We start from the raw sequence: 63,584 nt of genomic DNA on the forward strand, positions 1-63,584 counted from the left end.
TTGTGTGTAAGGGTATAGCTCTTTCTGAAATTGTACCACAAGGTTTCGTTTATATCAAATAAGGAAGGTTGGGATTGATTTTGTGGGTAATGGCCCGAACTGTTTAGTAATTAGACGCCAAAAAGGGGCACAAAACAATATTTTTTCTATACTTTGTATAAATTGCTTATTTCTTGACCAATTTCAATGGGGATTTATTCTTGAATTCTTGGGGTTCTTTAATAAGCTGAATCTAACCATGTATTAAGTTTTTGGATTGTGGGCCCCATATGTTAATTGGTCTACATGAAGGTCCAAAAGGTCCAAAATTAAACTTTGTTGATTTTATCAAAAATTGAATTATTTGGGGTGTTTGATATGTCAAATTTAACTGTGTATTTACATTTTTAATTTTTTGATTTTGTTTTCAAATTGGTCTACATAATGGTTCAAAGGGTCCAATAGGAAACTTAGTTTGATTTTAACAAAAAAATGGAATTCTTCGTAGTCTTTGATATGCTGATTTAGATTTTGGATATTGGACCATATTAGGTAAATATCCAGTTTAAAATTTTTAAGTTCTTAGACCACATTCATTCTGTGTCAGAAACATATTCTGTGTGAAATATTTATTCACAATCCAAATTCAGAGCTATATCAAGCTTGAATGTTGTGGCCATATCAAGCTCTGCCCTACTGAGAATTTTGTTTGTACATAAATAAGGCCATTAGTTTTCTTGTTTGAATTGTTTTGCATTGTCATTTCGGGGCCTATTATAGCTGATTATAGGGCATGAGCTCTTCTCATTGATGAAGGCTGTACAGTGACTTATAGTTGTTAATTTCTGTGTCATTTTAGTCTCTGGTGGAGAGTTTTCTCTGTGTCATTTTAGTCTCTTGTGGAGAGTTTTCTTTTTGGCAATCATACCACATATTCTTTTTATCCAGCCTTCGACTTCAGTCAAAAAAGCGAGACTAAGCGATCATACATTCTGTCGTTGTCCGTGTCGTCGTCGGCGGCGTCCACAAATATTCACTCTGTGGTTGAGGATTTTGAAATTTTAAAAATTTTCTTAAACTATCCTGGATTTCTACCAAACTTGGACAGAAGCTTGTTTATGATCATAACATAGTATCCAGAAGTAAATTTTGTTAAAAAAATAAATCTATTTTTCGGTATTTTACTTTTAAATGGACTGAGATTTTTTGCCAGGAAACAACACATTCACTCTGTGGTTAAACTTTTTAAAATTTCAATAACTTTCTTATACTATTTTGGATTTGTACCAAACTTGGACAGAAGCTTGTTTGTGATCAAAAGCTAGGATCTAGAAGGAAATTTTGTTAAAAAATAAATCTATATTTTCGTATTTTACTTTTAAATGGACTTAGATTTTCTGCATGCCAGGAAACAGCACAATCACTTTGCGGTTAAATTTTTAAAAAATTTATTAACTTTCTTATACTATTTTGGATTTGTACCAAACTTGGACAGAAGCTTGTTAATGATCAAAAGCTAGTATCTAGAAGAAAACTTTGTTTTCTTCAAGTTAAAAGTACATTCAGTCTGCAGTTTACGTTTTTAAACATTTATTAGATTCATAAACTATACCAAACTTGGACAGAAGCTTCTTACAATCAAAAGATAGTATCAACAGGAATATTTTATTGATTTATTTCCTATTTTTGTTGAGCCTGCGATTAACAGAAAGAGTAGGCCAGACACTAGGTTCTGTGGAACCCTTACGAATTTTTTATATGAATAACTTAAATGACTTTCAAACCAGTGGCGGATCCAGAATTTTTCATAAGTGGGGGCCCAATGACTGCCTAGAGGGGGCCCACTCTGGGTCCATATTAATTTTTTTTAACAAATGAAACTAAAGGTATGAAGTGTAAAAATTGCCATTTCTTACATTTCACATAATTGTATACATATATAGTAGATAAGTTATTTTTAAAAGCCCTTTCTTGAAAAAAAGAGAAAGTACATATCAGATATTTTATGCCATTACACAAGTCTTTTTTGAAATTGAGAAATTCCAAAATACATTTTACACATGGGCACACCAAGTAAATTGTTGTTTATCTATAGAAAACATTTTTCAATCTTATAATACCCCTACCCCTACCCTGTCTTTGAAACTATTACTAATTTATACTCTTTGTTTTTCTTTCAGATGCCCGAGGGGAACACATACAGAAGAAGAACATTGAAAGTTGAGTATATTTTTCTTTACATAGGCCCCTACCCTATCTTTGAAACTATTTTACTAATTCATACTCTTTGTTTTTCTTTCAGATGCTGTAGGGGAAGCGTACAGAAGAAGAAAATTGAAAGTTGAGTATATTTTTCTTTACATAGGCCCCTACCCTGTCATTGAAACTATTTTACTAATTCATACTCTTTGTTTTTCTTTCAGATGCCATAGGGGAAGGGTACAGAAGAAGAAAATTGAAAGTTGAGTATATTTTTCTTTACGTAGGCCCTACCCTTTTTTTGGAATTATTTTACTAATTCATACTCTTTGTTTTTCTTTCAGATGCGTAGGGGAAGCATACAGAAGAAGAAAATTGAAAGTTGAGTATATTTTTCTTTACATAGGCCCCTAACCTGTCATTGAAACTATTTTACTAATTTATACTCTTTGTTTTTCTTTCAGATGCCAGAAGGGAACTGTACAGAAGAAGAAAATTGAAAGTTGAGTATATTTTTCTTTACATAGGCCCCTACCCTGTCTTTGAAACTATTTTACTAATTCATACTCTTTGTTTTTCTTTCAGATGCCATAGGGGAAGGGTACAGAAGAAGAAAATTGAAAGTTGAGTATATTTTTCTTTACGTAGGCCCTACCCTTTTTTTGGAATTATTTTACTAATTCATACTCTTTGTTTTTCTTTCAGATGCGTAGGGGAAGCATACAGAAGAAGAAAATTGAAAGTTGAGTATATTTTTCTTTACATAGGCCCCTAACCTGTCATTGAAACTATTTTACTAATTTATACTCTTTGTTTTTCTTTCAGATGCCGCAGGGGAAGTGTACAGAAGAAGAAAATTGAAAGTTGAGTATATTTTTCTTTACATAGGCCCCTACCCTGTCATTGAAACTATTTTACTAATTCATACTCTTTGTTTTTCTTTCAGATGCCATAGGGGAAGGGTACAGAAGAAGAAAATTGAAAGTTGAGTATATTTTTCTTTACATAGGCCTCTACCCTTTTATTGGAATTATTTTACTTATTCATACTCTTTGTTTTTCTTTCAGATGCTGGAGGGGAAGTGTACAGAAGAAGAAAATTGAAAGTTGAGTATATGTTTCTTTACATAGGCCCCTACCCTGTCATTGAAACTATTTTACTAATTCATTCTCTTTGTTTTTCTTTCAGATGCCGTAGGGGAAGTGTACAGAAGAAGAAAATTGAAAGTTGAGTATATTTTTCTTAACATAGGCCCCTATCCTTTTTTTAGGAATTATTTTACTAATTCATACTCTTTGTTTTTCTTTCAGATGCTGTAGGGGAAGCGTACAGAAGAAGAAAATTGAAAGTTGAGTATATTTTTTTTTACATAGGCCCCTACCCTGTCATTGAAACTATTTTACTAATTCATACTCTTTGTTTTTCTTTCAGATGACGTAGGGGAAGTGTACAGAAGAAGAAAATTGAAAGTTGAGTATATTTTTCTTTACATAGGCCCCTAACCTGTCATTAAAACTATTTTACTAATTCATACTCTTTGTTTTTCTTTCAGATGACGTAGGGGAAGTGTACAGAAGAAGAAAATTGAAAGTTGAGTATATTTTTCTTTACATAGGCCCCTAACCTGTCATTGAAACTATTTTACTAATTCATTCTCTTTGTTTTTCTTTCAGATGCCGTAGGGGAAGCCTACAGAAGAAGAAAATTGAAAGTTGAGTATATTTTTCTTAACATAGTCCCCTATCCTTTTTTTGGAATTATTTTACTAATTCATACGCTTTGTTTTTCTTTCAGATGCTGTAGGGGAAGCGTACAGAAGAAGAAAATTGAAAGTTGAGTATATTTTTCTTTACATAGGCCCCTACCCTGTCATTGAAACTATTTTACTAATTCATACTCTTTGTTTTTCTTTCAGATGCCATAGGGGAAGGGTACAGAAGAAGAAAATTGAAAGTTGAGTATATTTTTCTTTACATAGGCCCCTACCCTTTTTTTGGAATTATTTTACTAATTCATACTCTTTGTTTTTCTTTCAGATGCTGGAAGGGAAGTGTACAGAAGAAGAAAACTGAAAGTTGAGTATATTTTTCTTTACATAGGCCCCTACCCTGTCATTGAAACTATTTTATTAATTCATACTCTTTGTTTTTCTTTCAGATGCCATAGGGGAAGTGTACAGAAGAAGAAAATTGAAAGTTGAGTATATTTTTCTTTACATAGGCCCCTACCCTGTCATTGAAACTATTTTACTAATTCATACTTTTTGTTTTTCTTTCAGATGCCATAGGGGAAGGGTACAGAAGAAGAAAATATAAAGTTGAGTATATTTTTCTTTACATAGGCCCCTACCCTTTTTTTGAGATTATTTTACTAATTCATACTCTTTGTTTTTCTTTCAGATGCTGTAGGGGAAGCGTACAGAAGAAGAAAATTGAAAGTTGAGTATATTTTTCTTTACAAAGGCCCCTACCCTGTCTTTGAAACTAATAATTTTACTAATTCATTGTCTTTGTTTTTCTTTCAGACGCAGGAGTCCACAGGAAGGGAATGATTCAGTTTACTTCAAATAGTTAAATGATGGCAGGAAATTAGAAGATTCTCTGCAAGTCGACTTGAGTAAATGATCATGGCAATTACGTTTAAGAGTTTCTTGTTGGGGCCGAGGCTGAATTGGAAGGTGATAACACGTCTAATGTGTCAAAATATTGGACAATGGGGAGAAGAATTGTAGAGTTGAATGTCCTAGTGAAAGGGATGTGCTATTGCTGTACATGCAAGTGTCCACTCCAACTGTCAAATATTGGAGGAGAATGATTGTTTGGGCTAGGTGGTCTACTGATGGTAGATTGTGAACTGTGTCATACTGTAACTGATGTGCAGTTTGGGAAGAGGGGACCATCTGGACTTAGTTATGACATCAACACAAAAGCTTCCATAGGTATGATTATATCACATGAATTAAAAATTATAATATTAATAGTCTGTATGATGCTAATTATAATTTACAGTTTTACTGTTTACATTTAACATTTTGTATTGTTTATTTTTCATAATTATATTTAAATGCATTCATGATTTCTTGTTTAAATAGATTAACATTGAGTCCTTGGGGTCAGTTACAACTAATGTGTCTATTTTACCATGTTTACTCAAACAGTGCATATACTGCTTGCAAACTTGGGCAAATTGTGGTGTTGGGAAAGCTTTTTAGATTAAAGCATATAGGATTTTTTTCTGAGACAAGTGCCTGTGTCTTACATGTATAGCAAATTAATTGTTGAAAACATTGTTATTGTTCAATGAACATCAACAAATTTCAACCCCTCCCTTCTTATCTTTTTCATAGTCAAAGTAGGCTTTGAAAAGAGTTATTATAATAACTAATTATAAACTGTGAAATATTTTTTTTAGGGCTTGGCCATTAAATGTACAACTACATGTATATATATGTACATCATGACATAATCATGTAAATATTCTTAGATGATATTTTGTAAGCCAACCGAATTCAGAAAAACTAGCACTGGACTGACAGCCTACATGTGTTCTGTAAATTTATCTTCAGTCTAGCAAATTTTAAAGAATTTTACAATATTTTAAGAGAAAAAAAAATACCATCTTTACTTTGTTAAAAAAAAATACAACTGTGTTTCTTTATAGTCTTAGAAATGCAGGTGTGTACATTTTCCATAATTAAGCCATCGTTTTTCTTTCTCAATTTTAATAATACCTCATATTCTATTAAAGGAATGATACATGCAGGGATTGGCCCAACTCATCTGCAGAACTTTCTAGCAGAATGTAACCTACCATCCATTACAGAGAGCACATTATAAGGAAAAAAGAAAAAGAATTAAGTAGACAGATTAAAAATGTAACATAATCCAGTCGTTCAATATGGCACAATTAAAGAGAAGAAAAGTCACTCAGAACAGATGGTAATGTAAGTATTAAATGTATGCATTATAAAGTGGAATATCCAGACTGGATGTCCATTCTAGAAAACTAAGTCTTCTTTACCCCTAAAAAAAGAATCCGTACATTATGTAACTTCATTGAGTACACCTAAAATAAGTCCTAGTTCCTAGATTTAATTCAAGGGTCTAAGGTTATATATATGAGAATTTTAATACAATTTGATCATGTAAAGATTCATTGTTTATATGTACAGGCTTGTGTGTCATTTGAAAGTATAAAAATTATGTAACATTAAACATGTTTTTTGAAGTAAAGCTGATTTTTTAATTATTTCATGGTTTCATGCATCAAGAATCATTCAAACAATTATTTAACAAATAACAATGTCACAGAAGAGTAAATTTGTAATATTGAATTGTGTCCCCTTAGTAGATATTGTCCAAATTACAAAAAATACAATGATCATTTATGTATAAGTGTGAGACAGACAGAATAAACAACACTACATATGTACATACATGTACAGATCAAGACTTTTCACCACCTAAAATTGCACAGGACAGCACAATTCTTGAAATTTTTCATTAGATTTAACAGTGAGGACTGTCTAGCAAAATTTCTTAAGGACCACAAAAACAATAATTTCTAATTGTGTATTAGGTGTGCAGTCACTGCAAATGTTTGTTTCTTGCAAACATATGCACCCAAAATTTTTGTTTGTGTTATTAATAATGTATTTGTAGCTTACTACAAAACTAGGTATCCTAAAGGTGAAGGTCAATGTTTAAGGTCAATCTATAATAAACTTGCTGGGACTTTTTTTTATAAGAAATTCAATCTTTTCTAGTTTTGATTGTGAGAGAGGCTCCGGCTGGAATTATAGTAGTAATAAAGGTAAATACATAATTATATAATTTAATGTCTGACATTCATGATTTAATTACTGTATTTTGTTAAAATTTTGCTGAATCAATTATTAATATAAGTAACTTAATTGGACAAAGAATTAATTTCACTATTTAGTTTGATATAGGAAGCTGGAGTTAAAGAAATATCTTCCCATACTTATTTTTATTCAATCCCTAGGCTAGATCTTTTTAACTTACCTGGTTCAATTACATGTATAGCAAATAGGTGAGCTTTTGCCATCATTTTGTCATCTTCGCTAGCCAAGGGTAACGATCCACTCCCGTTCTCTTCACCCTTGGCAGATTAAGCCAACATTTGTAAAAAAAACTGTTGCGCCATCTATCGGAAGATTAAAGTCACACCAATTCCGAATACATTATTCTTGACCAATGGTTGCACTTGAACTCTTCAATTTGGAGGTAAAAACATGGTAGCGTCTAGATTCTACACACTTGATAAAGCCAGAAATGAAAATATAGGTCGACATTCATGCATTTGTGCATGAAACATACACAGGAACTTCTACTAATTGATTAAAAACATTCAAGTTGTCAATTAATATAGTGGTATGCTTATAGAATGTAAAGACTTGTTGCACAATAAACAGGTGGCAATTGTTTACAAACACTTTCTACATTTATCAGTGATCATGTTATAGGCGCTTTTTGATTGGATGCAGCGAGTTTCTACTGCAACCAATAAAAATCCTTACCTTGTGTCTCCGAAATTTTATCTCAATCCGCCAAGGGTGAAGAGAACGGGAGTGGATCGTAACCCTTGGCTAGCGAAGATGTCATTTTGTATACATAATAGAAGTAAGATATGTTACATTGTACATAATCGCCAGTGACTCAACTGTCCACCAGAGCTCACATGAATTGGAAGTAGGAAAATAAAGCTACACAACTATAAAACCTTCAACAATGAGAAAAACTTATATCCAACATGAAAAATACCAAACAATTCCAATGAAAAACTAATGCCATAATTAATAACAAAACAATTTGAAGAAGAAAATATGACAGATATAAACTAACAACCACTGAACTATGCTCTTTATTATCAGTATTTGAACGTCACATTAATCTGTAACATTACATCTGTTAATATTTCATTAAAATATCCATTATCTCACACCCCTATTCAAATTGAAACCAAACTTCATAACAATATTTACTAAACTGTTAATTTATCATTGCATCATGTTTGTAATACCTTTTACTTTAATTCTTGCAGGACATGCAACTTTTATTGGAAAGGAGACAGGAAAGTTGTTGTCTTTTGAATTAAGAAGTAAGACAGGTAAGACTTGTGAATTCCATCAAAACAGAAAAGAGACAGTTCCTGAGCATGAGTGTCATTTGAATTGGCATGGGTCTAGTAAATCCATGAAGGCAGATAATGGCGGTGTCCATGGCCCACAGATTAAAAGATGATGAATGTGAAATTAAAAAAAATAATTTTGAAATACAATTTCATTTAATGAGTTCCCCAAAATGCATTGAAAATATCATGTAAAGGGAAATAACTCTTATTTCAAATATACTCTCAAATTTGAAAGGTGATCATTTTGTGATTTTTACAGGAAACTTGGATTTTATTCTTACACTTTTATGACATAGAATCAAGTTGTTAATAATATAACATGACCAATGTCATGTACAAATCCAGTTTATATTTATCTAAGTTGCTTTATTTACATTAGCTACATGTAATTAAATAAGGCAGAATATAACAGCTTTCACTATTTTCCAAATAAAAAAATATGCTTGCTGTTGTTTATCTTGACTGCTTTTGTGTTGGCTTTTTGTAGGTTTATAATTATTATTCAATCTTCACTTCAGTCATACATACTCTTAAAATTTTTACTCATGCTCATTTAAAATATGGGAGGTATACATTATCTGCAAATATTTTAATTGCACCACAAAAACTCATTTACTTAAACTTTTTGGATTTTCCTTTATAATATATATTTATACCTTAACAACGACGCGTTTAACGACTCAAACTTGTTTCTTTTACAATTTTTGGGAAAACATATTTCACTTATTAATATTTTTTGTTTGCAACCTATAAATCATTATGTTTATGTTTACTGTTGATATTTTAGTCTGTAATCAAACGAATTCGTTCACCATTGATTGCAGTTTTCAACAGGTAATGATGTACATTTCATCGTGTTGTATATTTCTCCGCCTGTGTGATATATATGAGGCCTTTTTAAAGGGTGATTTTCCCAATATTTAAAGCAAATAAATAACATTAACACACTAAACAACAAATGAAAATGTTTTTTTTTTTAGATTGCAGTATAAAGACAATAATTATAGTGCATTGACTTGATATGTCAACGATATAAGGATTCGGCCCGACACAGGGCACAGCCTCGCATTTCCCCGTTTCTAAGCCTCATCCTTATATCGTTGATATGTCAAGTCAATGCATTACATATAGTGGCAGCTGAGGGTGAAACAAACAATTTTTTTTTCTCAGAATCAAAAACAAATTATTTTTTTCTCCAAAAACTGGAAACAAACTTTTTTTTCCAAAAAAAAACCATAGTCCCCACCCCCCCCCCCCCCACCCCCCCAGAAAATCAAATGGTTGCTGCCTTAGTACTATTTCTTTACTTTAAAATTATTGTAATATTTAGGTACTTGTATTTTACAGTACTTGATTTGTACTTAATATTTTAGTACTGAAATAATACATTATTCCATGTTTGAAAATCATAATTTCAAGAGATTTGAAATAGAAAAACTTTCAAAAAGCTGAAAATGTAATGGTAGTAACCAAAAATCTGTAGTACCTAAATTTCAAGTACAAATTAAGTACTGTAAAAAACAGGTACCTAAATATAACAATAATTTTAAAGTAACAAAATAGTACTGAATATTAAAAGTAAATTTTCAGTACTACAGATTTTTAGTACAGAAATAGTACCTATGCAAAAGTAGCTGTGTATGTACTGAAGGTTGTTACAATGGATCTTTTGAAATATTTATTGATGTTCTTGGACTATTTTGTTTAATTCATTTTACATCAAATTTACCGTTTAAAGTAATATCGGAAACCATGTAAAGGTTTTTTTTTATTATATTCTTTATTTAAACTTAAAAGGCAAAAAGTTTGGTTTAAAAGATTTTACATAATATTTTATGAGATATACCACAGTGCTTCAACCAATCAGGGAATGTTTATTTGGGGCATTAGACCTATTCTAACTCAGATTTTTGCACATTTTAATCCAAATTATAGAAAAATGGAATATTGTAAGTACATATAAAATAGAAAATGATGAATACTTTTAGTTAAAGATGAATTGGATGGGGGTTCTGTGTATTCACATTATTTGTACAACTCTCCTTACTGGTCATTGCTGATGCCATATTTTGGAATTTCCGTGACCTAAATGGTTCGCGAAAATTAATATTTTTATATAAAGTATAGTAATTAAACTTCAAAAAGTAAATCGGTTCGATTGAAGTATTATACGGCGGCTTCACTGTTGTGCCTTTAAAATACACCTATACTGCACGTACAAACTATGCTAGAGGAAAAACGATGATTTATCAGTGTTATTTTCAACCCTTTCCAGATGCATAAAGCATTATATTTAGGACTATTTGGAAATGCCCTTAAATTGTATGAAGATCAAGAATAAATGTATTTACCAATTTCATTCACAAATTATTTCTAGAACGGGTTTGTTGTGACGCCTCCGGGTGTGGGTGCTTCTCGCTGCATTGAAGACCCATTGGTGGCCTTCAGCTGTTATCTCCTCTATGGTCGGGTTGTAATGGGTCTTTCCCGCATAAGCAATTACACACAGCAAAATATAATGAACATGTTTACTTTTATATAAAGTTTCTTTAATAAGGAAGTTTATTAGTAAATTGAGTTGTTTTCGCATCACTTAAGTAATTACATGTAACGAACTAACATAGGTCCAAGTAATGTGCAGTGGCTGATCCAGGGGAGGGTTTTCAGTTGGAACCGCCCCTTTTTTGGGGTGATGATCAATGCATTTGAATGGGCACATGGTTGGACCCCCCTTTTCACAAAATGGCTGGATCCGCCCCTGATGTGTTTCAGTTTAGATTAGAGTAACTGAGACAGATCCAACCATTTTTTAAAAGGGGGACCTCACCCAGGATAAGCAGAGGCGGATTTAGTAATATTTCAAAAAGGGGGACCTAATGTAAATTGAGTTTTTTCGAATCACTTGAGTACTAAATAACATAGGTCCGAGTAGTGTGCAGTGGCGGATCCAGCAGGATGGTTCCCGGATGGAATCGCCCCTTTTGTGGGGTGATCAATGCATTTGAATGGGGACATGGTTGGACCCCCCTTTCAAAATGGCTAGATCTGCCACTGATGTGTTTCGGTTCGGACTTGACTAGCTGAGACCGATCCAGCCATTTTTAAAAGGGGATCCTAACCCAGGATAAAGGGTCAGTTCCAACTGATATCCCTATCCAAATGAATTGATCGTCAACAAAAAAGGGAGGTTCAACCTCCGGAATCCCCCCTCCCCTAGATCCGCCACTGACCAGAGACTTACATGTAATGTGTACAAACCTGACGTAAAATTATGTACTATTGAATAATAAATAATATCACATTACCTCCAAAAATCAATAACTGTTACAGTACATTTCACATGTTTCAATAATCCAAAAACGATGTTTATGTAAGAAGTTCCCGCGCAAATGTCATGTGTTACCGAAATGGGAAACACACAAAAGAATTGTAGGTGCATGTTGTCATTCGTATTCCGATTAATTTACACAGTTCAATAAAATATACATGTTAACATTATCTATATTGGTTTTGAATTTAGTTACTAGATCAGAAAAATGATTTGTTTCTCGCAGACAACACAAAATAATATACATATTAACTCAACACTTAATCTAAACATCCCTACAACAAAATGGGACGACCAAACAGATTTCCTAATTTTGATAAAGGTGAAATATATAGAATAAGAATTGTGCACTCTGGAATAAGATCATAAATAAAGCCCTATATAAAGTGTAAACCAAAAAAAATAATGTATGAAATCATTGTTTATTACATCTGCTTGCATAATAATATTGAAGTTGAAACTAACAACGATCACGTGTATCCTGTCAACCCCTGAAAAACATAATATTGTCTTCTTGACTACTTCCGCAAACCGTGGTCTGGTAAAATGATATATTGTTATAGTGTATGTTAATTATTATCTTGCCTGGTTCTTGAAATATATAATAGAAATACTTTTTAATTGTAAGACTGGTGTTCGAAAATATTTTTGGAACACAATATTGCTATGTATTTATCCTATATTTTTCTTTAAGATTTATATAAAATATCATTCATACAATAAAATTATAAAACAAGTTTAATTTTGCAAGCTTTGATATATGGGAGATAACTCAATTTATGTGATAATTGTTGGTTGACCAAAGTTTTGAAATGTTGTGTTTTCATGTTATATGATTTTCCTTATTTCTAGAATACATTAAAATCATATTAAAAAAATATAGCAATTTGTATCCTATATACTGGTATGGGATTCACATGTGCATGTTTGCAGTTTCTGTACAGGTTAATTACTTTATTACTGAAGTAAGTTGCTTTTGCTTTAGTTAAATTTACACATTGGTATATTTCTTTCAGATTACAATTGAGGATGAAGATATCTATTATATAGGCCATCTGATATAATCAATTTGCAGCTATCAAAAGTTAAAATTGCCGAACAAATTCAAAGATATATTTGTCTGTCTGTCAAACCCTCCATATGTCTTGTAAGGGCAACTCCTCTTGAACCAATAGGCTGATGAGTTTAATATTTACACAGTTGAAGTACACAACCTGAGCACATGCATGAAGGAAAATAAGGATGGTCCAAAATATTTTAATGGAGATAATTGAACTATTCTTAGTTTAATATTGCAATATGACTTTTTTTGTGTCAACACTGGTCTTGTAAACGCAACTCCTCATAAATGGCATGATTGGTATTGATGAAACATTACTTATAATGTTGCAATAAGCAATTGAGAATGTTCACAATGGGAAATAATTGTGGTTTTAAAATATTTCAAGGGAGATAATTGAACTAACTTAATCTTCATTGCAATATGTTGCAATAGGTCTTAATGTAAGATCATACAACCGTCTTTAATGGCTTGAATGAAATTGATGAAACTTTTTACAGTTGCAGTACACAATCATGGAATATATTATTAACTGTTTAAGCCCCTTTATAACTTGCAAAAGCAATGAATTTGTGTTCTCTGACAAATTCTTTTAATTTTGTTTACCGTGTAGCAGTGATCTCCCCTCCCCAATTTTTTAAAAATAATCTCTTTTGCTTTAACATTTCTGATACAGGTATCCAAAAGAATCGAATTTCATATCACACCAGAACACAGGGATAAAGCGGAGAAAAGACATCAAGTCTCTTATGGCCAAGAACTCAAAAGAACAAAGAATATTTGTTGGTGACTCTGTGCACAATGGAGTTAATGGTGAAAGTGGGAAAGTTAATGAATTTTTTGTAAAATGTGGTTTATTTTTATACATCCCTTTTATTCTCAAAAGTTGTAATAATCAGCATGCCTTGGAATATTTTGCATTTCCTCAGTAATGGCAAGAGTATGAAAAGGATTGAAAATAAACATAATACAAATATATATACAATGTGAAGCAACTAATATAAGATTCATGATATTGCTCATTATATTCCAGTATACTTTGATAATCTTTAACATATAATGGCCAAAAAACATCTAACAAAGATTCTATAACCAGAACTACAAAGATTTTGTAGTCTTGCTTTATGTAAACATGCATTTTATTATACATGTACCCCAAATATTATGGAGATACATATTGATGTGTAAGTTTGTTCATCTGTATATTTGTCTGTTTGTCCGTCCAGTACATATATATATTCCACTTATACTCTTAATTATACAATGCTGTTGTGCAGCTTCTTTTATTAAATTTGGATAAAACATGGACTGTTCAGGCAAAAAAAAAAAGGGGGGGGGGGTTATAAAGTAATACGATATCATGTTTCCAATACCTCTATTTACTTTTAATTATCTCAATATCATTCCATTGGATGAAGATTAAAATTCATTCAATTCCCAGAGTATTTTTGCTTCAGTTCAGTGTGACAAGTAAGTTTAATTATTTTGACACATACTGGATGAGATATTTCTAAATTAGTGTATGCTATATTAAGGTTTTTGACCTACATTTTACAGTTCACTAAACTTTAAAAAATGTGATAGGTTGTTTATGAAGAGGTTGAAGTCGCATCAACTTTAAAATAATAATAAATGTTAACCACAGTAGATACAGTTGTGCGAAAACTTAATTATTCCTTAAGTTAATAACTTTCTGCCTGTCATATGACCAATGACCTCATTTCATGGATCAGTGAGTAAGGTTAAGTCGTAGTGGCCAAGTCCATATCTCAGATAGTGAGATACTATTTATACAATATATTTAGAATATGAAATGATTGTAAGGTTCTGTAGTCAAAGTAAAGTGTTTGTGTCTTGGTCTTTTTCTCTTAAGGTAATACTCAGTCAATTTAGAATTATATTTTGTGTATGGAATGGGTGTAAGGTGTACATGTCTGTTTGGATGAAACACATTAGAATTAAACAGTTAAGGGGAGATGACTCTGTTATTTGCTATTCTTCTAGGTGTAACACTACTAAGGGAGCTACCATTTGATTTTTATGGGGGGGGGGGGGGGGGCTAGGATGAAAAATGTTGTCCTGCATTTTGTTTTAGCTGTAATCTCTGTCCTGCCTTTTTATTTTTCACTCTGTTCGGTCCTGCCTTTTTTTTTTTAGTTTATCCTGTCCTGCCTTTTTTTTTTTAGTTTATCCTGACTTTTTTTTACCTAAATTGTCGTCCTGACTTTTTTTTTTTTGCAAGTGTCTCATCCTGCTTTTTTTAACTAAAAACTCCTGTCCTGCCTATTTTTTTCAAATTTCATCCTAGCCCCCCCCCCATAAAAATCAAATGGTAGCTCCCTAATTCAGGCCCGACCTGAAAGCACATAGCAGAAAGTAGTACATATATATCATAGTTCCTACGCATGAGTGTAACTTTCAAAATATGTAGAATATTTAGGTATTTTTGGCATCAAATGAAAGCTGAAGGACTTGTGATTATTGTAGATTACTTTTGGACTTATAATTTTGAATATTAAAAAATCTGCACTAAATTTTAAAAAGAGGGTACCTTTTTTTCTGTTGGTCAGATCTGAAGTACCTGTTTACCTGTACGAAAAAATCCAGGCGTCTTTTACACGGATTCCAGGCGGATATTTTAGAGGGAATCCGTTTAAAGTCCACTTTTACACGAAGAATCTTTCTTACATGGATTCCAGGCGGGTTACGGGCGGAATAGAGCCGAAATATGCAAATTTATCCGCCTGTCTTAGGAGGAAAAATTTCCGTCTAATTAAAAGGAAAAATGTTTTTCTCAAAAATATATCCGCCTAAAGAGACGGAAAATATATCCGCCTAAAGAGACGGAAAATATATCCGCCTAATGAAACGGAAAATATATCCGCCTTCGAAAAAAAATCCGCCTTAGAATATGAAAAAAATCCGCCTTAAGAATATGAAAAAATTCTGTCTTCAATGAAAGAATTTTTTCATTCCAAAGATTCAGGTTTTTACCACTGCCATGCCTTCTTGCGAAGAAAAACTAGGCCTTCATACAATAAAATGCAAAAAATGTTATCAAACTTGATCGAATTTATTTAAGCAACTACAAATTACTATACATGTATGTATAATTTTGAAATTTTTAGTTCTTCACAATTTCTTCATTTTCAGTTATTAGTCATATTTTTAAGGGTTTTTCAGTGTTCTTTGAATATAAATTATTATCACAAGTTCCTGAATTTATTTCGTGCATAACTGATTTGCTCTGTAACAGCATCATTGATATGACCATCTTGCATGGATCTGTTGTGTTTTGTGCACCAAGCAGTAACATAACCTGAAAAAAAAGAGGACATAAATTAAAATTACCATGCATTATTGGTTTAACTAAAAGGAATTTGACAAATTTCTCTATGTTATACAGGTAAATTGTGAGCTGCCTAAGTAGGTGGGGTTTTCCTTCATTTTGACATATTAAACTGAATTTACTATTTTTACCATATATCATTCAATATACATATTACAACAGAAACATCTAAAACTTGAAATTATAAGATTAAACTATGAAAAATAAGATGTTAAGCATGTTTTAAAGAGTAATTATATTTTAAGAAAAAAATCCTTGTAAAATCAAGGGCAGATAATTATAATGAATTTACTATGACCTGTTTTGGGGATTTTCTCAATAAAATAAGACCTGTGGGCTGTAACCCCTGTTTTCAATTTGCTAATTTTAAAGATATATATCATGTTTATACCAAAAAAATATTACAGATGGTTTTACAACTTTTGATTTTTTTCAAATTTGTTAAAAGTCCAATATGTGCAAAAGTTACTTAAAAAGCATTCATAAGGATTTCTTTCATATAAAACTACTTACTCCAAGTCTGATTGAATGTGTCCATTCTTCAGTCCTATCAGAAAACAATTTTCTTTTGTTTCACCAGTTCTGAAATATAAAAAAAAATTGTCTTATTACAATTAAACAAAATAATTATTAAATATACTGTGCATGAAGTGTATAGGTTATTCTTTACTTTGATTAGTACATGTAGTATTGGTCTTTTATTTTACTTTAACATCATAGGCCCACATTTACATGTACAAAATGTTTGTCTTGCCATTTTAAAAATCTTAAATTTGATCCATAATCATGATAATTGAGTACATATGTACTAAATTTTAAAAGATAACACTTTATGATTTTTCGGAATAGATGTCTATTATATATATTTAATTATTACAGTCATACAACAGATCTCCAATTTTGCAAAAACTTAACTATCAAATAATATCATATAAAAGAGATTGTCTTAAAGATATAAGTCTTGTGTCATACACAAATACCACAGTAATTATGAACATGATGTAATTATGCAAAAATTGAATGGTCTTATATAGTTATTTTCTTGATCCTACATGGTACTTATATATATATATATATGTCACAAATTATTTGAAGGAAATAGCAGTTTCATAATATTCAAAAAGGTTGAAATACTTATATTCATAATTTCAACTTACCAGAAGATTCAATCCAAAATATATGAAAACATCAATCTTCACAAATCCAATAGTCATGTCATCAGAAGAATATATACATCTGCACTTTTTAATGTTAATAGAATACTTTGGCTCTTTTTAGTCCACAACTCTACATCCATGGTAAAATTCATATTTTGGTCAAGATAAATATTTAAGACATCTTTTCTTGTAATGTCTGCAAGTTCAAATTTTGAATCTGACCTGAGTGTTGGGGTTATTTTGGGAGTTGTTTGATTCCTTGAAATGTTTCCCTAATCATTATACTATTAATTACCTAAATCTTAAATATTTGATTTATAATAATAAATAAATAATATTCACCAATTTTTATCTATTATTTTTATATTTTGGACTGTAGCAATTTAAGAGAAATGTACAAAGCAATGTGGTCTCCTTCATAAGGCCCCAACTCTTGAGTGTGTACATATCATTTCCTGTCCATTTCACAGAGGCAAATGGAAAACAGATGGGGGACCTACATAACATTTCTATCACTAACTGATAAGAAAGAGACTGCATGGAAATACTATTTGTGTATTATCATGATTATTACTTAATTAAATAGAGATACTCTTAATAATTAATTGTACTTGAAAATAAATTAATTTAACCTGCAATTCCTATGTTGGAAAATTCAAAAACAAGTTATTGTTATCACTGTTAGTGAAATAAGTATATATATTCTAGTCACTTTTTATATGTTTAAATGTATATAAATAGCAACACATAACATAAAGTTATAAATTACCTAACAATGCTATCACAATTTGAATTTAATTGAATTTAATATGCCATCTTTAAGACTCTTTAAATATAAAAATATTAAATATGTTGGATTTCAGGGGGGTACAAATACTGGCTTTATGGCCCAAATAATCACCATGCATGCACTCTCTCATCAGTAATGATACATTTTCATTTGAAAAAAAATTAAAAGAACAATTCTGCCTCAAAAGTTAGAAAAAATTTCTAAGTACAATTCCCGCCTGATAAATTTGAACAAAATCTTTTAAGTCCAATTTCCTCCTAACAAACTTGAACAAATATACTAAGTCCAGCATTCCGTCTATGATATTTCTTTTACTAAAGAAATCCTGTTAACTCAACAGGAAAGTAGTAAATATTTCGCCTAAGGTCTTTGATACTTCAGGCGGATTTTTTTCAATATTCCATGTCCGCCTTAATTCCGTCTATAAGTCTTAATTTTTAGGTGGATTCCGCCTGGGTTCCTGCTATTTTTAAGCGGAATCCTCCTAATATTCTCATACGGGTTGGTACATCCAAAGTTCCGGGAACCAGTTCTTTCTTATATAGCATTAAAGGTATGTTGATTTTTTTCAGTACAATTTAAGACACCTTTGACATGCAATGATTGCCACTTTATTTGAACTTAAAATGAAAGAGGTGTGCCTGCTTGAAATGGAGGAATTTAACATAGAGAGCATTGGGACCATGAATTAGTGATGTACTTCCTCCTAATCAAAACTTATCTTCAGATATTTTGAGTTTGTATTCAAACATATTGTCTGATCTGTACAAAGACTGGCACTAGTAATTCTCTTGATTTGTGGGTTAATATGTATTTTGGTGATGATGAATGAGTGATGCCATTACATAGACGATAAAATCAGATGAGTACATTAATTTTAGCTCACCTTACACAAAGGCTTAAACCTGGTTCTTTCTTAGAGTCTTTTGGTTAATGTGTTTATTTATTTTCCAGGTATATGAAGGAAATGATCATGCTAGAATTAAAAATCTGATACAATTATCAACTGAGAAAAGTATGATCTGTAGATGTCCCAGTGAATGTATTTGTTGATGATACTAGTGCAAATAGGTAAAATTTTATCAAAATTTGTTTTCAACTCAACAGTGACTGGAAAAATAATTGACATCTGCTACATTGATTTAGGCTTTTTAAAAAATCTTCATAAGTTTTTGGTTTATTGGAATTGATGATTAACCAAGTGAATCATGTTACCTTAAGAGGGTGGTAAATTAAATGCCCTTTAATGTCAGGCGTCAAACAGTCATTTTCAGCTACCGTTAGCATCAAATTGGTTAAAATTTTACCGTGACTCGTCAAAATATTTTTATCATGATTTGTCAGAGCTACTGGTCTTAAATAATTATTGTTACCATCATTTTTAGAAAAAAAATAACTTGATTATGCAAAATCAGTCGATGTTTTCATCATCTAAAAGAAAGTGTACATTTTATTGACTCCAAAAATTACGGTTATCATCATTTGGCAAGAATATTTACAGTTATTCGTCATGAAGGTATCCCCATTAGGACCCTCTTTTAAGATGGATAAATATATGGATAGATGGATTCCAGTGGCAAGCTGTTAAGTCAGATGCATATTCAGGACCAGAATAGTGAAGGTGAAATTTATCCATCTCAACAAACAATAAAAGATTTCTGAACAAATCCACATGTTTATACATTTCATTTGGCCTTATCTAATTCCCATGCACAAGATCTGAGCAATCTTATTCATTCGATAAGTCTTAATTTTTATGAATATTGGCATGCTTGGCTTTGATTTTTGGACTATAGTTTAAATATGACAGTCTGATGATGTTCGTCTTCAGAATTACATCAATTTGAAAATAACGCAAATTATATAAATCAGTTTTTCAACACGTTTTGTAATCAATCTTAAAAATATTGATTTGATACCAGGTATGATAGTTGGCAAGTTACAGATCAAATTCATATTTTGTTTTAGTACAAGAAATTGTCAACCAGTACTTAAGGGACTATATATTGCTTTGAAATACTTCAGAATTCTGGGTACTATCCAGAGTATCCACACTTGTCTGTGTCTACTCTTGTTTAGACTGTCCTGCCACTTTACGTGAAAAAATCTGTACCATTAAAGGTTTTCTCCTATCAATTTTGGACTTCTTTTTTTCAGATCAAAGAAATGGAATCCAATAAATGTCTGGACCTTGCAAATAGGTGGTATTCCTGCTAAATAAAAAATGACAAAAAAATCTCATCATTTTCTTTGAGTTACGTCAGGAGATGCTAAATCTCTAGCAACACCAATTGTAGAAGACCTGAACACACTTTAACAGTTAGTTAACTCATTCTTGGACAGATTCTCCAACTCAGCATGCTCAGTACATCTATTATTTACAGATCTCCACATAATGTACCCCATCTCTAATAGCAGTTATTTTTGTTTCTGGTCTCTTCCATTCATCTGTTGGTATATTTGTTTATTCCTACATCTGTCCTGTACATGTACCAGGTTTAAGTTTTTGTGTATGGGAATTTATGATGAAGTTGTCACATACATTTGAAACTTATCACATGTTCATTAGGATGTAATCATTCTAAATTATCTTTTGTTATGATATTATAAATTATCAAAATGCTTAAATCAAACATGTTTTTATGCTACATTAGCAATAGAAATTTTGGTATTCTAGCTATTCTATAAAATTCTACATAGCATAAACAATTTTTAATAACCTAGTTCAGATTCTTTCTTTATATGTTAATAGTGAAGGGAAAGGGATTTATGATTCCTATTTAATAAAAAAAAGATGTTATTGTGACTTCTCAGCTGGGTATAGGATTGATGAACAATACAATGGCAGCATAGTTTTGTCACAGTATGGGCGCTGCAGCTAAAGAAAATTGCAGATTTTGTAAGGTGAGAAATATTATACAATGATCATGATAAATATATACACTTATGTGCAGCATAAGTGACTTTATGGTGCAATGAAAAGACTTAAAATTTTAATTGTATTCAGTCTTGTGTTATGTTTTGTAAATTTTAAAAATAATGTAGAAAATAGTTATGTATGGTACATATGTGACTATCTAACTTGAAACTCATTGGAATTTTGTAATTGATAAGGGGGCGCTACATGTTTTAATATCCAGCCTCTGTTCCAATTGCTGCCGAAGGAAGAACACATACAGAAATTTGGTGACATTCAATTTTATAAAAAAAATTTAATCCCCTAGCTTTTCCCCCTTCCCCTTCTTCCACCTGGAAAAGAGGTTCGTTAATTGTTGAATTGAATGAGGACAAAAAGAGCGATATATCTTGGGGCGGTATCTTCTCCCAAATTTTAAATGTTGCACTATTATTAACAAATTTATAGTCAAGGGGAGATAACTCTAAATTGATTGACTTTTCAAAAAATTCAGTTTTAATAATTGATGACATTTGTCTATTCATTTATTACATATTATCATATTTTTAGTACAAAATACAGCAATTTTTTATATCTAATAAAGGTTCTTTTTTCCAGTCTGTATCACCTACCCTATATCACATACCCCGTATCGCATACCCGGTATTGCATAGCAAAACCTGTATTGCATACCTGGCATGACGTCACAACTTTGGTGTTGACATGAATATCAATTATAAGTTCATTTTTATAAATTTTCTGTTTACAAAACTTTGAATTTTTCGAAAAACTATAGGGATTTTCTTACCCCAGGAGTAGATTACCTTAGCCGTATTTGGCACAACTTTTTGGAATTTTGGGTCCTCAATGCTCTTTAACTTTGTATTTGTTTGGCTTTTTAACTTTCTTGATCTGAGCGTCACTGATGAGTCTTATGTAGATGAAACGCGCGTCTGGCGTATAAAATTATAATCCTGGTACTTTTGATAACTAGTCACAATTCGAATGACGTCAACGTTTGACCTATGACGTTGCTGTATTTCCTGAAGAAAAATGAGTTCCCACTAAAAAAAAAATGTCCTATCATTTCAACTTAAATCGATATTTTTTTTTAAATCATTACCCATGGTCTTTAACATATATTGAGAATGTAATACGATTATAGAGGGCATTCCGATGTGGATATTAAGCAAATAAGGATGTCTTTAAAAAAACTAGTCAGTTGGAAAAATACAGGAAAATCATAATAGAATTGAGAATGGTAATGGGGAATGTGTCAAAGAGACAACAACCCGACCATAGAGCAGACAACAGCTGATGTCCACCTATGGATCATTCTAGCTTATAATTTCAGACGATTTAAAAAAAAATGGATATCCCATAAATCTGATTCTATTAAAATATATGATAAACAGAATAATACATGGCAAAATCCGTATCGCATGCTGTATCACCACGAGAAACCAATATCAGTCCTGAGGGCCGAAGGTCCCGAGGGCAGATATTGGTCGAGTGGTGATACAGCATGCCATACGGATTTTGCCATGTATTATTCTATATATATACTCATTGGTTCAGACTGCAATGAAAGTAACTTGTATATTTAAATTCATAATTGGTACTTATAATTGTAGTGTATGCAAATTTTGTACATATATCTTTTGATATGATTGCATGATTTTGAAACATAAACTGTCACATCTGTGGCCTACATTATGACATCATAACATGTGTTAGTTGTTATTTTGACTTTAGCAGACTATAAATAACATAACTGTCATTGTTTTAAACAGTACCTAATGATGTTTTATACTTCAACTTTTATACATTGATAGCTATTCAAATTTTAACACACTCTTTTCAAACTTTTTTTCATCTCTAAACTAACCCCTGATTGTGGAAAATTTGGCTACAATGAAATCAACATTGCACAAAATATTACTTTCTTACTATAATAATCAGGAAACAACACCACATTTAGTTGCAGTTAGAATAAGATCAACGATATATTGTGTATTTTTATGCCCCCAATTAAGCGCAGGGGGCATTAAGTTTTAGTGCTGTTCATCTGTACGTCCGTAGTTACATCCCAAAGATGGTTTTCATTCTCTAACTTTAGATTTCCTCGACCAAATGTAATGAAACTTTTACACTATGCTTCTAAAAAAATCGGACCAAGTTTGAATTTTATTGGTTTCACTTTAACTGTTCTAGAATTACAATTTACAATTTGAAAATATTAAAAATTTTGAATTCATCATTTCTGTTTTATAAGTTTATTTTGCCTCAACCTAAAGGTTTGAAAATTTTTTTATAAATTGGTCTGTTAATATTATATTGTGTTTTATTGTATAGCAATATAATATTTCCCACAGAAAGTAACCAAAAGTTAGCGTGCAATAAATTCTAATATTGCACTAGTGCAATAAATCTTCAAAATTCATGACGTCATGAACGACAAAACCTTAGTTTAAACCAATTTTTACTTTTAAATATTATATTGCTATACAATAAATGGGTTATTGCATGAATATTGGGGAATATTGTCCCTCGTAGAACATATATTGCACTCGCAAGCTCGTGCAATATAAAGTTCTACTCGGGACAATATTTCCCAATATTCATGCAATAACCCTATATTATATCAAACATTTTATAGAGGTGGTACTCTAATAAATTATTTGTTGTTGTTGTTTGTCATTATACCCCCACTTTAAAAAAGGGGGGGTATACTGTTTTACCTCTGTCTGTCCGTCCGTCCGTCCATCAGTCCGTCAGTCCGTCAGTCCGTCCATCAGTCCGTCCGTCAGTCAGTCCGTCCCATGAAACTTTCGTCACATTTTTCTCAGGAACTACACATCCACCCTTTTTGTAATTTGGTATCAACATTTATATATGTCAGCCATACCGTGTGATGCGTTTTCAGATTCATCACTTGACAACTTCCTGTTTACCGAACACTTGTCTGATTTTACACATGATAGCCAAGTTGAAAATTTTCGTCACATTTTTCTCAGGAACTACAATACAAGGATTTCTGAAATTTGGTTTCAGGATTTATATAAGTCAGCTATACCGTGTGATGCGTTTTCAGATTCATCACTCGACAACTTCCTGTTTACCGAACACTTGTATGATTTTACACATGATAGCCAAGTTGAAAATTTTCGTCACATTTTTCTCAGGAACTACAATACAAGGATTTCTGAAATTTGGTTTCAGGATTTATATAAGTCAGCTATACCGTGTGATGCGTTTTCAGATTCATCACTCGACAACTTCCTGTTTACCGAACACTTGTATGATTTTACACATGATAACCAAGTTAAAAATTTTCGTCACATTTTTCTCAGAAACTACAACACAAGGATTTCTGAAATTTGGTTTCAGGATTTTTATAAGTCAGCTATACCGTGTGATGTGTTTTCAGATTCATCACTCGACAACTTCCTGTTTACCGAACACTTGCATATTTTTACACTATTAATATTATCCACTTGCGGCGGGGGTATCATCAGTGAGCAGTAGCTCGCAGTTTCACTTGTTTCTAATTGTTTCAAATTTTAGTCTAGAGGTAATTTTTTTAGCAAAGGTGAGCCAAGAAGAAAAGAAACAACTAAGGAAATATTGCAGGAGGTAGATCAGTACTCATCACATTCCACTAACCATGGCATCAAAAGAAAGAAAAATGCTGATGAGCTAAATAAAGCAGAGTTATGGGATCCTCATAGGTAAATAAACATGTACAGGGTAAATCTGAAAATAACGTTACGTATGAAAGAATTGTTACTAAACAGTACAAATTATATGGTTTATTGGTGAAGTGTTAGTGGAGCAAGTATATAAGTACCCATCAAATCACCAGTTTATTCAGCAAGGCAAACATTGATGAAATTAATTCAATGCTAGAAATTCTTCAAATACAATATTGTTACCTCTATTGTAATGAATCTTAAAGAAAACAATGTAAAATCATATCTTTAAAATCTGAAATATATTTTTGTGTTTGCATGCTAATTTTAGACCATTAATTGTGAACATATGCCATGAAAATTTGTGACATTATCCAATCAAAATAAATGCAAACAATAATGTTGCGTTATAATATTTATTATATTGTATAATGTATTATACTATGTGTATTAATTTTAAACCAATATAACAATGAAACAAACATAAGATATAAAACATTCATTTGGAATAAAATAATGCCATAACTTTTTGAAATTTATAGCTTATCAAAATAATTGATTACAATGTATATCTGAATTTGTTTCTTTTTAAAAGGGATCTACCACCAGATTTACTGCACTGCTGATATTTGGGTGATATTTCGTTGATTATGAATTTTTAATTTGGAAAAAAAAATCTCCCTACTTTTATAATGATAAATAGTGTTAAAAGTCATAGTATTGTCTTTTAGTATACATTTATTTAGAATTTCATAGAATATGTCTATATTATCTTGTTTTAATAATTTGCATGTCATAACAGGAAAACATACAGCTAGCCACTAACAGTGCAGAGTGGAATGGTTTTCATCACAAATGTTGAAGTTCTTTTATCCGCTACCATAAATCTAGTCGAGGGAAGGATTTTAAAGCTTTTGTAAGTAAATCTCTTTTAAAAAATCAAACAATTTACAATCAAAAGACTATATTGATTGATTGATTGTATGAAAATTGAGCGAGACAAACTAATTTCGATCAAGGTGTTTAGTACCACCTTAAAAAATGTTTCTTGACTGCATGGAACTTTACAATTTAAAGTTATATAATTTACAATTTTGCAGTATATGTATTAAGTTTTACCATTTTTTCAAATTACTTATTATATTAAAAACAAAAAGCCTTCTTATTATAGAATACAAATGCTGTTTTAAAATCATTTACAAAAGTGATATGGAGCCAGTTCTTATGATAATTTACTCTAATTTCACTGAACATGAAAAATTAAAAAATGTGATAGATAAAAGCAGTACAATCTCAGGTTAAAGTTTAAGGTCAAGGTCAAGGTTACATAGATGCCAACCATTACGATTTTTCCGTAGTTTTTCCGATTTTGCGATAAAAACTACGCTATTACGGTCAAAGTCGAATAGTTACGGATTCCCAATCATCGACGTTCAATTTTGTAAAACGCGGATTTTTATCATTACTTTTCCGTCCTGGTCCAGTATTTAGGAAACGCCAATGTAATGCTTCCGGTTTCTCGGGAGTTATCAACCTATTGTTGGGTAACTAACTGACTTCCGAAGAGGCAAACTTGCATTTTATTAAGTAGCTTTCCCCCTTTCTCTACTTCTCCTTGACAAAACAAAAATGTTTGAGTCGAGAACATCTGAACAATCAATGAATGGAATACATACTACAGACAACATGTTAAATGACAAATTTTAGTGTACATCACTTTGCAACCACTCGTCAGTAATTTTTATTGGTAAATGCACGTTTATGAATGATTACTGAAAACTTTTCAAAAATACGGAAAATTTGATAGTTTGTTACTGATTGTGTCAAAAGGGGGTTGGCATCTATGAGGTTACTTTGAATGATAATGGGTCATCAGTGTACTGTGGACATATTTCCTTGTTATTTTTTTGCAATTTATAATCATGGTATGTTTTAATGTTTGTCAGTTTCGGCTTGCTCCATTTTTAGTGAAAGGGGGATGGATATGAGCAGGATGTAGTAGAACTTTGGTGTATGCTAGCATAGTTTGTTTAATATAGAAATTTACATTGAAAATAAACTGAAACATATCTGACTGTTTTATTTGATAAATAAAAAAGAAGCGTACTGTAAAAATGTTGATTTTTGAACCTCCCCCACCCCAACCCCCACCCCCCTTTATCTCATTAATAATATATATACCTCTGATCTACCTTGATTTATACCTAAAATTGACTCTGTTCTCTTAGATTAGAAATGTAAGAAAAGTAACTTTTTAATATTGCTTGACAGGGTTAATTGCATTTAATAATCTTGACCAATCATTTGTTACTTAAGTGGAGTTTCGGAATGTTACCATTAAGTGTCAAATGTTCCGACTCCTTGGTGTTTTAACATTCGATACTAGGTAAAATAGTTTGCCCCATAACACCTGTTTATCTTTTAATAATTACATTAGATGTATGTTTCATTATGATACTTTATTCTGATTGGCTAAATGCACATCACATGTTATTCCATAAGCAATTGCATTGCTCAATAAAACTTTTCATTCGTGATAACAAGTGGTCCCACAATAAAGTGCACAGGTGAATTAAATAAAACAATAATAAAATTCGTGTTTTCATGATTATTGCTATAAAAATGTAATTATAAGTATTGAATGCTTCTTTTTGTAACTTCATAGGGTTGTAAAAGCGTTGACCGTGCGCACATTTTTAGTATGAAGCGCTTCCGCGCTTCATACAAAATGTACTTCGGTCAACGCTTTTACACCCCAATGAAGTTACAAAAAGAAACATTCAATTCTTAAACATAAGACTTTAAAATAGCTCATAAAAGGTCTTAATAGACCCCTTATTAATTATGTCAGTGGCCCTAATGATATAGGAACAATTAAAAATGCACTTTAAATATAAGGGCTTTTAAAAAAGCAACTTATTTAAGAGCTATTTAACTACTAAGAGGCTAATTACTACCGACTAAGTGATTTTTAGATTAAAAGTTATTATTATATTACGGAACATTCCAAATGTACTACTTTTATTATATTTAATGCAGACAAAAAGACAACAGTTATATCCTAGCTCTTTCTCGTTTGGATTTAAACAAATAAATTCTTGATACTTGTAATATATTATGTTTCTTTTTTCCTGAACAAACTTAGGTAAAATTATATATTAAATTAATTTCATTAAATGGATTGTTTGGACAATGTTAACCAATCAGCTATTTGTGACCTAGGTTTACCTAATATTCCCGCCCCCTTTTTTCAACTCTTGAATATGATTGGATTTGTTATTTAACAAAATAATAGATTAAAATAATCATATCTATCTTTTCAAATAACATCTTGAACTGTAAGTATATATATGCTAGTATTCTATTACAATCCTGTCAACATATCAGATATTCTATTTAAATAAACAACTGTCCTCCCCTTTTTTGTGCTTTCTGTATGATTTCTGTTAATTTCCCCTACAAAGTTATGTCAAAATATACACATTAACTGAAAGTTCAACTTACTGTACTACTGGTGTGTAAAAGTATTCAATTCAGCAAAAATTAAGCTAACTTTTGACAAAAACATACAGTTTTTTACAAGCAAGTATTTCCACACAACATGGAGCCAAAAAGCACATTTGAAAATGATCAAATTATCTTCAAATAGATGTTTACTATCAAGCTGAAAACAAAGCCAGATCCAAGCATTTTTATAACAAAGATTAAAAGGTCAACTGCTATCGAACTGCTGTCATAACTGTTGTCCCGACTGCTAAGAGGAATGATAAGACGAATGCTAAGATGACTGCTAAGAAATGGTGAATTGTGGCAGTTTTTCAACTGTTATTAGATTGAATGCTTAGAACAGCTAAAGGACTGCTAAAAATATTAAGAACTGGTAAATAACAGCTAATAAACAGCTATTAATAGCAGTTCAGTTTGACTTGGGAGCTTCCACCTTAAATTATCAATTTTAATTTCTTGATGTATTTACCTTAGATCACCTAATAATTACCTTAGATCACCTAATTACAACCTTTATTATGTGTATATTGTCAGAATTGTACAAATTCCTTTGTTGATTAGAACTTATTAATAGAAGACAAAAGAGTCATGAGAACTGGCACACCTAGAAGACATTCAAATTATTTTTAGCTAAAAGGTATTTGACAGGTAAGCTGGCATGAAATTTTTAAAATTTATGGCACTACATTAACATTATCAATACTAGTAAAAATTTGTTGGTTGTAAAATTATCAGATCTAAGACTAGATCAATACATTTCTTTTCAATCGAAATATCATTAATGATTTATCTTGAAAAGAACGGATACCAACTTGGTCACATGTATTAAGTGTGGTTATCATTTCTGGAATCTTTTCTGGAAGTCCATAATTTTTTTTTCATTACTAATTTTATTTATTACTTTATTAGTTGTTACTTTATTATATGGTACAAAAATCATTCAAAAAAATTTATTCGTTTTGGCCCCAGATGACTTTTAAAATGTATATATATATCATTGTAATTGCTCCAAATTATCTCCCTTTGGTGCAAAAATGCAAAGTAGATATAGGAAGATGTGGTATGAGTGCCAATATGATGATAAGTATGATAGTCATGATCTTTCCAAATCATGGTAACCAAATTAGCTGAATATAAGTAAATTGCTTAGAATTGACATTGTTTTTAATTTTTATAATTTTTAAAAAGGGGAGAGAATATTTTAAAGAAGCAGTCTATTAAAGATACTGAACCAGAGGAATCTACTCGGAGTTTACAGTTTCTGATAACGATAACCAAACCTAATCTGTAATAATACAATGGAGTAATTGTTAACTATGAATGTAATGATTGTTTAACAGGTTTCCAGAGACCAAAAGGAAACAAAAAATGCATCCCAATTTGCATACTGAAGACAATATACTAAGGATGTTGTAAGGTGTTCCAACTGAAGACACAATAGGTAAAACACATTTTAATGCAATTAGTTTGTATCAATGGTTTTGATTTGATGACAGTTAAAGCGTAATTTGTTCTATATCTAATTGTCTGTAACTAAGCTGACATTTTTATCAAATTTTATTACGTTCTGAAGTCGCTAAGAAGTTAGAAAACTCCCTGTGTTTATGTTTGCCGTCATAAAGTGTACCTATGATGTAACCTAGTTTTGGCGCCAAAGAAAATAACATCTTTTCGCAGAATTCTCTTGAATAAATATTTTTAAATTTACACTGATATCGCCAGGAAAACTTAATTTGTGGCAATAAAACTAATGATGGACATCCGCAAAGCTTCAGATACAAGACAGTTATCTCTTAATTAACAAAAGTTATTTTATACTTGAAGAAGTAAATGCTTAATGAGCTTAATGGTTTCCAAGGACTAATGTCAGGAGCAAGCCATTAATTTGTTGCAAATTAGTATTTAAACTTTTATATTTTTACTGGAGATCAATAAATTATTAATTTACCAAAACTACCATAATTATTGCTTTATTCACTGGATCTGTGTATCCCTGATCTACCCATCATTTATTCATTTTCTACAATGTGCCAGTAAAGATTTATCTTTCCTCTTTTTGATCACAGTAAATCTTCTATATAGTAATAATATATAATTATTCTTTTAGAAGCAGGTGAAAGTTGGTGTGGGAATCAGTAAAGAAATGTCAGTTTATCACCAATCACCACAATCCAAGCCTTAATACTGCCTCAATAAACTGACACACATAGAAGAAATAGGACACATAATGGATAATGAAAGCTGGAAAGTTAATGGGAAAAGGTAGTTTCACAATTTGTTACACATGATTAAATTTTCCCGAGATGCAGGGTAATCTATTTTGCCCCACATCACAAACTTTTTGTCAAAGAAGATTTCAAATAGTTCAAAAAGGTCATTCCCAAATTTTAAGTAGATTCTAGATTTTGATTTGCTACCCAAATATCAGGTAAAAGTCAGAGGAAATCATTTTGGGCAATTTTTGTAACATCAAACATCATGAAAAGTAGTTTCATTAGGCCACGGTTTTTTAATTTGTTGGTTTATGGATTTTCTCCATGAAAAAGTTGGGTCGGTCAGTCGGGGAAAAAAAAGAAAAAAAACTTTCAAGACAGAAAAATCTCGAAAGATTATGCAAAAAAAATATATGTTTCACCTTTCTAATATTATGTTTGTTATGCTATTTTGTCATCATCTCTTAAATTTTAGTTGAAATATTATTGCTCAGCTGTCATAAACATCGCACGACATTGTCTAATAATTTCCCGTAAAAAAAGGGGGTTGCTCGGACAAAGACGAAATTAAATCATCATTTCACATGAAACAAGAAAAAAAATATATATTTCACCTTTCTAATATTATGTTTGTTATGCTATTTAGTCATCATCTCTTAAATTTTAGTTGAAATATTATTGCTCAGCTGTCATAAACGTCGCACGACATTGTCTAATAATTTCCCGTAAAAAAAGGGGGTTGCACGGGAAAAGACGAAATTAAATGGTCATTTCACATGAAACAAGAAAAACAGTTTGCGTAGCTCTTAATCAATTCCAGAAAACTTGGTGAATAATGATCTTCAAGCACGAAAACTGATAAAGAAAAAATTGTAAAGTGTCGTATGAAAATAAGTTTCAACACACGTGTTAAAAGCGTAATAGACTTGACAAATAAGAGAAACGAACTTGTTGTGTAATTGGTTTTAAACACAGATTTCGTTCCACAAAATTATTCGCACACAACATTTCAAGGTCAGTTAAAATTGATTTCTCTATTTTTAGAAACGTAAACTGGAAGTTGTATTTTTTCACAACAGAAAGTAGTATCAATTCTGTTAGTGATTAATGCATTTCATTGTTTAAAAAAAAGAATGTTTTAATTATTTTTCAGGGATAATGCATTTGTTAGGGTCGGGGGGAATAAAAAAGCATGAAAAGTCAATTTTTATTTTTATTCTGGAAATCGGCAAAATCCATAAAAGATCCGTAAACCAACAAATTAAAAATTCCTGGCTTAACCTAGCTATATATATTTTATTTCATTTTTTTCCTTAACTAACGCTCTTCTTATTTGTATTATTAATTTTAAAACCTAGATTTTACATTTTTAAAGATTTTTAAAGTACATTCTTAGAGCACTCACTAAAAATGATTATAAGAAAAGGTGTCACTAACAAATATGTTTTTACAAATTAAATGTCAAATAATAGTTTAGATAATATGAATATGATATCTAAATAATTCTAAGTAATCACTGAAATATGTTTTGCTAATTCTTATATGATTTGCATATTAGGGAATAATGAATTATATATCATTTTGTTCATCACTAAGTTTAAGTTTTTTTTTTAATTAGGTATGCATCAATCTCTATTCTCCACTTAAATACTTATAAGTGTGGTCTTTATTGACATAATTACTATTGAATTGAATTTCAGATTTTATTACAGCTGATTTCCTAATGCTTGCAAAGTAAAACTTTGGTTGGCTTACTTGCTTTGTTTGTATAATTGTTTATACAAGCTTTGCAAATAAGATTGACAGCTTTAAACAATATATATAGGCATAGTTTAACCTGTATTATATTATATATGAATTTAATTTGGTGTTATCCTAATGTGATTGTACAATATACAAACAAAGCAAGCAAGCTAACCAAAGTTTTGCTATACATGCAGTAGGAAATTATCTGTAGTAATATAGTTATTTCAAAATTAATACATTTAATATTTATTGCATAGTTAATCCAGCAAGACAAAAAATTGAGGAAATTATGCCATGGAGGAATTCAGAGTTTTGTGTTTGGAAACCAAACTGAAAATAATGATGATATGATTCATGTTGATATGTTGAAAATTAATATAAAAATATTCAACGTAGTATTTATTTGCACCTGTTATAATAGTAATCAGCAAGAGGTTTATATGATGCTGAATCAGTCGATGATAATTAAGATCTTGATCGAGACAATGTATGTTTATTCTCTTTAAATTATTTCTGTTTTGCGTGTTGGTTAGGTTTTGTTGGTGGATGAAGGTTAAGTGCTTGGAGAAAACACCATACCTTTAAAAGGAAGATGGCAATTAAAACATTTGACTTTTATCAACAAACTTGTTTTGTGGGTTTGCTTTACAGAACTTTTATTTAATTTTAAGAATTTTATGATATATATGTATACTGACCGACGCAACACTCATTTTGTAGATTTTCTTACCGAATCATGTTTGATCCTCATACAACTCCTATTCATGCTTAATCACACTCCTTTCTTTTTCAAAAAAATAATCATCTGACTTACATATGGTTACAATGTATTAAACCTACAGAAATAATGAGATTGCACAAATTTCAGAAAGCAAAATTCAGAACCAATAAAAGATTTTTTTTCTTTTGTTTTCTTTGTGAAACAGTTCTTTCAATCCTCAACCAGTCACTTAAATCAGTTAAAAAATGTTGCATCTCCATATTGGTAAGACTGAGGAATAAAAAACTGAATTAACCCATTAGAATACTGCAAACAGGAAAACGGAAAAGTGATGCAACCAGACAATTTGACGTCAGAAACTTGTCTTACTGTCCACCCAACAATGATACAGGTAAAAGGGATTAGTTGAAGACCATCAATGACCAGATCAACATGTAGTGACGATGCAACGTTAATAGAATTTGCTTAGACAACGTCATTTGTGAAACAGACATCATCGGCAACGTCAACTGCTAATCAAATTGCTGAATGCCAAACAGAATTGGTTGACCTCTCTGACAATCATTTTGGCGTTTGTAACAGGCAGTCATTGCTTTTGACGGTTACATGTTCATTGGTAAGGGGAAAACCAGGGTTCTATTATAGACTACAATATTTAAATGTTGAAAATCAATTCAATTTTCAACCTGGATTTTTTTTAAAACATTGAAGTAATGTGAGAACTTTTTGTTCATACGTTTGTTCACAAAAAATTGAATATTTGAAAATGGGAATTACAAAAAATAATCTAGTGTTGCGTTTCTAAAGTCGGTCAGTATATATATAAAAAAAATTTAATCAATTTTGTTCAAGTTATATATCTTTATTTGCCACTTTATGATGGTTTCCTTTTACTTTATTAACGATGAATGTTTAATAGTTGTTATTATTATATTTTAGGTCACAGCTCTGTAAAAAGAAGCCATGATGGCATAGGTAAAAAATCCAGAGGCAGAACAAAAAATGGTGAAAAATGAAGAATAGGAGATGTAATTTATTACTTCCATAAAGATCAAGTAAGTATTCACTGAAAACAGTTTGTGTTTTAACTTTTTTATCATGAAAAAAATGAAATAATCAGTTTGATTGTTTAGATCTATATTAAATGACAACAAGACTATATAGGAGGGGTGGACAGGGGGGTACTCTCTTCCACCTCTCACACCCCAGTCTCCCATCTCCGACCCCCCAATCTCCCACCTCCCACCCCCAATCTCTCACCTCCCATCCTATAACATCATTTTTTCCCCCACAAACAAGAGACAACCCTTGTATACGGAAATCAATGTCTGAAATGCAGAATACCAAGCGTTTTTGATGAAACCTGTCAGATATAGAATAAAATGCTCCCAGGCGCAGCTTGATAAGATCGCAGAGGTCAAACCCTGAACAGTTGGGGCAAGTATGGACACAACATTAAAGTTTGTTTCAGCTGTGTGTTTGGATTGTAATTAAATATTTGACACATCATAGGTTCATGACACAGAATGAATGTGGTCTAAAAACTTAAAAAATGAAACTGGACATTTACCTATCATGCTCCGACATCCAAAATCTAAATAATGGTTAGATTACGCATATCAAACAACCCCCAAAAAATCATATAGCAGTCAGCATACTATATATAGAAAACTAAAGGCTGAGAAAGTCAACCCCCACAACAACAAAAATGAAGTGATTTCTGATGCTCCAGAAGGGTAATCAATTACTGCTCTTTAACTCTTATTTTGGCAACAGTCTTCTTGCTCAACATTTGTACTAGTATTGTACTGGTATTTGTATGGTTTGATGGTTTCATTTGACAGTTTAAGAAAGACAAACAAGCGATTTGTATCCAAATGTTTGCTTGATATGTTTCACCCAATAAAATTAAGGGAAGTTAGGGGTTCCAAATTAACCAAAGGCTACAAATGAGTCTGAAATGACAAGAAGTTTATGAATGACGGTCGACAAATGGAGACATAAAGGCCACACCCAGCAGGCAGGTTGGCAGTTTGATCTTGAAAAAAGTATTCAATATATCAGTTTGGCGAAACAGACATTCTGGTCATACTGGGGGGGTGGGTGTACAGGCCCTCTGGATCCGCCACTGTCAGTGCATTATTTATCTAGTACATAATACGGTAGTTATTCTATTTGGGTATTATGTCCTAGTCCCAATTATGCACTTTAAAACTTACCACTTGATAACAAAACATCCACCCCTAAGCAAAACACAGATAATATGTTATTACCAAATATGATATTAATGATGCATGTAGCCGAAATATATATATATATAATGAAAAAAAACTAAAATAGCTGTTGAAGAGATGGACCTGAAATCCAAATCAGAACAAGAAATCAGATTTCAAAAAAGAAAAACAGCATACAAAAATAATTAGCATGAGTTTCAACATACAAATAGAATAGAAACGTGAAATGTGTCAAAGAGACAACAATTTACCCAACTCAAATGTACAGTACAACCCAAGACCACCAATCAGTACTGACAAATCAGTACTAAAACATTTCATTGATTTCAATGAAAGTATTATAACATTATAAGTATTTAGTCTTTCCTAACAGTACTGATATGTACGAGGGTAGAAATGTACCAAAAATCATGGATAAATTCTTGGTAGTGTATGCAAGCAGGGATATCCCCCCATGTTTAATTTTCTGACTGTATTATTCTGATATTTAATTTCAGGCTCCAATTATATGTAAGAGAAATGAGTGATATATTGTGAAAGATCCTGGAATGTTCAACTTTATTTGGAAACTATTGGATAAGTACAGACAGAGAATTTACACCAGAAGCCAGTATTATCTTGTCTTGCAATTGGAAACTATATTCAAACTGCTGAAACCTGAGAACGACATTAAAAGCCAAGATCAACAATACTCGGAACTACATCATCATGTATAATCAAAGAACATGTACTGTCAGAATCCATATGAGAACCAATCTTAACTTGATGCCTACATGTATATACAATGTGTTGTCAGAATCCATGCATTTAAGAAGCCAAAGATCAATTATAATTTAGAAGTGTATGCTTTAGTGCTGGCAAAATCCATTAAAAAAAAATCCAAGATTTCAAAAAGACCTACTTTAAGTACCTGTCCCAATGATGAATACAGATTATTGAGTCTTGTAAAAAACACTAAATTCTAAATTAGAAGAAGATTGATGTAAAAAAAAAATGAAAATGTAGAACTGATCAGCTACGGATTGTACATGTACATGATGTATACATGTCAACAATTACTAGTATATTGAAATTAACAATGTTAATAAATGTCTTATAAATTTGATCTCATAGCTATAGACATATGAGGAATAAATATAAAAAAATGTTTCAAAAAATAAATTTTAAATGAGCTGTTTTAATTTAATTATTTTGCTGCCTGTAGTGAATTTTTCTGCAAACATGATTCATGATATATGCAAACTGCAATATATGCAGTTGTCTTTAATACAGAAGGTATCTAATGAGATTTGAAAATATTGAAAATCACAATACCAAGTGGCAGTTGTGGTAAATGCACATGCTTTGATTCATTTTTTACCTCTGACCTATTAATGGCCATAATTTACATCATTTGGCATTTGTTGTCCATCTATATGCTATTCAGTTTCTATTTCTAAAGTTATACTTTCTGGATATAAGGAGAAATGAAATATAGTTTTGTTCAATGAGACAGCAACCAAACAAAACAAACAAAAGAATTATATAAATGTATTGTCTGGAAAAACTTGTCTCACTAACTGATAACCTTTTACCTATGGTAAATTCTGAAATTATTGCGTGCATTTATTATTGCAATTTTCAAGAATCAACTAAATTTTTAGTTTTATTATTGGGATAATATAGGGTTATTGCATGAATATTGGGGTATATTGTCCCGAGTAGAATTTTATATTGCACGAGCTTGCGAGTGCAATATATGTTCTACGAGGGACAATATTCCCTAATATTCATGCAATAACCCTTTTATTGTATAGTAATATAATATTTGAAAGTAAAAATTGGTTTAAACTAAGATTTAAACGTTGATGACGTCATGAATTTTGAAGATTTATTGCACTAGTGCAATATTAGAATTTATTGCACGCTAACTTTTGGTTACGTTCTGTGGGAAATATTATATTGCTATACAATAATAAAAATTTCTGCATTAAGATATTTATTAATTCAGTTGTCGGAATGTGGGTTCTTATTATTGCACCCTGTCACATTATTTGCATTTATTAAAACATCACTATAATTTCTGAACTTACAGTATCATAATCATGATAATGATCCAGATTACTTATCATGAAATCAGATAAAACATGTACATGTAGAATATAAACTATATGTATGCAATGATTCACAAATGTAAGGAGTACATGTCTGTCTGGCAGTTGTCATTGACCTCATTTGCATGGTTCATTGGTCAATAGTAATTAAGTCCTCTTTAATATACTACAATGTGTAATCAATATGTCAACTGTATTTGGTGTATGGAATGATTATTAAATGTATAAATAGAATTATTAAATAAGAAAATGTGACATGGTTGTTTAATGTAAATGAAACACTCTTCAAGGGACCAATTAACACAGAAATAACTATAGGTCACCATACGACCTTCAACAATGAGTAAAACCTATTCTGCATAGTTGGATATAAAAGGCCTCAAAATGAAAAATGATCAATTTAAGACAATTCAAATAAAAAAAAAAACTAATGCCATGATTTATGTACCAAATAATGATTCAGAATGAAAAACAAATATGCCTGTCTTGCAGGGTTTATCTGAACTTAACCTCATTTTCATGGTTCTATCTTGAAACTAAATGTATTTAAAAATATTTGGTCGATTGGATGATTGTAAAAGAGTCATATTTAGGGTGAGGGATCATTGGTTGGTTATTCATATATATGGGTTAGCTGGAGCTAGCCTTTTTTTGGCAGTCTATGCCAACCCCCTCCCCCTTTTTCAATGATAAAAAAATCTGGTTCTGCCACAGTACACTGTACTGGCACCGATTGATTTATCTGACTTTGGCCTCATTTTCATGATCATTTATAATATTATTTTTTTTCCTAATATTTGTAGTAAAATTAACTTATAAAACCTTTAGAAATATCAACATAAAATCAATCATGAATGGTGAAGCAGGTGAGACATTTGAGCTTGTGCATTCTTGTTAACACAAAATGTGTGCTGAAAGCTGTGATGGCCATACATGCATATGTATCCAGGAAAATGTAGTAATAACTTTATGAATGTGTGATCTAGACTATCCTGATACTGGAACAAGTCCTGATAGTTGACACCGTTTGCTAGTATTAGCATTATATTTTTTAAAGAAAACTGATTTCCATATTTTATTCACAGCTACTAGTATCGTGGTTGTTTTGATACAACTGCGATGTTCAGGTCCTTCAAATAAAACTGTTCACCATGAAATTAATATTTTGTCTTTGGCAAACTTTATCAAAGTAAAGTTTCATTTACAAAGGTTGGAGAGATGTGTGGCATATAAAATGAAATAGGAAGATGAAGTATCATGGTTTATGAAGCAACTCTCCCCCAGAGACCAATTCACATAGAAGATAACAACTATTATAGGTCACCATACGGACTTCAACAATGACCAAAAACCCATACCACGTAGTCAGCTATGATAAAATGCTCAGAAATTACGTTCATTTGTATATATTGCACATAATAACAATTTGATGTGTGCTTGCTGAACGTTCAGTGGCAATTCTTTCAAGCATAACATGGATTAGAATACAAGTATCCGGCCACGCCCACTCTTATGTTTGTCCGTCTGATGAGTTAAGCCTTTTTCAACTGATTTTTATATATATAGTTCGTTCTTAAGTCATGAACCTGTAATTCTGTGAATGTCGTGTGTTTATGTGTTACATATTTGTTTTTATAGTTCATTTTTATGACCCATTTATGGGCATTATGTTTTCTGGTCCGTCTGTTCGTCACGCTTCAGGTTAAAGTTTTGGTCGAGGTAGTTTCTGATAAAGTTGAAGTCCAATCAACTTGAAACTTTGTACACATGTTCCCTATGATACGATCTTTCTAATTTCAATGCCAAATTAGATATTTTGTCCCATGTTCATGCTCCACTGAACATAGAAAATTATAGGGGGATTGGCTTTACTCTTGTGTAGAGTTGTCTCATTGGCAATCATACCACGTCTTCTTTTTTTATATATAGATTATAATTAAGTATCATATGAAAATTATGCAAAGTAGGAGGAGCTCGATATATGGACTGCCATAAGAAAATGAATGGACAATGTGTGCTTGGTATGGGCAAAATACCCCCCTTTGAACCCTTCGAGGCTCTGTTCTTATACATCCAGCTTCAGTATAGAACACCATACCTTAATAGCAAGGGATTGTCTGTCATATTTCTATGTTAACTCTATACAATACGGATATGAAAATAAGTAGATGTGTTAGGATTGCCAATGAGACAACTATCCACCACAGTTCAAAAGTCAATATTATAAAAACAAAAAACGTCATCTTATTATCATCATGCATACAGATATATAAATACGTTTCTTTGCATCAGGTGGATATGGTCAAACCAGTGTTCACAACGAAAATTGTCATTCATATTTTTGGCCGCAATGATACACTCCACTTCAAAAACAATTTTGAATTGAGAACTTTCCTTAACATGTATAACCTTCTCTTTTAAAAACGCATGTCAAAAAGTAACACCGAAGTTAAAGTTCGTCACCGACTAATATAGCGTCCCTGTGTACTGGGCGGGTTTTTAAAATCACAATCACAACTTTTCCTGAACCTAGTAAGTAGTAGAGATAGCTTGCTGTTCGTTGTGAACCAAGGCTCCATGTTCAAGGCCGTACTTTGACCAAAAATGGTTTGCTTTTACAAATTGTGACTTGGATGGAGAGTTGTCTCATTGACCCTAACACCACATCTTCTTATATCTATATAGTATATAAACAGCAAAGTGCTTGTCTTGCGTCGAATTTTCAGTACATCAATAGGATGATTTTCATCCTCCCACACTCATCTCTGGTATCCAGACCGGAATTAAACTAGATGGATACTTCGGGGGCCTCTGTAGGTTAAAGTTGTCCCCAGCTTGACCAGGAGATCAATCTTGTGAAATCTCTTCGGGTTGTCTGTTCCCGCCGAGAAGCCAGGTGGTTCTCTCCGAGTACTTCGACTTCCTCCACCATAATACGTTACCAGACTTCCCGATGTCCTACATGCTCCCTTGGGCGGTGTTGGCTGGGGATTGTTCTGGTGATGGGATAATATTGTAAAGGACACATCTCCATTAATCCTTAGGGAGTGTACATGGATCCGCTGTACCCTTGCAGTCAATCAAGGAGTGCGTCTAAACTGGCGGAATCTCGAAGGACATACATACATAGCCACGCTAGTTAGAATACATAACAAAAAAAAAATATTCTTTGTGACGAATAACGAATGATTAAACTGAATCAATACATGTCATCAGGTTTTATTATGAAGGATGATAGAGGGGAAAAGAGAGACTTTCTTCTTTACACCTAAACACTACCGTTCTTTATGGTTAAGAGCCCTTCGATCGCATGGTCACAAAGAGCACCCAATATATTTTTTATACTTAACATGTTTTAATAACATTGAGCCTTCCTGGTCTCATGTTTAGTAAAAGTACTATGTTATTAGTATCGTCCATAATAGTAAACAATCCCTAGGTCACAAATGGTCACTCACAATAAATTTAATCTCTTCAGTGTTTACGTTGACACAGATGCAGAATCTGCCACTCGGTTCAATTTTTCTAAGCAAAAGAAACTTAGAATTATTGAAATTCAAAATATTTAAACCCACCTAAACATCATCACCAAGACAATCTAATCTATTTCCATTATCAGATTGAATTTGCTTTTTTATCGGATATCTTTCAGTACAGCTTGGGAGAATATAGATTAATTCCATTATTAATAGACAAAATTTTGAGTGTCCTGAATATACTTGTTTGAATTGAAAACCATTCCAAATATCTATAGATTATCTGTCATGGGCAGAAAAGTGCAGAATATCAAGATTTTTCTACCATTCATTTAGTAAAAATAAAAATTAGTCATCTGATTTAATGTAGGAATTCCTTCCTGACCTTTTCTTCTCACTTTTGCCTATAATTTTGAAATAATTTACTAGTAAAAGGCTTTTTAACCAGCAAAATGACCCAACATGGCAAGATAAAATCTACAGATAAGTCATCATAGCTGTAATCGTCAGCCGAATCCTAATAGGAGTTAATGCCCTTGATTAATGATATTTTTTTTTAGATAGATAGAGAGAAATTCTAAATGGCAAAAAAAAAAAAAACGTTTGCCAGTTCTATGTCTACAAATATGTCCAAAGAGCTGAAATTCGAAATCAACCTTTTTTAAAATACAAGTTATTGTCCTTTTTATTATTAACTAGAACACACCCGCGAAATCGCGGGCATATACAGATTGTTAACTGTTGTAGGATTTTTTGTAAAAGATATTATGACTGGAGAAATTCATATAAGGTATCAAAGTCCGTTATGTGATTCCTTTCTATTAAATTCAATTATTTTTCGTGTTTCTGGCCTTGTACCACAATTATTCTTCCCCTTTGCCACAATGCATTTTTTGGTAAAAGTCATATTAAATTTAAAATTTGCACCGCTTCAAACATGAAATAAATGAAACTGCTTATAGACCCTTATTATTCTAATAAAATGTGCTTCTAGGACAATCCATCAGTGCTTTTCCTTGTGAGAGCCCTATTAAAATGCCAATGGTAGGATTTGAATCTTGTATAAATGACTAAGGCTCATTTGAGGGATGGTCTGAGGGGCCCTGATCCCGAAATCCCGGGTTTAAAAACATGAAATCCCGAGGTCCGTATTTTAACGAAATTCATATCCCGACATCCGGAAATTAAAAAAAAAAATATTCCCGCATCCCGTAAAGATCAATACCGTAATCCCGAGCTTAAAAACACCCGATCCCGACGTTCCGAATAAGTCCTGCCTCCCTCTAATCTCTACCCTACTTTCATTTTGGCCAAATCACTACTTTCACTTTCAACAATAAATTTTTATGCCCCATTTATGGGAATTATGTTTTCTAGTCTGTTCGCCAGTCCTTCTGTCCGGCTTCAGGTTAAAGTTTTCACTTTCAGCAATATTTTTTTATGCCCCATTTATGGGAATTGTGTTTTCTAGTCTGTTCATCCATTCGTTCGTTCGTCCGTCCGTCTGTCCCGCGTCAGGTTAAAGTTTTTGTCGAGGTAGTTTTTGATTAAGTTGAAGTCCAACCAACTCGAAACTTAGTAAATATGTTCCCTATGATTATGATCTTTCTAATTTTAATGCCAAATTAGAGCTTTTACCCCATTTCACGGTCCACTCAACATAGTGAATGATAGTACCGATGTGACATCCGTATACTATTGACACATTCTTGTTTCCACATGTTTTTTACTTATTTCAATGTATATGCAATTGGTATGACCCCTTAGATAGTAAATATTTCAGAAAAAAGTAGACAGAATGCAGAGAGTCTCTGTATATTATAGTAGTATAATCGTAGTTTACAGGTGGATAAACGCGAAAACATAATTGTCTCTAAGGAGGTATAATAGTTGTGGTTCTTGCGATCTAAAAACCTAGATATGGAGAACGCTCTGATTGGCTTATTTATTTTTCATTTTTTTATAATCTATCATACGATTGGTTGTTCTTGTGCATGTTTAAAACCGGAAGTCTTATCTATGAGTAAAAGTCAGTCTAATAACGGAAACAATATCCGGACACCTATTTTGTCGTTTTTCTCCCAAAATAACTCAAAAGAATGGATGACAAATGCGACTATGCATGTTACCTAAAGAACACAGAGGCATGATGATTAATTTATTGTGGAAGGAAGAGAAGCGACACACAAAATGAGGTCCTCTCGTTTAATAGTATAGATGATTGTTATCGATTTTTGTCGAACCTGCAACTTTTTGCAGAAAGCTTGACATAGGAATAGTGATCCGGCGGTGGCGGTGTTAGCTAACTTCTTAAAAGCTTTATATTTTAGAAGGTGGTAGACCTGGATGCTTCATACTTATGTATATAGATGCCTCGTGTAACGAAGTTCCTGTCAGTCACATGTCCAATGTCCTTAACCTCATTTTCATGGTTCAGTGACCACTTGAAAAACAAAAACAAAGTTCAGATTTTTTGTAATGTTTCAAATTAATTCTCTCTTGTTATAAGTGAAAGGATAACTATATTTGGTATCCGCGTACCTTGCAGGGTGCTCATGCCTGTCAGACAGTTTTCTCTTTACCTCGACCTCATTTCATGGATCAACGAACAAGGTTAAGTTTTGGTGGTCAAGTCCATATCTTGGATACTATAAGCAATTATAGGCCTCGCATATGCGGTGTATGGAAGGCCGGTAAAATGTACATGTCCAACTGGCAGGTGTCATCTGACCTTGACCTCATTTTCATGGTTCAGTAGTTATAGTACGTTTTGGTGTTTTAGTCTGTTTTTCTCTTTCTTTATGAAATAGGTCTACTATATTTGTTGTATGGAATGATTGTAACATGTCTCGCGGGCATATGTCATTTGACATTGACCTTATTTTCATGGTTCAGAAGTCAAAGTTAAGTTTTTGAGTTTTGAACTTTTTATCTAATACTATATGCCATAGGTCAACTATATTTGGTGTATGGAAATATCTAATGATCTTTAATTATGTCAGTGTTCATTGTTCTGTATTAAGTTTTTGTGTTTTGATCTGTTTTTCTTAAACAATTAAGCAATAGGTCAATTATATTTGTTGTATGGAAGAATTGTTAGCTGTATATGTCTGTCTTGCATTATTCATCTGACCTTGACCTCATTTTCATGGTTCATTGGTCAATGTTTAGTTATCTTGGTTAATGTTAAGTTTATGTGAGTTGTAATAAAGCTTTATATTTAAGACTATCAACATAATATCAATGATTAGTAAAGAACGCGAGACTTTTCAGTGTGTGCACTCTTGTTGCATTTTAGGCTAAAACCCTAGATAAAAAAGTAAACCTGTTTTCAGCAAGAAATTTTCTACAAAAATGTCAAGTATGGCCAAAATTGTCAATTCAAGTGTTACAGACGTTGTTTTAAACCCCTTTTAGGTTTTGGCAAAAGTATTGAAGATGGAGAGAAACTGTTGATACCACAAACGCATCAACAAGACAACAACTATTTGAACGCCACCAGATGTACATGTGCCTGTCTATGCTCGATTTAAGTTTTGACATCATTGCTATGTTATTGGATAGTAGGAAAAGCTCCATAACTCGATTTGAGGATATCCCGAAATAATCAATAAACACTACTTTTTTCGGGAGGTTCTGAAATACATCAGGATATCCCAAATAGTTATAGAGCACCATGGTTATCTACAGGGCCTACACAGGATATCCATTAGGTGAATTATGGAGGTCCTGAAATAAATTTGGACACTCAAAGATATATCAGAATACCCTAGCTAAAATGTCATCAAGTGATCCTCGATACCAAAAATTCGAATCATAGAGGCCTTGATATGTTTAATGAGCTCTTGATTTTCCCTACTTTTGACTAAATCCGTAGATTATAGTGTGGACACGCGTTAATTGTTGAAGACCACACGTTTACCTCTATATACATAGATAAAATAGCGTTCCTCTCTTTACGCCAAGAAACAGCCCAGTTAAAAATTCTCTAATGCTTTTCATCTGCATCTTGATTTCTTTGTGTCGTTTGGTTGCTGTCTCGTCGGCGTATAACCCATATATTATTGAACTATTGCGGTTAAAAACTAAATTAAGGCTGGGGGAGATCCGAGTGGTTAGTATCATTATCATGGTCGTGCAATGTTGATTCGCCTTTGTACACATACTATTGAATAATATTTAATGTATTCTCGCATTCTATTACGTAAAGAGATGTGTGACAAAATACATTTATACATGTATTATAAATAATAAAGTCTCTATTTTCAACAAAACGCGTGTGTGGCATACTAATAATAATCTTTGATTCGATGATTGCCGTTTTATGGCCGCTAAAAGGAATTCTTGTTCGGAGTGTTGATTTTATTGGTTTTTTTTTAATTTGCCTGACAAAAAATAATAAAAGGATTTAATTTGAGTTTGGCTAATTTGAATGTGAAATATAAGCTTTTACAATTACGAAAGAACTACACGTTATTCATGTTATTCTAAATCTTTTACACGGAATTTTCTCGGTGAACACATATATACATCTATATTTAATAATATGCGTTGTGTAGGCCTAGGGACCTAGCAAAACCTTCGGAATAGTACTGTAGATAGTGACATCTCTTGCATTTGGTTCGTACAATTCCTTGTTTATCTTTTATAATCAGTGTCTGTACACCTGCGTGACCCCTTTGTATTTACAAATGTTTATTATAAATTTAATTTCATTCGATTAGCAATCATAATGTCATCATTGTCACTTGTATTTCCTTGATATAATTGTTATATTTAATAAATGACAATTCAAAACATAAAAAATTAACACGTAAAATAAAAAAAAAAAAAAAAACATAATTGGAAACAATATTTAGTTACAATAAGTTTAATCTCTCACAGTTTATGATTCTGTTGTACCTTTCAAACTACATCGTGGATTGATTGCTTTCTTGTGATGCAATCTTAACGTCCAGTGACAAATATTTCATGCATGTTCAGGAACAAATTAACAATAGATTCAGTCGAAAGAAGAAAACATATCTTATTTGTATTTCCAAGTCACCATTATGGATTCAGCGAATTAGAATCCTTATGAAAAAAAGCATTGGAAATCGTTAAATGAGAGGAGAACAACTCTTTTAAAAAAATTACCAAAAACATACTTAGTTTGTATAAAACCTACATTGCTTACTAAAATTCACAACCGTCTCTTCTCTATAAATTAACAATACACGTATAATATTATATATTTGAATTTACGTTGAGATATTTTTAAAAGATATGAATTATTTCTTTTTCGACTTTCATATACACATGATGCAATGGTTTTTATTATATTCATGTTCTTTTGGCAAAATATTATCTTCAATCTAATAAAAACAACTGAGGGAGTGTATCACGATTGTTGGTCATGTAAGTAATGTAAGTCCCTTCAAATATTACATCGACTCAATAGTTACAAAATGTTCAAATGGAACACAAAATTAAAATACATTTGTCCGTCGCCGATTGTTTGCAACTGGTGGTTGCTGGTTATTTGTCCTTGGCAAACCATTTGTTTGTGATCTAGTTTGCGCCTGAGAATTACTTGTTCTAAAGTTTTGACCATTTGCTTGTGGTCCTATTTGTCGAACCATATTTGTTGGTAACACTGGACGACGTTGTTGTGAGGGTTGACCAGCTGTTGGACGCATTCGATTAAGTACAATATTCTGTAAATCAGTTTGAAGACGTTGTCGTTGGGCTTGTGTTAACGATAGTCTTGTTTGGAAGAGCCCTAAGATTGTTTGCAAAGCTCTTAGTGTTTCACTGTTTAGACTAGTCTGTGTCCTTGCTTGAGGACGATTTGTCCATTGATTAGTCCGCCGTTGTTGGTTTGGAATAATTCGCCTTTGAGTGGCTGATTGCCGTGTCGGAACTCGTACATTTGACGGGTTTGGTTGCAACCTACGCACATTACTGTTTTGAGAAACTATTTGATTTAACACTGAAGCTAGCTGAGAACTTATTGCAGACAATTGACGTGACCTTCTACCATTACCGGCATTTCTAGGTAAAGTCATATTATTCGTTGTCCCCAAAGGAAGTATCATATACGAACCTATTTGTCCCACTGGTAAATTCTTTGGCAAATCAATTGATTGCAATAGACGATTTATTACATTTGAATTTCGAAAAGCACTACTTGAATTTTGATTCCGTGACAGATTTTCCTGCAAAGAATTTGATCTAATCTGTTGATTAACCGGAGGCCATGGTCTTAAAAGATTTGCTTCGTTGTTTTGGTTTAAAGCCCTGGATGCAATTTGACCTACTGGTCCGGAAAGGTCTGTTACCTCATTCTGTTGTGACGTCTGCTGACTTTGTTGAATTTCTTGCAGTGTGCGAGCTTGTTGTATCCTACGTATAGCTCTTCTAGCTTCTATTGGTGAAGTTGGGAGATTAGGCAACAGTCTATTTTCCTCAACCACATTTGAAGGTTCCTGGCCGAATCTATTTCTGTTTTGTGGTAGTGAATTAGTTGGCTGAACTACGTTGTTTCGTTGAGCTGTATTGGATGGCGGCCCCCTATTGTTACGAAACGCATTATTTATTGCATTTAGGAGACGAGAAGTAGTTTGACCTTGTGAATTGCTAGGTACGTTTTGACGAGTATTACTATTTTGAAAATTATTCAAAGGCATAGGTCGAGCTCCATTATTTGGCATCCTAGTCGGACCTTGAGAAATTTGTGGTCTAGGATTTACAATATTATTTAATCCCCGATTCTGATTTATACGACCAAAGTTTCGGTTACCAGGATTACGCATGTTTCTAACCACAGGTTGATTATTTGTTGTTGAACCTCTAATTTGACCTCTATTTGCAGGTCTGGTAAATCCAGTAGGTCTTCTATTAGGTAACGCTTGTCTTGGTCTTGGTACTAAACCATTATTACTTGGTCCTATACGACCTCGCTGAGACGGACTTCTAGGTCGATTTGGAACATTTGTACCAGAAACGCGAGCAGACGGGTTTGCATTATTTTGTGTTTGCGTGTTGTCTAGGGAGGATGGGCGTCCATTATTACTTAAAACTGGTGCACTTGGGACCATTCTTGGACTCTGAGAACCGCTTTCAAAAGGGTTTTGCATCAACATGCCATTTTCGAATGGAGTATTCAGTTGTCCCGGATTTGACTCTCCTGCTAATCCTGTTTCACCATTCTGTGTTTGTTCTTGTGGTTGTACTGGAACACCCGGAAAAGGATTTGGATCGACACTAGAAACTACACGATTGATCAATTCTTCTATTTCTTTGTCACCAATAACATTTCCACTCTGATCGTTAACATTATTTCGCATTGAACCCATGTTTTGATTGTTTAATGCTTCGACGCCTGTAATTATCTGTTGGTTAGGGGCTTCAAATCCACCAATGTCATTTTGATTACCAAAATCTGTTGTGCTGCCTGGAATACCAGGGAAAAGTGGAAATTCATTGAATTCGTTACTTACAGTTGGATCAAGACGAGAATTTTCTGGGTTATCTGTTAAAGATCTTGTTTCTTGTCGTGAACTTGTTATGGGAACGCCTTTTTCCGATTGTGAAAGTCCTATTTCCTGACTATTTGTTTGAACCCAGGAAGGAGCAGTTGATCCATCCAAACTATTTGTTTCTCCGGTACTTAGTCCGTCTTTAACTGACCGACTCAATAATCCAAAATCCTGCACACTATTTGTATCGAACAAATTTTTAATTTTTCCTAGTCCACTAGTTATTTGTTTTTCGGGTTTCTGGTTTTGTGATGTTTTCTTTTCCAGATTACTTGTGTTTATGCCATTAGCTGGTCTTTGCTCTTGGTTGATATTTGATTGACTTACAATTATTCCCCTAATTGGTTTGTCAGATTCTCTTCCGATAGCAATCTGTCTCGGCCTTCGTGGCTGTGGTCTAGTCGCCAAACCACTGACCAGTTGGGCCATATTTCTGTTTCGAAGTGATAATCCGAATGAGCCAGGAGTAATTCTTTCTGGAGGAGGATTACCACGTGGAATTAAAGGTTGCAGAAAGTTATTTAACAACTCAGTTTCTCTATTTTGAGAAGTTTCTGGTTCCGTATTGGCGTTAGGTAATCCTCTATGTATTTCCTGATTAGGTGACAAATTTATAGAATTTTGATCCAATGATGGACTTTTCCTTGTGTCTATAATAGAATTTTGCGTTTCTATCCAGACTGCTTCGGGGCTGTTTGGATTAATTGGTACTCTGTCAGAGTTTCCGTTTACATTAAATGGAATAATCATTGGCATAGAATTTGTAGAAGGCTTTGGAATAGGTTGAGGCTCTACCCTTTGAACAGTCGAAGTCTTTGTTACTTTTGTTTCTGTTTTCGTTGTGCTTCGTGAATTTTCACCTCCGAGCACCGACTTCTCTTGTGACCTCTGTAAATCTGATGTATGAGAAAACAGATTTGGGACTGTCGGATCTTTAATAGATGTTTCCATAGCTGTAATGTCATTTAAATCCAGAAGTGTTTGTAGTTGATTGTTTTGACGATCTAAGCCAGCGTTTCTGTTTCGGTTGTGTGTCAAATCTACAATGTCCCTAAAAGAATTGCTCTGCATTTGTGATGGGAATAGTTTATTAGAAGCACTCGCTAAACCGAAATCAGAATTCTGAACCACTGGTACACTTCTACTACTGACAACTTCTGATAGTGTGGATTTGGAAGCTGAAGCATTTGACTTACTCTTGCTACTGAACTTTTTGACAGAACGCTGAGCTGCAAAAATAACAGTAAATATAATTCAAATATATCATAAAATTAATTGTCTTGATTCAACAATCCTTATATTAAGACTGTTAAGATTGATTCAACATGTATGTACCTAAGTAAAGATGTTCCTATCATTGCAGCTCACTAGAATCGACCCAAACATGTGTATATTAGTGTGGAATGCTGCATAGTCAGTTAATAACATACCCCTGTTAAATATCTTACTAAAATGTGATGAACAACAAGAATATATATACTACTGACCTGATTTGAACATACAAAAAGATTGATGGTTAGGCACAAAGTAATGTTCAGTTTTTTTTTTATATGAACTGGATGTATGCCGTACTTGCTTTTGCAATGGCATCTCTGAGATCGTCGCAAAGAAGACAATGTGTTAGCGATCTGTTGTATTTTAGTAAGTCGTATTTTCTTTGCTTCCTTTATGTTTTTTCATCACTTTCATCAGATATCACAGTGTTTCCATTATATGGTGTCAGTTAAGTTTACTGGCTTTATGGTGTAAAAATTAACTTTGAACTACTCTCATTGGGTGAAATTTCAAATTACATGAAATAGTTTAGCCACTAAAGTTAAGCAAGCAATTGCAACAATCAATTAATCAATAATTGAGCTTTTAAAACTAATATCAACTTGATTAATACTAATCTATATCTTTATTCCTATATTAAGTTAATGAGGTACACATTGTGGGATAAAAAAATCCCTTGTATTGTGTATGGTAAAAAAAATCGTTTTTAGTGTGTTATTCGATATGTATCACTGAAAACCACGGATAAACACTGTTATATATTTTTCTAAATATATATTGTTTCGTGTTAATGTATGTATCCCATGTCATGTTTTACTTACCATTAACTTTACAAACGAAGAATAAGGCAAACAAAACGGATACTCTAGGCACCATTATCTGGAAGTAGAAACAAATATATTTTAGAATTAAGGGGGAAGAGATATATGCATTCGGGTTGTAGTGTTGCTCGTTTTTATTTGTCATAATATGTATCCGAAAGTACCCACATCAAATTACTGTAGAATATTGAAGTTTGCGGTTTCTTGAAAATTGGTATATTTATCCGAAAAGTCAAAGTATTCACTGAAAAGACCTATTGGCGACCTTCTGTTGTTGTCTGTTCTATGGTCGGGTTGTTGTCTCTAACACATTCCCCATTTCCATTCTCATTTTATGTAAAATACAATCTGCAGAATATTAAAATTTGATTTGACTTGTTGCATAAACCAAAACTAACATGCGTTAATGGGAAATTTGTATATTTGTCCGAAAAGTCGAGGCTTGCTTTTTAACGTCGATATTCAAAATTTAGTAATAACATATAAACAACGCATTAAACTCAAGACAAATACACACACAATAAAAGAACGTTGTACAACATAAGAATATAATGCACTCAGAGTTAAATAAAATAAGCATAATAATGCAAAAAAACAGATACGCATATAAGGCAATATGATTTCACAAAACTAATTTAAAAGCACTTAATTTAAATACAGCAACCAGACCAATTCGATTAAAATACATATCGTGAGTCTTTTGCTTACCAGGAATTGCAAGTAAATTGCAAAGCATGAACACTGGAGTTTTATTTCATTCAACTTGCAAGCAGGTTAGTATATCATGGCACTAACTGACAACGTTGTCATGAGGTGGCATTTCTTGTTGAATTTTGTTAACTCTAAATAAGTTCCAAACCTCCAACATGTCCATATGTTGTAAAAGTAAAACACAATGTTTTTAATGATGCATTTTGTCTTGGTTTTTATTTCCTGTGTGGTTAGTGTTAATTTATTTTATGTAACGCCTTTTCCTGAAAAAAAGGATTAATTTCACCAAAACAGGTGCAATCATTTGACGTGTGACAGAACAGTACGTTATACTAAGTGGTTCAAGCTTCTAAAGTAGTTCAACACCATGTGAGAATAACCTGAAGCTGTCACAATTTATTATTTTCAATAGTGCAAATGTGAATACGTATTTAAAATTTTACGGACGCCGTCACGAGTTGGCATCATTGATGGTGACGGATATGTTCCAAATGTCATACCACAGTCATTTTCCATCGAAATGTGACCTTCTAAAACAAACATGCCACCGTATTTATACTTCAATGATCAACACAAATGGCGCCACTAGTAGAGCAGGATCTACTAATCCTTCCGAAGCTTCTGATATCACACCTAAGTTTTTACATTATTCATTTTGCTCAGTCTTGAGTTTTCTATTTTGTGTTAGTTATCTGTTGGTTGTCTTCGTTCGTTTTTTGCAATAGCGTTGTCAGTTTATTTTTTACTTATGAGTTTGACCCTTTGGTATTTATCACCTCACTTTTTTAACGTCTGATTGAATGCAGACTACTCTTAAATAAGGTACTTAGTTGGAACTGTTGCAAGGCAAATTGCTGATAATACTCAGTAGGTTCTAAATGAAATTACAAACAAAACCACGACCCATTTCAATTTAACTGTACTGTTCACTTTTAATGTAATGTTATTAATAACTATTAAAAAGAAGATATGGCATGATTGACCTTGGGACAACTCTTCACAAAAGACAAAAATGACACAGAAATTAACAACTGTAGGTCACCGTACAGCACAGTCAGTTATAAAAAGCCCCAAAATTACAAATGTAAAACAATTCAAACGAGAAAACCGTGACAAATAGAAATACATTTAACAAAAAAAAAAAAAAAAAAAAAACATATTGGACGTGGCCGGGTACTTTTACATCCTAAGACAATAAGTACAGATCTGAGGGTACTTGCCTGACAGCTAGTACAAAGCCAATAGCAACTAATAAAAACAAACATGCATCTAAGACCAAATTAATAGTACGTTTGTAACTCCGTATCGCCATGTTCATAGTAACTTGAAAACTATATATATTAATTGTATAACATCAATTTGAAAACGCAGAAACCATTGGATCCATACACGGTTATAAATTATCATCATAAAAGTTGAACGTATGCGAGTCTCTTCACATCCTTAAATAAATAATTTAATTTGATGAAATTCAATGAAGTGAAAAAACGAAAGATTTCGTCAAAGTGACTGTCTGCGAAAATGTTTCCCACAAGTCCTGTAGACAAGACAATATCAATTATACAGCTTCAAAAAGACATTATAAAATTTCTAAATATTTGAAAAATACACAATATTCACGTACTTATACAAAATATACATATAAATGCATATAATATTTTAAACATACCATATTGAATAAATTTCTCTCCTCAAATAAAAAAGAACGAAAACGAATCAATCAGCTGCACATTCTTGTATTATATGACAAAAGTTAAGAGCGTAATAAATATGCTAATTAACAAATTGACACTTTCCAGGTAGTTTTTACACTTCCCCTTGTTATTAAATTGATTAATTAAATCTTTGAAATAATATAAAAATGTAGAACACGACAGCTATCCATCATTTCGTATGACTACATTTTTAATAAAAAAAAATTCATACGCAAACTTTCTCAAAAGAATTTAATTTACTAAAGTAAATAGAAATAATGAAATTAATCATTGTTTTGTTATGTTTTTTTCTTTCTTCAACGTTTAATCCAAATATGTATGTATGTATACATCAAACGATACTGTCTTAAAAACCACAGATATTTCTTTCTGCCATTTCCATCAGGGTAAATATATAAACTTTCTTTATCCAAACTCGCTCGTTGGATATCAGGATATAATTCATGAGATCATTCTTTTCAATCATAACAACTTTCTGTTGATTGAAAGCATCTTAATTGTGTAGAATGTTGAGTCGCATGCAGATACGGCTTCGTTGAAACATCATTACTGAGCCTATTTCATGATTGTTTAATGGTTTATAATATTTCGTTATTATAAGGATAACTTCAAGAAAGAAAGAAAAAAACTAAATGTGTCTAGGTAGAAAATAACATAACAATGAAGCCATCACTGCTGATTTATATCAATATTCAGTATGGTAGTGGGGTGTTATCAAAGGGACAATATAGAATAAAGAGGCTTGTTTAGGGGGGGTATCAATATCCCATATCCCATTAAGTTTTTATCTCAATATCCCGTATCCCTATAATATTTACCCCTAATATCCCAATAAATATTTTTTACAAATATCCCATATCCCTAAAACTATTTTGAAATATCCCAAAAATTCATTATACATTCATTCCCAAGCCCTGTTTTTTCCTCATCATCACAACTTCAACAATTTTGACTGGGAAAACAAACTGGGTTAAAGGAAATTTACAGTGCATACTTCCAGTGTTAAATAAGAATATATGTGTCCAAAAGATGAAGTGTTCCATCTTAGAGCCTTGTATAACAATCTCTTTTTATGTGATCTTAAACGATAAATTTAGTGTAAGGGGTCTAATTTCAGACTTTTTTTTAATTGTTCAAACCGTGATGCATATGACTGTAAAATTACATTCATTGATAAGAAACTTCATCCTACACGTTAACCTATGTTGGAGAGAACAGAAGGACTCAACCCTGTCTCTTGTCCGAGATTGCTCTGACATCCAACGGCTGTTTTGCCAGACAAGCTGAGACTGTGGGTCGTCAGAGCACGTCCATATCAAAAAGTGGATATTTAGCATGCAAGTTCAATAACTCAAAATTTAACACAAGAAAGCTTTCTGCTAATGTACCTACATTACACTTAACTGATGCAATATTTGTACAGCAGGCAAAATTTGCACAGCCCTTGTTTTGCAAAGAAATAACACAACATTTGACTCTGTGATCTTGAACTTTATGAATTACATAGATCCCAATATTTTTGTTACTTTTTTTTAATTTCCTTCCTCACAACACCAATAATAGAAAGAAAATATATTAATTTACATTGATTATTTAGTAATTATTCATTATTAACATGGTTTATACCGCGAAATATCTACTTTTTGATATGGGACGTGCTCTGACGTCCCTCGGCCCCAGCTTGTCTGGCAAAACAGCCGTTGCACATCAGAGCAATCTGTGAAACGTGGAGACCTCTGAAGATCCTCGCCAGGTATAATAAGAGGTAAAACACTAGAAAATATCCTGTAATCATATAAAGCATCAAAACAAATAGAAACATTGACAACAATAAGGCTTAACTCATCAGATGGATACATCTAACAAAAATCTATGATTATTTCAAGAAAATTATGAATGCATATGAGCATATAATATAAAAAAATATGTGGTATGATTGTCAATAAGACAACTCTTCACAAGAGACCATGTGACACAGAAAATAACAACTACAGGTCACCGTACGACCTTCAACAATGAGCAAAGCTCATACCGCATAGTTAGCTATAAAAAGTCCTGAAATGACAAATGTAGAACAATTCAAACAAGAAAACTAACGGCCTAATGTATGTATAAAAAAATTAACAAAAAACAAATATGAAACACAGCAACAAACGACAACCACTGAATTAAAGACTCCTGACTTTGGACAGGCACATACATACAGAATGTGGCGATGTTAAACATGTTAGCGAGATCCCAACCCTCCCCTTAACCTGGGACAGTGGTGTAACAACATAAGAACGAACTATACAAATCAGTTGAAAAAGGCTTAACTCATCAGATGGATACAAATAGAAATACATCTAACAAAAACAGAGACCGAGTACTTGTACATCCCATCAACAAAAAGACACTAAGTACAGATCTGAGAGTACTCGCAGTTACTGACAGCTAGTTCAAAGCCAATTACAACTAATAAAAAGTAATGCATCTGAGACTAAATTATCTATCATTACACATCCAGCATCCAATGGCACGGTAAACAACATCTCAGTAAAAATGAGGATGTGCTATCCCGTTTGAAATAAGTTTTCTACAGGTAGAACTAAACTTCAAAACCAAATCTAAAATTTAGTAAAGATTTTAAGTGATTTGTGGTAACGAAATCCCTGACTTAATAATTTACCAGTAATACATAGATTTTTTCGTTAATTAAAATCCAAAATGTTACAACAGACACGGGCATAGCGGAGGAGTTGTGATATCAGAAACACCGTAAGATAGTGCCAAAAGAACATCATTATCCAAAAAAGGAAAATCAACAATAAGGAACGAAGTATCATGTATGGAAAGCAAAACAAAATTACTTTAAAAATTATCAGTACATATGAGCATATAAATATCGAAAATAGATCAATGCTTTTCGCTTGGGTTTGGATTGACTTTTAAATAAAACGACCATAAACTCAATTAAAATCAACAAAGCACTTAATTGACCTTTAATATTAAACTTTTTTGGGCAATTTTATCAAGTGAGATGTAAATATTTCTGTACTTAACTTTTAAATTCCACTTATTTTTTTTTCATCATGTTAAAAATTCAATATCCTTATAAATCATGCATCAATATCCCATATCCCATTTACTTTTAGGACAAATATCCCATATCCCTAAAATTAAAATGGCAAATATCCCGTATCCCAATATACCCTATACAAGCCTCAATAAAACACCTACTGAAAACAGATTGAAAACTTCATGGAAAAATAAATCATATCATGAGTACTAATGTACTGACCACGAACCTTACATAAACTGGGATAAAATTAGGTGATCCGGAAGGTGACAGTCGCAAAGATACTTCTAGTCAAACCATTAATTAAAGTAGTACCCTTAAAAGACTTTTATTACATAATATCGAATTTGTAAATGTCTTTTATCTAACCATAGGACATCTATACTATTAAACGAGAAGACCTCATTTTTGGTGTCGCTTCTCTTCTTTCCACAATAAATTAATCAACACGACTCTGTGTCCTATATATACAGTGCATAGTCGCATTTGTCATCCATTCATATGATTATTCAGATTGAGTTATTTTGGGAGAAAAACGAGAAAAAAGGCATCCGGATATTGTCCCGTCGTTGGACGAAATTTTAAGTCAGATTATACTTCCGGTTTGCGTTTTTCTGTATACTTTGAACAAACAAATAGTACGAATAAAGTGTATTTTAATTCTGTTCAGAGTTTATTAAATGGAGAGGGTCTGTATACTATTCAATTGACCACCATGGATCGGTTACTAAACTAAGAATTGAAAGTAAATACACTTTATTTATATAGTAATATACAGATAAGCGCTAAAATTATTCATGTGAACTTTTGATACCTTTTCTGAAATTCTCCATTTATTAAATATTTTACAAAACTAAAATTCATTGATTACAAAAAAAAAAGATGTGGTATGATTGCCATGTTGAGACAACTCTCCACAAGAGACCAAAATGACAGAAATTTACGACTATAGGTCACCGTACGGCCTTCAACAACGAGCAAAGCCCATACCGCATACTCACCTTTAAAAGGCCCCGAAATGACGATGTAAAAAAATTCAAACGAGAAAACTAGCGGCCTTATTTATGTACAAAAAAGGAACGAAAAACAAATATGTAACACACAAACAAACGACAACCACTGAACTACAGGCTCCTTACTTAAATGTTCATAAATGTTCATATTGAAATTGATAGAAAACCAAAAATTGGGAATTTTGGAAATGAAGGAGGAGGTATAAAACTTCTAACAACACTTTACATACTTTTTAACTCCGCTCTGAATGCCCGCGATTTCGCGGGTGTGTTCTAGTCACTTATTATAATAAGTCATTAACAATCGTTACATGTAACGGTTCTCTTGAAGTCATATGAAACGAGTTTCTTGAAATGATCTGAAATAGTAATACAATTATTGAACCAATGCATGTACTAATTGATACATGTATGTACTATACTAAGTCCTCTACATAAAAGCAAGGAGATGCGGTATGATTGACAATGAGAAAACTATCAACCAAAGTTCATATGAAGTGGATGTAAGCGGTTTATAATATTCCTCAATATTGTATTGTTCGTGTACCTTAAGCTTTATGCACGTTTTGTGTACATTTATTACAAAATCACTGAACTAGTATATATTTGTTTAGGGGCCAGCTGAGGGACGCCTCCGGGTGCGGGAATTTCTCGCTACATTGAAGACCTGTTGGTGACCTTCTGCTGTTGTTTTTTCTATGGTCGGGTTGTTGTCTCTTTGACACATTCCCCATTTCCATTCTCAATTTTATAAAAATACATAACATATAATCGACAAAGAAGATAAATCAATTAGTGATAACTTTGCCAATTTATTTTCGTGTTTTATAGCCAAAGTTAACCGAACGTGTCCTACTGAAAAAAAAAACAGTACAGAATCATGGAACACACCAACAATAAACAAGAAGATAAGACATGGAATAGAGCGATTAGTCCAGTTAATCTAGCATAAATTTGACCCTAACCTGAAAATAATTGCAACAGAAGATTTTTAAGTTTTAATCTTTAGCATTATAAAAAATTGATAAAAAATTATAACTTTACCGCTTCTATTCATCAGAATGTAATACTTCTTGATTTTTCAGCGGTTTTAAGAGTATAAAAAACAACTCTTAAGGTGTTTTCATATCTTTTATCAAGCTAATACTATAGATTTCGTAGTTCATTAGTTTACAATTTGATTTTTCAACATCTCAAAGTAAAGAATCTCAAATCTAATAAAATAATTAAGCATGTATTCTTCTTTTTGTGGTTTAAAGTTTCTTTAGATAAGTAAGATGCTGAAAAAATAAAATATACAGATATAAACAATACCAGATTTCCACATTATTTTTTTCAAAATGGTCACAAAGCTTCAAATTTGCAATTTCTTAAATGAAAAATGCTAAAAAAAAAAAAAATAAAACAATTCGGTTTTGTACATTTCACGAGCAGAGGATTATATAATTTAGTCAAATACTCACTTATAACCCCATAAAAGTATCATACTTTACATAAATTTCAAGAAGATCAACCAAAAACTGACAAAAAAGACTAATTTTTGCGGAGTTGTCTCCCCTTCCAATGTTAATTTCCATTGGAAATTAAAAATGCTGATTTTGAGTTTTCCTCAAGTTAAAAAAATCCCATAAAGATATTATGGGACTTTTTTCTGTGTATATTTAGGGCATAATGCTATAGATTAGAACTAAAACATTTTCTGTTGCTATTAGTCTGAGGTTAAATCTTAGTTTGACTGGACTAGATGTTTTTTTTTCATATTTTCGATGACTTTCTATTGGTTACTTAAAATTTGTCTTGACAGTTGTCAAATGATTTGGGGTTTTATTTCTTCTTCTCTCGGAACCAATTAACACTATATATATTCAACGTATGCCTACATAATCATTCATCATGGGTTTGCCTTGCATTTAGGTTGTTGAAGTACTAACGAGAGATTTAACGTCACTGCATATGGAAAAGTTTTCGGGGAATAAGAGAAATGGAAACAAAATTTCAATAGCAGTACATTTTTGAAGATTTTGAAAAGATTAAGAAATTAAGATTATCTTTTAAAATAAAGTCCCGGTACAGGTGTTTTATACTAGCCAAACTCAGCCAATCCTATACTAATATATCAAATTTACTTTTTTTTTAAATTTGGTCATTGTATTATTTTAATTTTATATAGATATAGGAAGATGTGGTGTGAGTGCCAATGAGACTACTCTCCATCCAAATATCAATGTATAAAAGTAAACCATTATAGGTCAATGTGTGGCCTTCATTGATATGACGTTTAATTATTGTTACTGAACTAGTACACATTTTTGTTTAGGGGCCATCTGAAGCACGCCTACAGGTGCAGGATTTTCTCGCTGAATTGAAGACCCATTGGGGCCTCCGGTCGTTTTCTACTCTTAGATCGGGTTTTGTTTTCTCTTTTGATGCGTTCCCCAGTCCCATTCTCAATTTTATGTATACCTGATTTTAAACCTAAGACGAACGAATATAAAAAGTTACTTATGTATTTTTTTTTTTAGAACAAAGGATAGACAATACTGTAAATATAGAAACAAAAACCATATTAATAATAAAAAAAAATAATGCACCCCCCCACTTAAAACTTAACTACAAATAACGACAACCCCTTTCAATCAGCACTTAACGTAAACAGAGGTGAACGCAGGTAATCTAAAAGAGTGATCAGTTCCTACTCCAATAGTGATGTACTCTCGTCGTATTACTCCAATGAGAATGTTCAACTAAATGGTTGTTGTCACCTTTATTGGAGAGTGCCTCAATTAGAGAGTAGTGTTGAATTAACATCTGTATAAAACTTTCCACGTTCAAATGAAGTGTATACAAGCAATTATAGGCAACCGTACGGCCTTCGAAAACAGTGGTAACTCATACCGTATAGTATACAGTAGCTATAAAGGAACATAAAATGATAGATAAGAAATAATGCAAATGAAAAAACAAACAAACGGCCAAATTAAAACGACTACTGGTAACACAGACATGAAAAAACGACAACCTCCTCCTACAGGCTACTTTGGACAGACACATACAGAATATGGCAGCGGATTAACCATATATAGTAAAAAAATAAATCACAAAAAAACACAGAGCTCCGAGGAAAATTCAAAACGAAAAGTCCCTTATTAAATAGCAAAATCAAAAGCTCAAACACATCAAATGAATGGATAACCATATTCCTGACGTGGTACAGGCAAATTTTATATTGGACGAGAATGAGTATTATAAACCCAATAATCTGGAATACAACTATTCTATAAAACGTTTTCAGGGTACCTCAGTGGATGTCACTGTTCACTATCAGACAATTCGAACACATCTTCCTCCTCCTTATAATAATATGAACGATGCACATTTTACTCAACAAAATCCGCATTTCGACATTAAAATGTTTTTCCAGAAGAGGTGATGAAACGAAAAAGGGGCAAACAGTTTAATAAAATCCAAACAAGGAATCAGAGGTTTGCATGAGGGAGATACATTCTTTCCATTGAAAATATAAATCGAAAAGGAATTCCTTTGCTCTACGAGTGGTGAGAACATGGAATACACTACCCGAAATTATAGTGACATCACCAACCACAAATACGTTTAAGAATAGACTAGACAAATACTGGAAGAACCAAACAATGATGTACGAAGACTATAATCAACAATCAACGGAAGTGGAGAAGATTTAAATAGAGAGACTGATAAAGGAGAACTTTAGTTCATGTATCAGCAAGAGAACCCAAGTAAACCTAAGTAAGTAAAAATATTGTTTACAGCATATATAATTATGTCTTTAAAACATTATACTTACCGAAATAATAACTACTGACACCCTCGCGAACTTAAAGTACACTGCAGAAGTTTCGACACAATGGGAGTAAAACCATCAAAGGAACAAATTCTAATGCACCATGCATTCACTTTAAACTAGAACACACCTGCGAAATTGCGGGCATTTATAAAGCTTGTGAGATTTTGTGTCTGGAGAATTCCAGCAAAGGATTTCATATCTGGAGAATTTCAGAAAAGGTATCAAAATGCATAGGTACATGGAAACAGTTTAAGCCCTCTCCCTTGTTTCCAAAGTCTGTTATTTTTTCTGTTAAATTCCTTTATTTTTGCGTTTCTGTATACTATGAACATAGTAAACTATTGGTAAAATGTGTTTGCTATAAACTATAAATTCCTTCTCCTAGACGTTCGCTGCTTTTTTATTTGGAGAGTCTCTATCAACGCAATAAGTACAAAAAATGTACTAGGACGGGACAGGACAACTATTTTCCTAGTACTTATGAAAATATGTGTAAGTTAAAACCGAGGTACAATAGTAGTCAACTGTGGTTCTTACGATATAAAAACCACGATATGGACAACGCTCTGATTGGTTCTCAATGTTAAAACCGGTAGTCCTGTCTGACTTAATAGTCGGTTTGATGACAGCAACTCACTGCCATATTATATAGAGTCTCTATATTATATTATAGTAGTATATATTTATCATAGTAAACATGCAGATAAACGCGAAAATAATTGTCCTTTCCACGTACGTCCGAGTACTTATGAAAATTATGTGTAAGTTAAAACCGAGGTATAATAGTAGTGGTTCTAACGATATAAAAACCACGACACGGACAACGCTCTGATTGGCTTAAATTATTTTTCATTTTTGTTATCTATCATACGATTGGTTCTCAATGTTAAATCCGGAAGTCATGTCTGACATAAAAGTCGGTTTGATAACGGAAACAATATTCGGACACCTTTTTTTCTCGTTTTTTCTCCCAAAATAACCCAAACTGAATAGTCATAAGAATGGATGACAAAGGTGACTATGCATAGTACCTATAGGACATGATGAGGCATGATGATTAATTTATTGTGGGAGGAGGAGAAGCGACACACAAAATGAGGTCTCCTCGTTTAATAGTACAAATGAGGTCTCCTCCTTTAATAGTACTAGAACACACCCGCGAAATCGCGGGCATATACAGCTTGTGAACTGTTGTAGGATGATTTTTTGTAAAAGATATTATGTATGGAGAATTACATAAAAGGTACCTCCTTTTTTCCAAAGTCCGATATTTGTTTCCTTTCTGTTAAATTCAATTATATTCGTGTTTCTGGCCTACGACCACAATTATTCTTCTCCTTTGCTACAATGCTTCCTTTGGTCAAAGTCAAATCAAATTAAAAATTTGCACCGTTTCAAACATGAAATAAATGTAACTGTATATATAGAACATTATTAGTCTAAAAAATATGCTTCTGTGACAATCCATCAGTGCTTTATTTTTGAGAGCCTTATTTTAAAACATGCCAATGGTAGGATTTGAATCATGTATAAATGACTAATACCGACTAAAGCTAATTTGAGGGGTTGTCGATCGGAGGGGGTCCTGATCCCGAAATCCTGGGCTTAAAACCATGAAATCCCGAGATGCAGAATTTAAAGAAATTCATATCCCGAAATCGAAAAATATATTCCCGAATCCCGTAAGGATCAATCCCCAAATCCCGAGCTTAAAAACACCCGATCCCGACGCCCCGAAAAAGGTCTGCCAAATCACTATTTTCCCTTTTAACAATAAATTTTTATGCCACAATTATGGGCATTATGTTTTCTAGTCTGTGCATCCGTGCGTTCCGGTTTGTGCGGTCGTCTGTCCGTCCGTCTCGTCTCGTCCGTCTGTCCCACTTCAGGTAAAAGTTTTTGATCGAGGTAGTTTTAGATGAAGTTGAGCATGTTTTACTTATTTTAAAATATATGCAAGTGGTATGACCCCTTAAATAGTAAACATTTCAAAGAAAACAGTAAACAGAATCAGGGACTTTCTATACTAACATAGAAATTCCCTGACAGAATACAGAGTCTCTATATATTAAAGTAGTATAATCGTAGTTTACATGAAGATAAACGCGAAAAATATTTGTCCTCTCTAAGGAGGTATAATAGTTGTGAATTTTGCGATCTAAACACCATGATATGGAGAACGCTCTACGATTGGTTGTACTTGTGTCACATGTTTTACTTATTTTAATATAAATGCAACTGGTATGACCCCTTAAATAGTAAACATTTAAAAAAAAAAAAAAAAAAAAAAAAAAACAGTAGACAGAATACAGAGAGTCTCTATATATTAAAGTAGTATAATCGTAGTTTACATATAGAAGTTCCCTGACAGAATACAGAGTCTCTATATGATACGGAGAACGCTCTACGATTGGTTGTACTTGTGTCACATGTTTTACTTATTTTAATATAAATGCAACTGGTATGACCCCTTAAATAGTACCGACCGTGCAAGGGCTATATAGCCAGTCAAGGTCGTTAAAAACTTCCATTTGTTGTCTTAAATAGTAAACATTTAAAAAAAAAAAAAAAAAAAAAAACAGTAGACAGAATACAGAGAGTCTCTATATATTAAAGTAGTATAATCGTAGTTTTCATATAGAAATTCCCTGACAGAACACAGAGTCTCTATATATTAAAGTAGTATATAATCGTAGTTTACATGTAGATAAACGCGAAAAATAATTGTCCTAATGAGGTATAATAGTTGTGGTTCTTGCGATCTAAACACCATGATATGGAGAATGCTCTGATTGGCTTATCTATTTTTCATTTTTGTTATCTATCATACGATTGGTTGTATTTGTGCATGTTTCAAACAGGAAGTCTAATCTATGACTAAAAGTCAATCTGATGACGGAATCATATCCGGACTCCTTTTTTGTCGTTTTTCTCCCAAAATAACTCAATCTGAAAAATCATAAGAATGGATGACAAATGCGACTATGCATGTTACCTATAGGAAACAGAGGCATGATGATTGATTTATTGTGGAAGGAAGAGAAGCGACACACAA

General features: G+C 32.3%; 4 long non-coding RNA genes across 10 annotated transcripts; 2 read left to right on the forward strand and 2 right to left on the reverse strand.

Annotated features, from left to right (window-relative positions):
- Positions 1–15,311: 15,311 nt before the first annotated feature.
- LOC143072284 (uncharacterized) lies at positions 15,312–17,811 on the reverse strand. The gene is made up of 3 exons (XR_012977115.1): positions 17,226–17,811; positions 16,582–16,650; positions 15,312–16,038 (listed from the first exon to the last, which is right to left on the reverse strand). It is a non-coding gene; the product is annotated as an uncharacterized LOC143072284 (long non-coding RNA).
- Positions 17,812–18,524: 713 nt separating this feature from the next.
- Positions 18,525–29,552, forward strand: LOC143072283 (uncharacterized). 7 transcript variants are annotated; one of them, XR_012977110.1, is made up of 7 exons: positions 18,525–19,086; positions 20,173–20,334; positions 20,768–20,919; positions 24,479–24,642; positions 25,406–25,519; positions 28,253–28,483; positions 29,451–29,552. It is a non-coding gene; the product is annotated as an uncharacterized LOC143072283 (long non-coding RNA). The 7 variants fall into 7 exon arrangements; XR_012977113.1 differs by having other exon boundaries at positions 24,504–24,642; XR_012977111.1 differs by having other exon boundaries at positions 24,499–24,642; positions 29,299–29,546.
- Positions 29,553–30,220: 668 nt separating this feature from the next.
- Positions 30,221–36,201, forward strand: LOC143072285 (uncharacterized). Its single transcript, XR_012977116.1, has 3 exons — positions 30,221–30,372; positions 33,730–33,845; positions 35,522–36,201. It is a non-coding gene; the product is annotated as an uncharacterized LOC143072285 (long non-coding RNA).
- A 9,246-nt stretch (positions 36,202–45,447) lies between these two features.
- Positions 45,448–52,646, reverse strand: LOC143072289 (uncharacterized). The gene is made up of 3 exons (XR_012977121.1): positions 52,590–52,646; positions 50,210–50,267; positions 45,448–49,342 (listed from the first exon to the last, which is right to left on the reverse strand). It is a non-coding gene; the product is annotated as an uncharacterized LOC143072289 (long non-coding RNA).
- Between the last annotated feature and the right edge of the window lie 10,938 nt (positions 52,647–63,584).

Source organism: Mytilus galloprovincialis, chromosome 4, assembly GCF_965363235.1.
Source record: "Mytilus galloprovincialis chromosome 4, xbMytGall1.hap1.1, whole genome shotgun sequence".
In the NCBI taxonomy this organism is placed as follows: Eukaryota; Metazoa; Mollusca; class Bivalvia; order Mytilida; family Mytilidae; genus Mytilus; species Mytilus galloprovincialis.